General features: G+C 43.4%; 1 protein-coding gene across 4 annotated transcripts; it reads left to right on the top strand.

The window, feature by feature from the left end:
• The first annotated feature begins 15,769 nt into the window (after window positions 1-15,769).
• On the top strand, window positions 15,770-43,128 carry LOC147416437 (uncharacterized). Of its 4 annotated transcripts, none has more exons than XM_086508363.1 (6): window positions 15,770-15,999; window positions 31,267-31,311; window positions 40,848-40,904; window positions 40,989-41,073; window positions 42,279-42,320; window positions 43,046-43,128. In XM_086508363.1, the coding sequence occupies exons 1-6, from the start codon at window positions 15,856-15,858 to the stop codon at window positions 43,111-43,113; spliced, it is 441 nt and encodes a 146-aa protein (XP_086364489.1). In that variant the 5' UTR covers window positions 15,770-15,855; the 3' UTR covers window positions 43,114-43,128. The 4 variants fall into 4 exon arrangements, with proteins under 4 accessions (XP_086364489.1, XP_086364493.1, XP_086364492.1 ...); XM_086508364.1 differs by having other exon boundaries at window positions 15,772-15,999; window positions 41,004-41,073; XM_086508367.1 differs by lacking the exon at window positions 31,267-31,311 and having other exon boundaries at window positions 41,004-41,073.
• Window positions 43,129-52,073: the final 8,945 nt, after the last annotated feature.

The raw sequence follows: 52,073 nt of genomic DNA, 5'->3' as shown, positions 1-52,073 counted from the left end.
TGGCCCTAGTTGGCCCCTTTACCCTACGTATGATGTCTGAAGGCCATTTTAGAGGCTAGGACTAACATCAGAGCTTGCAAGAGTGTTCATCACCACAAAACAAGAGTAGAGACCAAGTTTTAGCCAATTTGGATCATCTTTGACTTAGATAACCTCCCAGAGTAGCTGACAAAACTACGACAGAATTAGGGGTGATAGACCTGCCAAGGGGTTTTAGAATCACAAAGTAGAACTTGGGGTGAATAGAGCATATCAAGGAGAGTCTAAACCAAAAGTTTGGGCCAATTCTTAGCATAGAGACATCATATATATATATATGAAGTTTCCAGGCATAGATAAGAGCCAGACAGAGGTTTTAACCAGCAAAGAACCTTCCTTGTGACCCTTGGATCCCATCTATCTTTTTAGATTAGTGCATAAAACTCACATAGGGAATCAAGTCCTTATATACAGTTGTTTGGTTGGGATTAACCCTCTAGTTATACCACTAACATTGTAGAGTACTAAAGTGAGAATCGCTATTTTGACAAAGAATTGTAGAGTCAAAAGTTTTGTATAGATAGCCAAAACCAAGGATCCTGCAAGTTGGTGATCATTTTGGAGTGCAAAATACTTTACAAGTTTGGAAAGCAGTTTGAAAGCAAGTTAGAGCAAAGAGCGGTTGCAAGCAGACTTCTCAGGTAAGAGGTTTGGGTTGATAGTTGTTTGTGTGAAAGATTTGATGAATTTGAGATCCGGTAGATGTCTTCAAAGAGATTGGAGAGTGGTAGGAGATCAAGTTAGCTTAGTGTCAATAGAAGAGAGTGTGAACCAAGCAAGGAGAGATCTGTTAGCACCAATCATAGAAGAGGATAGTGATATTGACACCTCTTCCGACAAATCATATTAGTGTATGGCTAACCAACAACTTGAAGGCTTCCAATAGCAAGGGACTATGGGGGATAGCACCTCCCAAAAACCCTTAAACACAGCAAAATACACGATAATCTTCCTAAAGGCAACAAACGCCCATGGAGCCCTAGTGTATGCTGGGATGTTTGAGGACGTCAATGCATTTGTATTGAAGAACGGCCAGCTAGAGGATTAGCAGTAATCCTAGTAAACGATGATAGTGATAGGTTCCCGATGAAGAGGGAAACCACTACCTCATTGTCAAAGACCCAAAAAATTACAATCGGTACGGAGACAACGTAGCAAAAGGGAAGATGGTTATGGAGATCCAAGAATTGCCTCCTAAACTCAACCTTCTTAGAGCCTTCTACATTCATGCCAAGAGAGAAGTGAGAGTGGCTACAATTCACAAAAATATTGGGATTTAGAAGAACGGGGATGGGAGAGTCATCTCTTACTACCATTTGTGTGAAACCCCATGTGAATAAATTAAGCAAAGACAAAGTCTTGTACTTGTTTTCATATGATTCTACAACTGGAACCCATATCATTTTTGTTGATAAGTACGGACGAGAATACGAGCCAATTATCCTAGAAGATGTAGGGAGAGTGATAACACTAGAACTGTTGGCACAAGCTTTTGAAGAGAAGCAAAATCCCATGGATACCCTTAGGAAAATCCCTTCTTAAATGATTATGACACCACATCGCAATCAAATAGACAGCCATTGCCCAACCCTAAGAATTCACAAACCTCACCACTATCATTTCAAGCATGGCTCGAGCGAATTGCAACACCAAAACTAAACACAAAAGGGGATGGATATCAAGCCATGTCAAGGCTAGAAGCACCACCAATATCACCACTCCATCAGCAATACAAAGATGAGAGTAGAACAAGAATTTCAAATCCGACCAAGACTAAAGCACCACATCGAGAATGAGAATGAGCAAAGGAACGACCACTTGCTAGACCAATTAAGAATTATGGATTAGGAGCATCCCTAGGTGAGGAACACGTACCATATCCTAAGCCAGAAAGAGCTCATAGAGGAGGAATGGGGGATCCAATGCTTAATTTGATGAGTCACCATAGGATCAGACCATCTCAAGTCTAAAAATGTGTTAACAAGGAATATTCCAAAAATAGGGATCCGAGGGATCACGTGGAATCATTTATGCGTGTCATTGGAGCTGAGGAAGTCTTAGAATTTCCCACACAGTTTGCATGATTTGGACTCACCTTGGAGGAAGATGCAACCACCTGGTTTGATTCAATTGAGAGAAGGGATTTCGAGACCATACAAGAGCTATTTGATGAATTTGTGGAGGAATTTTCTCAAAGAGGGATAGCTCACAATACAGTCTCGCAAATCCATAAGTTCAAGCAAAAAGAGGGAGAATTGGTTAGAAAAGCAGCTTTAAGGCTGCAACACTACGTGAAGTTTTATCTGGTTGAAGAATTGCCAACCCAGTCAAGGCTAATGCTCATTTTTATCCAGGGACTTAGGAATGTGGACCTTCAGAAGGATCTGCATATGAAAAAGAGCTCAACTCTAAATGTGTTGACCAAAGAATCCCTATACCTAGTAGACAATTGTGTTGTCTCCAAGGAAGGTGACTATAAAGACTTAGATGATGATTTGTCATCACAGCATAGTAGAATTAAGTCCACAAAATTAGCACAAAAGAGTGAGGCAGATGTAAGTCAAGAGCAACTTATTGAAGAAGTGCTCAAAAGGATAAGCCCATTTGTTAAGCCACAGGCTAAGCAACCTAAGTAGTGTGCCATCAAACAATATGCAAGAGAGCAACAATATGCCCCACCAACCCAAGTAGCACCTCCTCAAGTACCACCAATGCCTATGTATACATCAGGAAATTTGGCAAGGCTAGTAGGGGTTGAACGGCCACAACCAGTTTTGGGGCAACAACCACCTCTCCCAAGAGCAAGACCAGTAGGAATTAAATATGCACCCACTATAGAAGAACTAGAGGAACAAGCCTTAGTGCCTATGTTCGCATATTACGAAGAGCTAAGTGGATACATGGCTTATTCAACATATTATCCACCCGAAGAGCCGTAAGCGCCAAAACCTGGAGCATGATTGGGAATGTTGGACCAAAAAGAGCAGCTCATGCTACATGAGAAGGCAGATATAGCTTAGATGAGAGAACATTATTGTTCATAGAAAATGGTGGCTTAATAAGACAAAGGCCTACCTATCAACAAAGAGGGGACTCTAGGAGTGCCTCCACAACCATTAGGACCGTGCTACAAGTGCGGTGGTGACCCCCTTATGATAGATTGTCCTCTACAGAGGTCATTAAAGTGAATGTATAATGTCCAAATTGTGGTATCACTCATTTGATTAATGATTGCCCAAAAAACCCAAATAAAACGGTGAAAAAAAATGTTAAACATATTAGAGGCAATCTCGTCAAGTGGTGGTTCTGAAATTGAAATGGTGATACCTGTACAAGTTGTCACAAGAGCGCAAGCTCAAAAAGCAATGAAAAAACCAATAATTCAGGAACCTAGAACAGATGTTCTTAGTATTGAACAAAAAAGTCAATGAAACACTTGGAAGGCTAGGAAAGCATGCATGAAAGCTAGGAAAGCATGCATGAAAGCTAGGAAGGACGTGAACGGAAAGCCCTAGTTGAGGTGCTAAAACAAACCAGGGACATATTAAAATGACTTGAGAATCAAACTAGTCTTAGGTTGGAAATCCCAAATTTCATAGAGCCTGAGAAGAATGAGGAACAAAAAAGTGCAAGTTCGGGAGGATCCATACTAGTTGAAAAAGTGAATGAACCTCTAGACGCACTTATGAAAGCTTATGAGGCACGGATTAAGAATAACCAGGCTTAGGAACAAAGATGGATGGCATACCCATATGCTGAGTTGGAAAAGCAAAGATTGGAGATGTGTCAGAAGATGATCCAAATGGCCCAAGCTTTGTTAGAGCCACCGACAAGAAAACCAGAGGGTTGGATAGAGGTTCCAGCTCCAACACCAGTGGTCCCACCAAGACACGAGCGTGAAAAGATAACTGAGATTCCCAAAGCTGAATTAGAACCCGCAAAGTTAATCAAAAATCCAAGAGTAGTGATGAATACCATAGATAAGATATTTTATGGTTTCCATCCTATGATACCTGAGATATACAGAGAAGACGACGACTTAGATGAACTTTGGAAACAAATACGAGAAGAAAATGAAGCCAATGAGCTAAGTCCAAGAGTTAACTAGACCAGTAAAGGGAGGGATATCCTTCTTCCTCCTATTGAGGAATTTGAGGCAGGAGCTCAAGTAGATCTAGATATTCACTCATATTGGGCGAATAAAGGATCTCTAAGATCTTTGGATAGCCAACCTTGATCTCTGAGAACCTTGCCCTCTTACATGGGAGAGTATGAAGCAAAGTCTGATGTAAAAGCAATCCCATCACAAAGGTGATGGGATTGCCCTCTTACATGGGAGAGTATGAAGCAAAGTCTGATGTAAAAGCAATCCCATCACAAAGGTGATGGATTTTAAATGATTGATATACATATTGTATACATCTATGACTTGCACCATTACGCTAGTTGAGCTTCTCTAAATACAACCAAACATGTAGGTGACAGTTGAAAAAGAAGAAGATAAGGGAGATTCAAGCTATGGAAATCTTGAGGGCTATGAGAGAAATTGGTGGGTGTGTGTGTGTGTGTGTGTGTGTGTGTGTGTGTGTGTGTGTGTGTGTGTGTGTGTGAGAGAGAGAGAGAGAGAGAGAGAGAGAGAGAGAGAACTACATCACCAAGACTCTCTAATAATTCTCAAAGCACGGAGAAGACTCTACCATACACACACCAAGGTAATGTTTTCTTGTTCTCTTTATGCTATTGCATTTGATTGAAAGTGATTTGCCTTTCATGATTACTTAAATTCATGTTTAAACTCTTACAAGTAAGCCTCTCCCTTGTTTGCTTGGGAAGAGGAACAACTTCTTAATTTTATTGTCTCTTTTTTTAATTATGGTTCATTACTAGTCACATAACTAACCACATTGTGTAGAAAAGTGTTTCAACATATCTTTGTTTTCCTCTTTCTCTTTGCCTCTCTACACCTGCAGCTTTAAGTCCATTGAGGATGAGGTCTTCTGGTTTTCTTGCCTTGCTAGAAGAGATTCCAATAATGGAGGTCTACCATCAGCCCCTTGGCTGGACACGACATGATTTTGTGACCACCATCCTTGGCCATCTACATCATGAAGTTGTTAACTAGCTCCATGAGCGTAGTTAAATTGGCATTTATGGTGGCTGCCAAATTATTTTCCATTTGGTAATCCATCACTTTCCTCAACCCGCACATCCTCCATGGCCACATCCGTACCTGCAAGTGAAGCGGTGTTGAAAACAAATCTACGATTCATCAAAAGCACTTAATTGGACAAAATCTCTTGTGCTTGAACTTCAAAAATTTCTACAAAATATAAAATTTCAAATTTTCGAATTAACTTTGCTTACCATCTTTGGAAGTCGCTTGAAGCCTGTGACGTACTAGCCCACAAGATCTCCAAGCTTCTCTAGAATCTCAAAAGTGAGGCAATCCCCTACTCGGCAGGAAAATCCATTTGAAGAGGATGGCCAAAAGCTTTTTTGGAATTAAATCCCTAAAGGAGGCACCAACATGTGAAAAAAGTCAAAAATAACAAAGCTATGGTGTGTAAAATAGAAATAGTAGAACATCAACAAGACATAATGTTTGCACAATCTCCTCTATTGGCTTCTTCTCCTCTGCTAGGGATGCTTCTTTCCTATGTTGCATGTGCATACAAAACCATGCAAAGTCGCTGCTTATCTTGACCATATATCTGATACCATTGAAAGGCCACATGTCTTGTGGGTGGGTGATGACATATACTCCTTATAGCCAACCCCTCCTAGCTTTATAGCCCTGACCTAGGGAGAGCCCCCTATGCGATCATCCATGTGGCTGTGCCACTGGGCCATGCCCACTAGCTAGAGCCTTTGTCCTAACAAGAAGAAAGACATGAAATAGAAAGAGAGGAAGAAAATTGTAGAGCATCTTATGTCCCTTGTATAGACTAAACCTCTACATCAAAATTGAGTCCTTGTGATGTCAGCTGATTGAAGATAAGATTGGATTCATTCAAGTGTTCAAAAACGGTGCTACCTTCTTTCATACAACATTTAAACAACTTCTTCATCAAGTAAACCTTATTGCTTGCTCTCATATGTACTACACAACTTCTCGTATAATGCATTAGAAGTAGCTACACAATAGTAGTGAAATGCACTAACTTTGCAAGATGTAAACAAATAGTGGATCTAGCTTTAGCATCAAGTGGTTCCACTGGGCATATACGTAACCATCACCCTCTTGGAATTCCAAAAATAGCTCCAATTGACCTTTGTAGATCAAAACATCTTGAATTTTCTCCTTCCAGATACTAAAATTTGTGCCATCAAACTCTAAATTATGTTATCAATGTCCCTCGCAGAACTAGAAGAGATAATTTCCAAGTGTCAAACTTTATTGCAAAATTCTAGGAATTATTTGACAGAGTTTCCCCATTAAAATGAGAAAAATCTCAAGCTAAAATGAGCATAAAAGCATCAAAAACATTGAACGTAGGCATAAAGGGTAGCCACTAACTAGAAATGCATGTAACTGATCAATCTTTGACCATACATGACTGCTAACATGGCATATCCTTTATACATGTCATATGGTGAGACCTTGTAAAAAGGAGTACTCCAACATCTTGTATGACCAAACGGACATTCGAGAATCCCCCAGCTCTGTAAAACCTCATCACCACTCTCCAAAGACTCGGCAAATGACTCAAGACTATGGTCATGCTCAACCAATGACCATCTACTGATCAAGTCTAAAAAATGATCAGGAATGTAGTGAATTCCTATATGGCTCCACAATCAATGTACTAGGTAGTATCTGCAACTCAATATAAATGTAACAAAGTGACCATCGGTATGTAGTAGGATCTACGTATAAACAAGCGCTAGTAGAGATCCTAGCAAAATAGTCCCTGCAAGGATAAACGCTCTGAAAGGAGCTTGATCACATTCAAGATTGCAAACACATAACCATATGTATAAGCCTCCCACAAAAGATGTAAAATATGCCTCAAAACATTGAAATTACCAAACATGGAATCTATAACTTGTCCTTGTAAACCTATACCTGTAAGCATGTAAAACCCCCTGGGGCTCCACCTTAAAATATGTTACTATAGTATGTGAGTTCATCAAGAGTGTTTTTTAATTTCAAGAAAGATACACGCTCACATCAGTAGAAGGGGTTTTAAAACTCACTTTTGGAAAAAAAACCTACAAGTTTCAAAGAAAGAGGGGTGGATAGGGATCACTTTTAAATCTAGTAATGACATTTGGTCTTTGCAATGCTCCATAGCATTTCAATGTTGTATGATGGAAATATTCAGTGAATTCCTACACAAGTTTCTAGCCATCTTCATGGATGATTTTATAGTCTTTTCTAAGGAAGTGATGCATTTATTATTCCTAGAAATGGTCTTTGAAAGATGCACAAAAAAAAAGGTTGAATCCATTCAAGTGAGTCTTCATGGTCTAGAAAGGTCATCTTCTAGGACATATTGTGTCTCAAAATGGTATTGAGATGGCCAATGATAAGGTGAAATGTGTCCAACAAGCTAAGGCACCCAAAACTGTGTTTAAATGAAGTTCATTCTTGGGCTATATCAACTTGTACAGAAGGTTCATTCATATGTTTGCAACCAAAGCCCTACCTTTATATGAGCTCACTAAGAAAAGCAATAAGTTTATTTGGACCACTAAGTGTGAGGAAAGTTTCCAGTGTCTGAAAAATGCGATTATCAGCAAATGAGTCCTTCAACACCGAACTGGGATGTTGTTTTTCATGTCCATGTGGATGCTTCAGGATTGGCAATGGGGACCAACTTGGTGGAAAGATCAACTACCCAATTTATTTGCCAGACGTAGGTTCAGTATTGTTGAACAAGGATACACCACTACGAATTTAGACACGATCTACTGGGAAAACTATTTCATTTTTATGTGGATCATCAGGCATTATTGTTTTTGATCAACAAAGTCATTATTCAGGGCAAACTGATTTGCTGGATGATGTCCCTGATGGAATTCAAATTTCGCATTTTCCACAAACCTGATAAGGCACATTATGCAGCTGACTTTCTTTCCAGAAGCACTGTAGGTTATTCTGAGATATCCCTGAGAGATGATTCAGTGGATGCTAAGTTATTCCAAGTTTCAGCTGAAGAAAATTCAGATCCAGGATGGCAAGAAGTAGAAAGGGGGATTCCCAGACACTTGGTCTCATAATCAGAAGAAGGCATTGATTGTCAAAAGTTTGAAGTTTACTCTTATTGGGGGTTTATTGTATAGGTTGGGTGTGGAGGTGTTCTCCAAAGATGTGTACCAATGCATGGAAGAATGTAGGTCATTACTGAAGCCCATAGTGGTGATTGAGGAGGTTACTTTTTAGCTAACATCATTTATAAGAAAATATTGCAAGGAGGACTATGGTGGAAAACTATGATAGCTAATGTTACGGCATTTTGCAAAACTTGTGATGCATGCCAAAGAATGGACAGACCTACAACAACAGATTTGACTCCTCTCACTCCAATACAACCTTTGGGGGTATTTATGAAATGGGGTCTAGATTTTTATGGGGGCATTTAAGAAAGTCACTCCTAGAAAGAATCGATACATTTTAATGGCTACCTGTTATGATAGCAAATGGGTGGAGGCCAAGTCTCTTCCGGATAATGCTGTTAAATCTACTGCTATTTTCATTTTTGAAAATATCATACATCGGTATGACTTCCCTAACAAAACTGTATCTGAACAGGGTACACATTTCATTAATGATACTATGAAAATATTGATGGACATGCTTTTAGTCAAACATAGAAAATCCTCTCCATATTATCCTTGATGCAATGGTCAAGTAGAGAGAAGTAATAAAACCATTAAGAATATTTTGACAAAGATAGTTCATAAGGAGCCACACCAGTGGGATGCTAAACTTCAGACTGCTTTATGGGCATACCAAACAGCTTATAAGGTTACCAGTAGAATGACACCGTTCCCAATGGTATATGGAAAAAACGCAGTCATGCCAATGGAGTTTATTATTCCCACTCTCAAACTTGTAGTGGAGCATGGCATGGAATTCAATCACAATCTTCAACAGAGATTGGAAGAATTGCTACGACTGGATGAGTTAAGGCAACAGGCAATGTTGAAACAAGAGGTGGTTCCACAGCAAAGGAAGCACTGGCATGACAGTAGAATCAAAGTCAGAGAATTTTAGAGAGGAGATATGGTTCTACTTTACCAGTCTAAATTGGGACCAAAAAAACCGAACCTCAAGATAGCCTGATGTGGGCCATATGAAGTAGACTGGATGTTCTCCAACAGTACAGTCAAACTGCGAGTTCTGTCTGGATCACTATTGCCTGGAGTGTATAATGGGGCCAAATTAAGCTTTACTATTCCAGTAGTGAAGGGGTTCTAGAGAATGCTAGTACTGGTCCTTTTGAGACATCGGTACCAATAGGCCAATATGTACCATAAGCAGAGTCTTTGAATCTTTTTCATATCATGCCAATAATAACATCACTTCTAGAGACAATAGATATTCAGGACCAGACACATCCCAACTCAGTCTTAGGTAACGGTCCAAAGGGAATCATTGATCAAATCATTAAGGGATTATGTCAAAAACATTTGGCAGAAGTGACCATGCATGTGTGCCACGTCAAATCCGGTGCACATAAACCAAAAACGGAAAGTAGTGGAGCTTTTATGGTGCGAACCCGTATAACAATGAGTCGTGTAAGCATTTTCACGCACAAGTCTCCTACACGACGACTTTCTGTTGTTGCCCATTCACCATCACCAAGCTCCAAGACTCCCACAATACTACTTGCAACCTCGTCATTATCTTATGCAACACCTCATCCTGCTCTACCTGACACACCACGCTACGACTTCAAGAATACAAGTGAGTCCTCTTCCTCTCCACCACGTTCTGTGCCGACACAGTGTATGGCCAGACGAAAGATGTTCAAAAGGATGCAAGAGCAAATGGATGAAGCTACACAGTGATCAAAACTATCACAAAATCTCTGCCTTCCATTCAGTACAGTAAGATTCACAAATATGTATTCACAGACCAAGCAATAGAGCTCCTAAAGCTTTGGAATCTGCAGGTAGTGGTTGCGGCCACAAAACTCGATTTTGATGCAGAAATCATGAAGCAAGTGCTAGATACGTTTGATGTTGACCATGGTACTGCTACTACAGTCAATGGAGTCCAATTGCAAGTCACAACTGGTGAAATCTCTTATGCTTTCCAACTACCTCATGAGAAGAAACCGTGTCTAGCTACACCGGAGTAGGTGAAATCTCTTATGCTTCCCAACTACCTCATGAGAAGAAACCGTGTCTAGCTACACTGGAGTAGGTCAATACGGTACTGAAGGAAGATGAGCAGGCCAAAAAGAAGAGGAAAGCTCGTGGACAAGGTGTTCCAGTAGAAACATTGGAATGCCCTTCAGTATATCGTTTTATTGCTAAAGCCATCAGTCTGAAGAACAATCCCACCTACGTCTCTAAAAAGCTCTTTGCCATGCTACTAGCAAAGCTACTGCACCCTTATGCTCCTATCAATCTCGATCAATTTTTGGCTACCAGTGTGTTGCAGCAAACTGCGAAGCTGAAATCACAAAATCTGTTCAAAGCTTGGTATGTTTGGCAATTTCTCTATTAGGCTCAAGGTCTAGATCCTCATCAGAAAGTCAAACAAGCTTGAGCAACATCACCTGGTGCACCGCCTAAAAAGGTTACACATCCAGCCAGCAATTGGTTGCTGTGGGTCAGAAAAGAACTAGTGAAGCTACTAAGACCAATATCCCTAAAAAACCTAGGACTAGTTTGGCTAAAAGCTCTGAGGTACTGAAGGATTTGCGCAAAAGATTTGGCAAACCAACATCTTTCATTGTGCCTCCAGAAACCCAGCCTTACTGAGCAGTCAGTGCCAGTAGAGAAGAGTGACAAAGGAAAGGAGAAAGTATATACCATTCCTCCAAGTCAGCAAAGCAGTGAGTTAGCTTTACCAGTAGTAAAGTGTGACCGGCTCCAACATCTGCATAAAAATCTTCTGAAGGGTAGTATGTTACTATGAAAACCAGATAGAGCAACCCTTCCATACATGGCTCGTGTGCTGGTTTATGAGCCAGACATTTCTGATATAGCCACTATTACGGATGGATGCTTTGCTGCTATTCAAACATCCTGGAATACTATTGTACACTCCCTCGAACAAATGATGGAAGCATCAATGTCCAACACTAAATTAGAAAACCTCAAAGCAGAACTGGTCACAGCTAAAGTTGAGACTCGGCAAGCTCAGAGGGAACTTGCTGACCAAGCTCTTCGCCATCGGAATGAAGAAGCCAGATAGCTCGGACCATTAGTGCTCTGGAGACTAAGCTTCTTAGGTTAGAATTTTGAAAAATAGCTGATTTGTGAAGCAAAGGAAAAAGCCCAGACTGATGCTGACAGATTTCAGAACCTGCTAAGCATGAAGCGATTAGATTATAAAGAGCCACTCAAAATGCACACTTTGTTAAAGCAGTTTGTAGTGGAGAAGTATATTTACCAAAATATTGCTGACATAATCAATCATGAGGGTTGTGCTACACTGAATCTTAAAGATCTTCTAGTAGTGATTAACTCCATTCAGACCGATTTGCAAGACAAAGTAAACAACACAGCACTGGTGAATCACGCCATAACTAATTATATCAATACTCTGAATAATCTTGAAGAAGATTTTGATGAAGAGAAGGAGGAGGAAGATACAGGGGGCAATCCAGATAAACTTGATGACCATGATGATGATACTCCCCCTTCCCCACCATCAGGCTCGGGAGCTAGAGGGTTGGCTTCGGAGGGGCAATGGCATTGATAAAGGCAATACTAATGCTGTTGAAGACCAGAATCAGACTCCTACCCAGAGTATACTAATGGAACCTAGCAAAACACTACACCTAGGGACCAACAGGAACTACAATATCAAACATCACTAACCAGCAAAGATAAAAGTAAAGTTGTAGTTTGAAACCACTGATCAACATTCTCTACAGTTGATTACACTCAATAAAAGATTAAGGCATCAAGCAATGCCCATCACAAGGAGGTTTTTTGAAGAGAAAACTATTTTCTCAGATTTAGAACGCTTCCAGATGCTCTATGTTGGGGATAGGCAGATGGTATGGAACTGGAAATCAGACTGTTTCCATGATCAAGAAGTTTGTCAGTTATCCCCTTATCCCAGCAGTATTCAACTGCTAGACAAAGTCCCTGAATGGACACTAACAACAGATAATAAGGTTATTAATCCATTTTTGCAAAGGAATTTAACAGTTGATTTGAAATCTTTAGGTCTGGAACTTGATCTACTGTTAGGCAACCGGCCTACATACAAATGTATGAAAGAGAAATGCAGAGTGCAAGGGGAATCTTAGACCAAGGAGTACAAGCTATGATTGAGGATCATGCTACCACTAGGAAAGGACCCCACACTCGGATGCCGGTAAGATCTCAGGCAACTGTTCTCAGAAATGTCTTCCAACTTGTAAGGACTACTAGGAAGATGATGCAATAAGAGAATCAGGTCATTCTCAATTTCCTTGAGTTTGTACCTGACTCTCCAATCCTTTTATATGCTTTACCTACTAAGGAATCAGAGTTGCCAAAATTCCTCCCGGCACTATATCCTCAGTATCCAAAACCAGTTTACCAGTTCACATATCTCAGAATTACAGATATCCGTGACTAGTATGATAGAGCCACTGTTGACTGGAGAGCTTGGCAATCAATAGTAGAGATGGCACTTCAGAAAGACATTGTACCTGATTTACAAGTTGTCATCCAACACTTCAAGCTTTGCATGGGTCAATGGTGGGTCTAGCTCCAAGGACTGACAAAGATCACAAATCATCTCCTTCAGTTAACAGTGGAATCTTCCAAAATTCCAGAAAAAGACATCATTGCTAAGGAAGCCTTAGGCCCACAATACAGAGGATGGCTAAAATCCTTTTTGAATATAGAGTCTAAGACTAATCAGCCTCTCTCACAAGATGGATACACACTGCCTCGCATTGTCATAAGCTAGCCATAACCCGTCTCATTAAAGGCAAACGAACCTTGTATGACCCTGACACCAAAACATACAACCCTCTCACGCCCTATGAACATGAGATGCCTATAGCAAGGAAGGATCAGCTTGAGCAAGAGGCCATTTACAAACTCATCCAGAAGGAAAATGCTGGTATTGGTCCCTTTGAGGCACCAAAGAGGAAAGGCAAGAGGAAGCGGATATAGTGGAGGGATACTAGGTAGTCCACTTCTTGATATCAAAATCCGGAGGTGGATTTTCTAGATACACACATCAAGAATGACCCTATACTTTTGAAGGCAGAAGATTCCTTTTGGCTCGTCGATGATAAATTTTGCTTCATACCAAAATTCAAGAAAGAAGGGAAGGATGTAGATGTGGGAACAATTCCTTAGGAATTACCAATGGCGGGACTAGTTCCTTAGGAATTACCAGCAATAAATTCCAGAAGTATTCGACGGGCAATAACTACAATAGTTACTGTAGTAACTCTACACAATCCTATATATACGACCCATTACACATTCTACGGGGTTGGTTGGTTGGTTGGTTGCGGGTGGTTGTCATGTACTGTTGTTAGCCTCTTATCTTATCTCTGAAGTTCTTGTATTAATCTTGAGAACCTTTTGGGCTTGGAGCCATTTTGTACTGTAATGCTTAGCTTATACTTTTTTTTTTAATGCATACTGATCTGAATATACATTACCAGTTCCAGTGTTCCAGTGCAACCTTTCCAGTTTAGTACTCTTTCCAATTTAGTACTCTGTCTTAGTTCAGTTCTCTGTTCCAGTTTAATACTTCGATTCCAGTTGTCTGATCTAATATTCACCATCTAAATTCTCTGAACTCACAACTAGCTCTGAACTCCAACACTAGAATAGCTACCTAAAGAGATCAGCTCATTCCAATTTTCTCAATTTTGGAGAGATGAAAATTCCGCTAAAAGCATCTCAACATGGAAAGGTAAGGGTGGACAATAAGAAGATGAAAAAATAGAATTCCAAAATTTGGGGAGTTAAACAAAGGCAAAATAACATGTCCGCAGTAGAGCTTCTTAGTTTAGTCTCTGTGTGTGGGTGGGCAATGTAGTGCCAGGGGGACATGATACGATGGAATGGAGCCCTAGCGCACTTGCAAACTCATGGCAACAAGTTTTTATCTTGCACCCTTGGCGGATAGTTTAGAAAATTGTAGCACTTGGCAGTTTCAACTTTAATCCTCTCCCTCGCCTCTCTCTCTTCTCTCTAGCTCGGCCTTGGTTAGAGGCTCTCGTATAAACTTTTTGTGTGTAAACAATAATTTAGCCAAGTCTATATTGGCCTTGTGTCTGCAAACATGCTTACACCAAGCGGGTCTACATGGTGTGGGGATACAACAAGGGGAGATCCCCATGATGATATTCAACATGAAATAAGCATGACATCAAGCTTTACATCGAAGACAATGAAGATGACTCATTGAAAGCAGAGGTTGTAGTACTATGTGGTGTAGACACAATAAGTAGGAGGTGTCTGGGGGGTGAAAGCAAGGTAGTCACTGGTGCTACGGGTGGCATAGGGGTACTTGTTGACGTAGGAGATCCGGAGAGGGGGTTTGTAGGAGAAATCTTCAAATAATTGATGGATTTTATTTATTTTCAATCCATTAGGAAGGCAAAAAAAATTTAATGACATATTTCTTAGAAAAATATTGTCCCTTTAAATTCACTTCACCTTTTCTTGACAAGAAGTGTATAAACTAGAAAAACCTTAATTGTCTAAGACTTACTTTGTACTTACAATCATAGATCACAATTTAATCCAAATCGTATAAAAACAATGATAATGCCATATACAAGAAAGAAACTTTCAATTTTGGATGAACAACTATTCAGTTAGAACTTCATTTGCCATGCTAACAACAACCAATGTCTTGCTCTCCATACAAAAAATTTGTTGACTTTATTTACTCTACCAAGAACTTCAATTCATTATCTTTGATAAATTATCCTTGATTGGGAATACTATCTTCACAAGGGCCGATGCTCACCTCCACCCCACCTGCATTGCTCGACTCAATGCCTCATGTTAAGTACCTTAGCTTCAAAATAAAACAACACAACAATATATGCCAACATAATTACAATCACGTATGTCTTACTTTTCTAGACATGATAATACTATGGTTAATGATACTAACTTGATGACTAAGCTTAAAATAAATAAATAAATCTACTTACGTAATTACTATCACGTATCATCATTTGGTCCTTTTTGAGTCTCACTTTTTTTCTCACAAACACATATTCTGATACAATATCACAAAATTATTTACACCATTAAGTTAAAATTAATGTCAGCTTTCAAAAAAAAAACATAACTTCTCTAGCTACGATTATACTGTAGCAAATGTTTCATGCCATTGCTGCCAAGTTAATACAAGCTTTTTTCAACAGTCTTACCAAACTGTACTCATCATCATCCAATCCTTCTTCAAGGTTGTTGATGCTATTTCTACAAACTAATCGAATTGTACTCATCATCATCCAATCCTTCTTCTAGGTTGTCGATGCTATTTCTACAAGCTAATCAAATTAAATCGAAGCAACATATATCACAAAAGACAGTTACCTACAACTAATGCTATGTTAGACCACATTTGGACATCTACTAACTTGACGACAATCACCATTGGAACAAAGTATACGTTGGCGCGGTTTCTCGTTGTTTCTTGACATACTGCAGATGGAGGTGGCTATGGAGGTTGTGCAAACGCTATCAGAGCCCTTCTATGCGCTACACGCCCTCACTTTCTTGTCCTACTTCATGGCTCGCCACGCAGCGACGACCTCCTCGTCGCCCCTCTTCCTCAATTATCTCTTGTACCGGGTAACTCTCCCCCCCCCGCCCTCCCCACCCCACCCCACAAAAATAAATAAATAAATCACATTTCAGCTGCATTTTTCATGGCAGGGGTATGCACGCGCCTGTCTTCCCGAAAATCCAGGTCGCATAAACTGGTCAATACTTGCCAGCTGTGTGGGAAAATAGGAATTCTTCCGAAAGCAAGACTTCTAGGCTCTAGCTGTGGGCTGTCCTCTTCTCACCAATCCTGCCAATTTATGAGCATGGCTCAAGAAATTGTAGATTAAGAGTATGCAGATGATTACCTTGTTGTTTACTCAGTATGCTCCTTATACTACCTTTTGCTTGGCCAGTGGTGCGATCATAAACTGGCACAAGTCTTTTGGTTTTTGGGTAGGAGTCGAGGAGTGTCCCAGAATCATTTCACTTGGTTGACATGGGTCAGACATGAATATATCTCGGTTTCCACGAGGGTATTAAGGTTTCACCCCAGCATCAGTTTGAGCCAGTTTTGTAGTCCATTCAGAGGAAGATCTGTTATTGGTTCTCTATGCATTTGCCACTGACAGGTAGGGCTTTGATTGTAAATCAGGTTCTTCTTGCAAGATCTTGGTTTACTACCTATGGTTGGACCTTGTATGCCAGGGTTATGCCACAACTATGGCATTTAATGTGCAATTTTCTCTGGGTGTTCAGACGACTCTAGAGATAATCGCCCTAGAGTGCATTGACGTACTATTATTATGTCCTAAGAGGAGGGTGGACTGGGCATCAAAGATCCAGAGTGCAAATTAATGCATTGCTTTCAAAGCTTGTACTCCAAGTTTTGTTTCCTTGGGCTGAACCGTGGAAGCAATTATTGTATCATGCACAATATAGTGCAATTCCCAGATTTGACGGCCCTTGGCACACGGTGATATGGTTCCTTTTTCTGATGCCTTACTGGATGTATCTTATATGTCTCCTTTCATGCCCGCTGCCTGCTGTGGATATGGTTGTCTATGCCTCGTACATTGGTACAACAGTCCTCGATGTGCAAAGAAGATTGAGAGGCAACCTTTGATTTGGAATGCAAATCAAAGGAAAGTCAACAACTAGGAGAAAGGACTCACATTGATTGGCCCAGGTTGGATATTGGTCTAGCCTTGCCTTTATGCGGATGGTCTGAGCCTAGAGGCGTCATTGATAGATGAGGAGTTCATTGGTTGCGAGTGTGGGATCTTTGCCGGGGGGAGGGGGGGGGGGCGTCTGCTCATTTTGTTTGTGAGAAGACCAAGGATGGCTCTATTTGACTAGAGTATATTCCGATGTCAGACAATCTTGCTGATATCTTCACCAAACCTCTGCCACATGCGACATTATCCTCTCATGCCAGCTCCCTTGGACTTGTTTCCCGTCCGAGGAGCTGAGATGGGGTGTTCTCAGATTTTTGTATGGTGGTGGTCTAGTATCTCCCATGAGCAAATTAGGGAATGGGGGATGTTTTGTGGTTGTGCGTGGCCGTATTCGAGGTGGTGCACTCCACTGTGTTGCCCACCTGGTAGGCTAGCATGAGGTGGTAGCCTTGTTCCTAGGGTTTCAGTCTCGAGTGTTCTGTAGTTGTGCTACCAAATGTGTGTCATAGGTCACTCTAATGAGTTTACACATTTTTAGCAGTTTTTAGCCATTTATGGGGTCGTGGGTTTTTCTTGCTGAGCAGAGCAAACTCGCAGTTTCCTATATAGGCAACTTTCCTTCTAATTTTTGGGTCCCACAAGTTGGTAATATCTCTTTTACTAATTTGCCCCACTCGGCGAGGACCTATAAGTTGGTGAAAACTTCTTCTATTGCTTCTACTTCTTCTGCTGCTTCTTCTCTTGGAGTTTAGGCCCCTCGATTGGGATCTGCAGGTCGGCTAGGGTTGGGTTTGGGAAACCCCAACCGGCCGGGTCTTCGGTGGCTTGACACATCAACAATTTATGACAAGGTTTGTCATGTACTATCTTGCAAACAGGTCATGCTACGCACATTGTACAGTGAGATTATAGATTTCAATTAGGGAAAACATGTCCCACTCTTGCCCCTAGATGCGCCATCTTTTACTGTTTTCCCTCTATCAAGAGGGAGCATTACTAGCTTGACAGTTTGCAATATGCTTATAGGTTGATGTATGCTTAGATATTGCAGAGGACAAATAATTGTTGTTGCTTATGCACATGGAGTACATGGTTTCTATTTATGTTGGGTGTGGTGCATCCATGAGTCATGGGCCTTTTGGATACCAGCTATGTTATACATGTTGTGGCATAGTGATCAATCGGTCTTATGCAGAGTATGTATTGCACAGGATGGTTTAGAGTGGTTCTACGCATGCATCATGTGGTTTCTTCCTGACCTATGTACCTTATGGGCTGTGCCCCTTGTGGAGACAGTCTAGGAGAGACCTCCCTACATGTTTGGATATGTATGCTTCTGGGGTGGTTCAGAGTCCTTGTGCTGATTATTTATGCTATGGTATGATTACTTGGAACACCAACAGGTTGCAACATGTACATTACGAGGGTCTAGAAGGATGTTTTGGGGACGCACAGATGGCCAATCAGGTGTTGTTGGCCTCCGCTTGGTACATTGCATCATGCTGGACGTTGCATGAGGGAGTTATGGCACGGTTGAGGCGCTTGATTCGAAACTTCCTTTTTGGGGGATCAGACAGCACTCGTGAACTCGGGCTAGAGTACAATGGTCCATAGTGATTCTCTCCGTGGAGAGGGTGGTGTGGGTATCATTGATCGTGAGTTGCAAGTCGTGCACTTTTTACCAAGCTCATTGGTAGGGGGATTTTCCATGCAATGAACCTTGGAAGATGTTACTTTAGTCCATCTTGGCTACAGTCACTTCCACCCATGGTGTTAGAGACATGCACACATGGACTGCAAGGATATGGTTTTTGATTACGGATGCGCCTGCGCACAGAGATCATCTGTCTCCTTTCACACGCTCATTGTTACAGATTTGTCACTCCTCTAGAGAGTGTTTAGTGAGCTAAATCCTTGCTCGAGAGGAGATTGAGCGACAGCCTCTTGTATAGAATTCTTTGGTCACCATACCTATCCACTCATAGTCTCGAGAGAGACCTCAATAGCTAGGGCAACGATTGCACATTGATTGGGCTATTTGGGATGTCGGTCCGGCAACCTCGATGACCACGTGGTGTCGTGATAGATTGTTGCTGGCTGATATCTTGGGAGAGAGGTATGATATCCGTAGAGGGATTCAGCCCAGAATTCTTGAGATCGAGTTTGCCATTTCAAGCTTGTGGAACCAACTTATGAGAGGTGATACTATGCTTCCACAGCATCAGGGTTGGTGGGGGTTACTTTGATAGGTCTAGCACAACCCCCTTTTTGTCAAGTAACAGCTTTTTTCGTTTCATCATTGCTAGAAAGCAGGACTCTTTTGCACACATACGGATCCATTTTTACTTTGATAAGAAAGGGCTTGCTCTTTCTAGCCTTGCTTGGTAGCCGATCAAAGTCGTTGATTCTTGTGGCAGAAAGCGATACGTGGATCCTCATCTCTCTGTAGAGGAGGTTGCCTCTTGGAGGGTTTGGATTTGGGAGGGTCGTCCTTTGTCTCAACTATAGTGGGATCTTGGTGAGTGGCAATGGCCGTCGGATGTACAGAGACATGTTTCAATCACCTTTTTTGAGTATTTAGTCAGGATAGGTCGAACATTACTTGTGTGTAAGAAGCCTCGGATGCCCAAAAGACAGAGAGTAGTTACATGTAGGTTTGTCACATGGTTTCATGTATCAGTTTTGGCCTGCGTTGTGGGCTTTGTGAGTGGCACGAAGGATTCCTTATTTCCATTGGCTGCTTACTCATGATGGTCTTCCAGTTGGCTCTTGGAGTGCTTAGCTGGGCTTCGATCCTCTATGTATACGTTGTACAGGTAGGATTGTGGAGACTCCTAGCCACTGCCTTTGGGAATGCTTCCCATCTCTCTTTGTTTGGGGAGCTCTTGCATTGCTTCTTTCTAGAGCAAGGGTCCAATTTGTCTTTCTTACGTGGGGAGCAGTCTCCATTGTCCTAGCTTCTCATCTCTCTTTGTTTGGGGAGCTCTTGCATTGCTTCTTTCTAGAGCAGGGGTCCAATTTGTCTTTCTTACGTGGGGAGCAGTCACTTCTTTTTTTCGGGTGTTGCCACGGAACTAGTTTTTATGGTGACAACCTCAGGGTATCTCATTGGTACCTTGAGTATGGTAGCCAGAGGGGATGCACGGCATGATGCTCCTCCGTTCCAAGATGAGGTGTTCTGCATACTAGATGCCATTACGTTGTGGAACGTTTGGTGAGCTTGTTGCCACCATGTTCTCAGTGCGGCACCGTCCTTTATTGTGGAGATCCTTGTGGACATTTTGGTGGGCATCAGACACACTCTATGTAGCTAGTGGGATTCAACAGCGGGTTCCTTGCGGGCGGCTCGAGAGCACAGGCTTTTTTTCATCACACGATGGGCTCACTCTCATATGTTCTTCAATTTTGTCAGAGATCACATTTAGTGGCATTACTCCCAACCGCAATGGTTCATCCTACACTCCTCTCATACCCCACCTTGAGGAGTTGCCTTTAGTGGATTCTTCCATATCCACCTTTGGTTTTTTCGGCCCTGTACATCGTGCAAGATGGGCTATTTCTAGCATCTCGAGGGTTCTTCTGTACTCGGATTTATAGAAATGATCTTTTCAAAACACACACACACACACACACACACACACACACACAGAAATGAAATGAAATGTTATATTAACGTCTTCGAAAGGCCAAAATGACCTATGAGACCAAAAAGTTACAATTGGTGAATCTGATATCACGTCTGGGTACGGAAATTACAAAGAACTAACACACCAAGGGAAAAGGAAAAAAAGGAAATTAATCTGAAGCTGATTCGGAATTGAGGCGAGATATGTGGGGGAGGGGGTGTTTGGTGGGTTCAAATGAAATCTCTCATTGGTCGCTGTCGAATCTCATCAACCTCCTCCATGGTCAATACTCTGGTTGGGCGTCTTGCATGTGGAGCTAGAGTGATCTGTATCTTCTGATGCAGCCTTCGTCGATGGTGGGAGACCCCTCGAGGTTGCGGGCGTCTCGATCTGCCTAGTTCAGTGGCTCGGTCAAGCAACATACCTCTAGTGTGGGTGGGCTCTGAGATCTGTTGTGATGACTGCTCCTCTGGCTCTCCCCTGGTTGGTGTAAAGAAATGTGTGATTCGTCTCTGAGGTTGTCTTTCCCCTAATGTCCTCAACAAGCTCTCCCTAAGTATGCGCAACTCTAGCAGGAACAATCCGAGACATCTCCGATCCTCGTATCTCATGACTCTAGAAAATGGTCTGAAATCTTCTCTGAACAAGCAGTGGAAGCGACTGCGTATCTCATCGTACATCGGGCACTGACATGTGTAGTGCAGCTTTGTCTCTGGCTCTGTGTTACATAGGTGACATATCTTGGCCCCTGCTGGCACCCCTTGAAATTGGCCAGTTTCGATCTGGAGCTGATGTGAGGATGTGCGTATTTGCCCAATAGCGCATCGTATCCCATGAGATAAGTGTGTATTAATGTATGCAGGTGTAGTCACAAAACTGTCCTCCGTGAGTTGGAGCAGATGCTCTCTCTAGAAGGCCATCTTCGTGCCCAACTCCTGTGTCGGCTGTATACATGTGCTCCTAGTATCTCGCTAAATCAGATCCTGGCGTATGAGTCTGGTGATCTCTGTCCGTGTGAGAGACAAGGAGGGTGCATCCAGGAAGTATTGAAACGGAGGCAATCTATCCATGTGACTGAAACCATGCTGTCATCTGTCCATACCAACATGCTGTATCGCCTTGTAGCGCTAGTTGTCGAGATGACTCCGGGGCAAGCCGAGCGTATCTCTCCCTGGGGAGATCCCATAAACTGTGTATAAAGGATACTGATCTAGTCAATGCCTCCACCACGAGAGGCGAGGGGGGGGGGGGGGGGGGGGGGGTTGCGGCTCGGATAATCTCATGCGGCACTGAGGCCTTAGCTCGAATCATCCGAGCGATCATAGAGACCAGAGGCCTCTCCATACATCTCCATCCATCTGTGTTGCCAGATCACTCCCATGATGGTCTACTAAGGGTCCCCATAAATGAACCCCATTAGCTGAAGTCACTAGAGTGTCAAAAAGCTAGAGCTTTGTTCGCGGTTCTTGAAACTGGACCTGCGAACACATCCTCTCCAGTCCTCCCAAGGCTACATACGCTCTTGTTAGTCTATCTCTGATGCTCTCCTCAGTGAAAACACCGGGCCACTGAAGACTACCCCAAGATAAGTCTATGCATCTGAGTACTCCACAGTCTCCTGGCCATACGTAAAATGTGGGTGCTGACCTCCTGACCCACTGTGGTGTCGTGTTGGACACCATAACCTTGGTTTTCCCCAGGTTGACAGACAATCCACTGTGACGAGCAAATGGATGCAAAGCATCTAAATGACGTTGCATCCCCTCTGGAGAGTGAGAAATCAACACAATATCATCAACATATAGTAACAAGGTAATCCATGTCCCTACTAGCTGAGCCCCTTTGTCTCCCTGACGCTCTACATAGTCTGAAAACTCATCCACATACATCCCAAAAAGAGTCAGAGATAGGGGGCATCCCTGCTTCACTCCAATAGTTGTAAGGTGTAGTGGAAGTGAATGTTGAACTTTGCTCAAGATGAGTGCTCCGAACTGTTCTCAAGGGTTCCGTTTACTTACGGAAGGGAGAGCCTTCCGTTCCTTTAGTGAGAGAGTGGAAATGATCACAAACAAAGTGGCATAACACTGTGAATGAAGGTGCTGAGACTGAGAGATAGAGAGAGAAGAATACGACACCAGAATGTTGTCAAACCCTCCTCCGAATGCCCCACTCTTTATGGCGAGAGCGGTCTACTATTGATTGCACAAATCTCTACAATGCTTTGGACTTGTCGACATCGTGGACGACGATGAGGACGATGACGAGACGGGCTGAAATCTGAAAATGCCAAGACTGAAATCTGCAAATCTTTATTTGCTGAATTCTGCCTCTATGTCGATGACGACGGCGATGACGACGATGCAACGACGACGCCTGTCGCGACGAATCTGCAAAAACGCGAGGGTGCTCTGCAAATTCAAAAACGCTAGGGTTGATTTGTGTCCTGCTGCAAAAACGCTAATGATTTGAGGAGTCTTGCTGTCGCTAGGCTGCTGCAAATGCAAAACGCTGGGCTGATCTGCAAACTGAAGAAAACGCTGTTCTTGGCTGAAAACGCTAAGTCATCCGCCCGGGGGGGGGGGGGGGGGGGGGGGGGTCTTGCAGAGAAGGTGCATTGTGGATGTCAGGTCCTTGCTGCCTCTTCTGCTAGAAAGTACTAGCGCTAGGTTTCTTATGTACTTGCTTATCAAAATTGCCCTACCTAGTTTCCCAACAAAAGTCACTTGAAAATAATAAGAGAAAATTGGCTAAAATAGGGAAAATAGATCTATGCACTGTAAAAATGCTCCTGATGGGTTTTGAAGGAAATTTGATGATCATGCTGTGTGCAACCAAAGGATATGCATCTACTCTAAGTGCTTGGACATGCACGGTCTGCGAACAGACTTACAAAAGTGCCAGAACACTTCCTAAGCTACTGAACTGAACTGAACCCTAGTCATGAAGTAGCTTGTCCACGTACACATAGGGCTAGATGTGCACGTGACAATAGTGGAGTGGACCATGTCAGACATTCCCTCTGTAGTGCGTACCCGCCCCATCATCGTCCTGTATAAAGCCAGAATTCCCCATATCAGCTCTATAGGCTCACCCATGTCCTGTAGTTTGTGTATAAGTCTGGCTCTCGGCACTGTGTCAAAAGCTTTGCGGAAATCCACAAAGCTACAATAGATTCTCTTGCCATGGTGTCTGCCCTCCTCAATAATAGCTCTAAGTGTCAGAATCTGCTCAAGAGGGGAGAAACCTCTCCTAAATCCTGCTGGCCTTGGTGCTCGTACGCCCTCTCGCTCTGCCCATCTACTCAGCTCCTGCTCAAGAACGGATGCGTACAACCTAGCTAATGTGTGACCAACCATGATGGTGCCATCATTCCCGGGAATCATGGGATCTCCTGACTTGAAAATAGGCACAATCGTAGACATACTCCAAGTCTCCGGGAAGCCTTCATACATGGTTCGATTAAACATCATAGCAAGGAGCTCTGCAAGCATATCTCTGGCATGGATGAAATGCTCTGCTACCAGACCATCATGATCATGTGCTCTCCTTGTCTTCATCCTGTCAATGGCTTTCCTTACCCTCTCGGCAATAAAGAAAGAACATGTCTCCGGGCATGTCTCTAGTGGGTCCGGCAAAGGTGGTTGACCTGATGCTGTATGGAGAGATGTGGCATATTCCCCCGAGGTGACCGCTGGTGGTGGTGAATGCTCGTGGAATAGCCTCCATGCTTCGCTTGAGTCTTGACTCATAAATAGCTGATACAGATCCCACTGTAGCTGAAATAGATAAGCCCTTTTCTTTCGTCGCACTAGGTGGCGAAAGATAATCTGTGAAGTCGTCTATGTGTGGTAATACCCATGAGCACTTCCCTCTGTAATTTGATCCTCGTTTCTCTACACTCCTCGTCATACCAACTGTTCTAGTGCATGCTCCGAGATGGTCTCCGTGTAGGCTGGCTGTGGGGGTATGCCTTTGATGCAGCATCATGGAGTGTCTTTGTCAGTATCTGAGTGAGTTCAACTAGTGGCCGTCCTAGCTCCTGAGTGCATAGCTGTCTGTATATCTCATCCATATACACAGAATGTGTCACCCTCATGAAGGTATACCGAGTGTGCGTGGGGACCTCTCCTAATGGAGCTATGCTGAACTGAAACGCCAGGGTGAAAGACAAGATAGCATGATTAACTGCTACTTCAACTGGCCTATTGCCCACCATGAAATCCTGAAAGAATGGAATAACCCCTGCCTGGGCCATAACATAATCCACTGTGCTAGCACCATGTCGGTGTGGAAAGCAAGTAAAACCTCCAGCTATCGAAAATCTTTATAGGCCATTCAAAATGGCCAATCTATGTGCAATTCCCATATCTATCAAGTATTTGCCATAGTGTACTCATCTTGTGATAGTCTGGATAGGCCCATCTCTGTAACGTCCAGCTCCCCAAGCATCTCCTCGGAAGTATCATAAAATATTGTCTGGTGATGGGCAGTCCTAGCAGTGAAGTCCCCTAGTATGATAATGTCGCTAGCCTTGGAAAACTCCCATATGTCTTTATCCAGAATAGTAAAGGGGGACTGTCCTCTAGGTGATGCATATACTGAGGTACTAGGTGGAAAGTAACAGATAACAATGTAGAGGTATCTGCCCGTCTCTGCCCTGAGCCTTACCCACATGTACCTAGCCTGTTCATCCTTGCGTGCTATATATATCAATGGCTGCAACTCCTCCTTGAATAGAACTGCCACTCCCCCTGAGCCCCGTCCTCAATGTTCCGATCTGGTCTCTTGTTTGCAGGCTGTCTCCCATCTATTTCCGCTCACCTGTGGCATGGATTGCCCAGGGGCGTGATGGGTCTCAGAGTAGAAAATGATGTCTCTCCCTGTGAAACTATCCTCAAAGGCACCTACATCAAGACGGAGTGACCCATTACAATTCCAAGTTGCCATCTTTAGTGTGGTCCCATAGGTCTTGCACCGTCATGCGGAGCGTCGCTCCAATATCACCACCCTTCCATCCTTGTAAAAAGCAATCTTCCCTTTCTCCCTTGCTGCTCTAATTTTCGGCATTACTTCTTGCATATGAGCAATCTGAGAGAGGGTGAGGTCATCTCCAAGAAAGATGCCATTCTTCTTTAGAGTCGGTCTCTTCTTCAAGAAATCCTTCGCTTCCATGGAGGGGAAACGGAGGATGAGTGCCCTTTCTTTCGAGGTTTTTCCGTTGCTCCCATTTTTCTTATTGCCCACTCTCCAAGCCCTCATATGTGTCTGCTCGTTAACCCCCACCAGAGTCATGAGTTCTTTCACCTCTTCATCCACATTATCTTGGTCTCTGAGGCCACATATACTTACGTCTAAGGCCTGCACACGTCTCCTTTGCTCCTCTTCTAGTGTTAAGTTAATGATGGTTGGTGTGGGGTTGGGGGTGGGGGTTATTTCCTTGACCTTTCCTTTCTTGACAATCTCGATCCATTTTTTTGCCTTTTTTGCTTTTTGTTGGGTCTTCATGATGACATCTACCCACAAGGTTGTCATTTCTTTTTATTGCTCCTCACCTTCTTTGATGGCCCGCACTTGTTCTTTAATCTGGTTAAGCTCTTCAATTATCGAGGGTTGAAGCTCTCCATCTTTGAGGACGTAATGCGATCGCACCTCTGCAAGCTCTTTCTTGAGTAGTGCGATTTCCTCTTCTTTGGGCCTTCACACGATCCTCAAGTGTATGTATCGTGCTTTCCTGTGCTGCCACGCACTCGTCGAGTGCGTTAATAGTACCTAGGAGGTGGCGATTGATCTTGTTGATAGACTCACTCGTTTCTTCTTTGCATTTTTGAATGGCATCCTCCATAGGGTCATCCTTGCCATTTTGTTTCCTCATGACTGAAGGCCGCAAGGGGGAGGGGGGATCACCTAGGTATCCACCTTTTTTTTCCCTCCCCTCTACGCGCGTAGGTTTTCTCTCTCTACGCGTGCAGTTCTTTTTTTTTAATAAATTTTATTTTATATTTCTCTCTCTACGCTCGCAAATTGTCTCTCTCTCTACGCTTTCTCTCTCTACATTTTGCATTTCTCTCTCTACGTATTGGTAGCTTACTCTCGCTCTGCTCGAAAACTCTCGACTCTCTCTTTCTCTCTCTACGCAACGGGGGGGGGGGGGCAGGGTAGCCTGAGGTAGCGAGAGAGCTGGGGCAAAGAGCGGGGAGAGCGCGAGGCAGCAGAGCGGGGGGGGGGGGGGGGGGGGGGGGGGGGTTTGCAGAGGGGGAAGAGCGCGGTGCAGCAGGGCAGCGGGTAGCGGGTAGCGGGAGTGCGAGGCAGAGCAGAGCAGGGCAGGGCAGCGGGAGCACGAGGAAGCGGGAGCAGGGCAGGGCAAGCGGGAGCGTCAGAGAGAGAGAGAGAGAGAGAGAGAGAGAGAGAGAGAGAGAGAGAGAGAGAGAGAGAGAGAATTATCGTCCATGGAGGTCAGATATGACCCTTGGGACCAAAACAAATGTAAGGTGCAGCGGAAGTGAATGTTGAACTTTGCTCAAGATGAGTGCTCTGAGCTGTGCTAAAGGGTTCCTTTTACTTACGGAAGGGAGAGCCTTCCGTTCCTTTAGTGAGACAGTGCAATGGACACAAACAAAGTGGTGAACACTGTGAATGAAGGTGCCGAGACTGAGAGATAGAGAGAGAAGAATACGACACCAGAATGTTGTCAAACCCTCCTCCGAAGGCCCCACTCTCTATGGCGAGAGTGGTCTACTATTGATTGCTCAAAACTCTACAATGCTTTGGACTTGCCGACGATGTCGACGATGTCGACGATGAGACGGGCTGAAATTTGAAAACGCTAATGGCTGAAATGTGCAAATCTTTATTTGCTGAATTTTGACTCTATGTCGATGATGACGATGCAATGACGACGTGCATTCTGCTGTTCTGCTACTACCGGATCGCTGCAAGTGCAAAACGCTGGGTTGATTCTGCTCTTGAAGAAAACACTAGGCTTCTTCTAGGGGGGGTCTTGCTTGAGAAGGTGCATTGTGGATGTCAGGTCCCTGCTGCCTCTTCTGCCAAAAAGTGCTAGCGCCAGGTTTCTTATGTACTTGCTTATCAAAATTGCCCTACCCAGTTTCCCAACAAAAGTCACTTAAAAATAATAAGTGAAAATTGGCTAAAATAGGGAAAATAGGTCTATGCACTGTAAAAATGCCCTTGATGGGTTTTGATTGAAATCCGATGATCATGCTGTGTGCAACCAGAGGATATGCATTTAATCTAAGTGTCTGGACATGCACAATCTGCAAACAGACTCACAAAAGTGCGAGATCACTTCCTAAGCTTACTGAAGTGAACCCATGTCATGAAGTAGCTTGTCCACGTACACATAGGGTCAGATGTGCACGTGACATCCCCTCCTTTTCAAAGTGAGGTACTGGTATTAAACTGTATGGCGTCGAGGGAGATCGCCAACAATGTCTGGATGAATCCTGGGAAGGACTCTTCGCCGGCCTACTCTGATGCGTGGGTCATGCGATATTTGAACTTCATAAAGGTTTGCAACGCTTGCTTCTTTGGGCCGCGCCGAAAGCGACACAAAGTCATTTGTGGCTCCTTCAATGCTTCAACTTCGTTTATAGTCATGCATCTACCTTCTTCAAGAATCTCCGAGGATGAAAATTCTTGAAACCACTTCCAACACAAAAAACTTGAACATACCCATTCCATGTAAAGTGACTGGAAAAATTCTAGTCTTCTTTAAAGACTGTGCATGCAATGTAGATGAACATATAGATGGATTGCCAAACCGTTCATCAAACACACTCACACAATGGGGTCGAATCTTGACTTTCTGATCTAAATCTATCAACTGTGGCAAATCACAATGGAAATGCCGATGCTTTATGCTCAATCCTTCTTGTGCTCTTTCTGATACTGTGTCATGCCAAGGAAGACAGAGAATGTGGATTCCTTGAATGCAAACATTTCATGTTTTCATGGGTAATCCGCATACATCTGTGCTCATTCATGAGGGAATCGTGTTTATCGTACAATATGGCATGCCTATGAAAAGGGATCACATAAGGACGGTGACTAAAATACACGAAAGCATCACGAATGAAACATTGGAACAATGCGTGCTGACTAATCAATCGAACACATAATACTTATTGTTGGGGTTCTTTGGAACTCAATTCGAGAGCCAAGATCGGCTCTTCGTGATCTATCGAATCTGCAATGAGGTTAGCTTCACTAGACAAAGTATCAACTAAACCATCATCCTTGTGAACAATCACATCTTTATCTTGCAATTCATCTTGCTCGTGAATAATCACATCTTGATCATGCAAATCATCATGCTTATCATCTCTCTTATCATTATTATGCAAATCATGTGAGTCGCGCTTTGAAAAAGAAGAGACTGAGAGAGTCTCCTTCTCCTGAATCTCTCTAAGCTGCGCCTGCACATTAGAAAAAAGTAAGACCAATGCAGCTTTTCTTTCGTTGTGCTCACGCTCTATTTTGGCTCTTCTTTCTTTGTGCTTGCATCCATTTCTGCTTTTCTTTTTGCATTCTTGCTTCACGTTCTAACTTCCTGTCCATCATCATCTTGTCGAAAACCTCCATAAGAGTTGGTGCAATCCTTGGTGTAGATGGAGAAGGGGGAGAGTCAGAAAAACCTCATGGTGGGGAAAATTCTTCTTCGCTACTTACATGCTCATGACCTCCATGCGAAGTATCGATTTTGCTTCGGGTGACGACCATACACTGAAGTCTTGGGTTCTTAAGTTCACGAGGAACTTGGGTTCTTGTGGGTCTTGGGTTCTTGAGTCTTGAGGTTCTTGAGGTTCTTCTTTAGCTTGCAATCTGTGTTAGAGAAGGATCTTCTCTTACCCGAGCTCTTCTCTTTCCCGCGGGCGCACCCCTTGGCGGCCTTTTGCTCACACCAAGGTTGCTTTTTCCCACCTCACATCGATTGGTCGGCCGCTAAGTGCACGGTTCGCTCTCATTGAGTGAAAAGAGACACAAGGGGAGGCTGCACAAGCCTTCTTTCTTGGGTTTCCTGTCACTCTTCAAAAACACGATTAGGAATCGACACGCCCAAGAGGACTTGGGTTACGTGCGACCGCAACAAGCAAAAAAAATTCTTGTGGTTCTTTCCTTGAGTGATGCAGAACACTACCAAAGCTCTGATACCAATGTAAGGTGCAACGGAAGTGAATGTTGAACTTTGCTAAAGATGAGTGCTCCGAACTGTGCTCAAGGGTTCCTTTTACTTACGGAAGGGAGAGCCTTCCGTTCCTTTAGTGAGAGAGTGCAATGGACACAAACAAAGTGAACACTGTGAATGAAGGTGTTGAGACTGAGAGATAGAGAGAGAAGAATACGACACGAGAATGTTGTTAAACCCTCCTCCAAAGGCCCCACTCTCTATGGCGAGAGTGGTCTACTATTGATTGCACAAAACTCTACAATGCTTTGGACTTGCCGACGATGTCAACGACGATGAGGACGACAATGAGACGGGCTGAAATCTGAAAACGCTAATGGCTGAAATCTGCAAACCTTTATCTGCTGAATTCTGACTCTATGTCGATGACGACGGCGATGACGACGATGCAACGACGACGCGCTGAAAATGCAGATTCTGGAATTGCGTTTTCCGGGCTGAAACTGCCAACTACGCTGGATAGGACCGTGCGGCGAGGATCTGCTGTGGGAAGGTGAGATCTGTGAGGTTTGGGAGTTAGACTGCAGAGTCTTGATATTGAAAACTGAAAACCGCTGATGCTTCTTGGGGTCTTGTCGCGGAGAATTTGCAAAACGCTAGACTGTCATGCTGATGCAAAAACGCTAGGGCTGAAAGTTATGCAAATGCAAAAACGCTAGGTATTCTGCTGTTTTGTTACTGCCGGGTTGCTGCAAGTGCAAAACGCTAGGCTGGTTCTGCTCTTGTTGAGAAGGTGCATTGTGGATGTCAGGTCCCTGCTGCCTCTTCTGCCAGAAAGTGCTAGCGCTAGGTTTCTTATGTACTTGCTTATCAAAATTGCCCTACCCAGTTTTTCAACAAAAGTCACTTAAAAATAACAAGTGAAAATTGGCTAAAATAGGGAACATAGGTCTATGCACTGTAAAAATGCTCCTAATGGGTTCTACTAGATCACTTCCTAAGCTAACTGAACCGAACCCATGTCATGAAGTAGCTTGTCCATGTACACATAGGGTTAGATGTGCACGTGACAACAAAACATTACAACACTTTTCTACTCGGTGAAGGCAATCGATACATATCAGTTAAGACTGAGAGTCCATCAAAAGGGTAAAAGAAAAGAACAAAAACTAGGGGGGTCCCTTGCGGGGAGAGTCGGCTTAGGAGTTTGAAACTCTTGGATGATGGCTTTACCGCCTTGCTAAATTGCCGATTTACCTTGTTTGCGAGCTTCATGCATCTTCTTGAGTTCGCTTGTTTTAATCTTGAGTTGATTCAGGTGAGTTCCTCTGCAATCCAAATCTTTGTGAGAGAGAGAGAGAGAGAGAGAGAGAGAAAATTTTGATTGTTTTATCAAAACTTGCAGGAAACGCAAACAGTTTTGAGTCTTGCAGTGGTGCTCTGCTTGAAGGTATGCTTCGTTTTTGGCCTGATTTTATTTCAAATTTGCAAGATTAAACATCTTGAGTTTTTGAATACAAGACATTGTCAAGATCCGACTCTTCTAAACACAAGTACTTAAAGGCTTGTGTATACTTTTTTCTCATTTGTCTCCAGAAGTTTGTGCCTTTACTCGTGTGTACTTGTGTGGGTGTGTATGTATAGCTAGATAGGAGATAGTTTTGCATCCATCATGATCATTTTTCTTAAGCGCGTGTTCGTGTCCCGAATGGAGCTAGTTAAACAAACACACACCCACACACACACACTCTTTTTTTTTTGTAAATCGATTTGATTAATTTACTAGTGGGAAACCTCAAAGCGAGGAAAATCCACCGAAAGGGTAATGTACAAGGGGAAGAACGCAGAACTACTCAGCTGTACAGAGTAGCTAGAAACATTCATAGGAAAGCCGATGCATCTCTGCGGTGATATCACCAACTTCAAAAGCAAACCGTAACGATTGCCTAAGGGAAAGCTTGAAGAGTGGGAACGGGTCTGCATGAGTACGACGAAACATGTAAGCATTACGCTGACGCCACAGGGTCCAATAAGCCCAGTATCTGACCCACATAAAGAAGACCGCAAAACGCTGTAGTGTTGGTGAGAAAATGCCAAATGCTCAGAACCTTTTGTGAAAAACAACCCTAGGAAAGCAGAGCCGCATACAGGCAGATACACGGCGAAGGAAGTCTCTAGTAATGCAACAATCCCACAACAAGTGGCAAATATCCTCTTGTGCTGTGGAGCAACGGACGCAAGAGGAGGGGCGAATATGACGCGCCCTAAGAAAAGTGCCAACAGGAATTACTCAAAGCAAACAGCGTCAAAGAAACAGTCGCTCCTTCAAAGGCAAATGGCTTTTCCACAAGGCAGAGAGAAGCTTCCTCCACCAGAGATTAGATTTGTGCATGTGCCAAAGGGCATTGCAATGATCAGCAAGCCATGATTGTGGTAGCAGAAGAGCATAAATTCGACCCGCAGAAATATCTCTAAAAGGCGTTTCCCAATCAGACATGCGATCACCATCAGGTAAAGGTGAAACTGGCAAAAAGTCAAGCAACATACTTTGAAGTTCTCTCCAAAACTGACAGTAATGCATGCCCAATCCAAAACAGCGAGCGGTGAAGGGAAACTCAAAAGTATATCCAGCCTCATCGACTACATCCTCAACCACACGAATGCCACGGCCAGAGAGAAAGTAAGCCCTGGCGAGGGGAGTGGTCGACCAAAGTAAGAGAAAATGATCGCATCCAATGGAGACACACACACACACACACACACACACACACACACACACACACGCACGCGCGCGCACGCTTGAGTCTGGCAACCACTCATTGCGGGAAAGCAGCCCCATAGGCCAGCTTACATCAACATTTTGCTGGCCAGAGACCCTTTGCTATGCACCCTTCGAGGCTACCCCCCTTGCAGCCTCTTTTGGTTAACGTAAAGTGACCAGAATCACTAGCTTCATTAGCTTTTTTCTGGTCCATAAAGGAAGTCTAAATCAGCCTCAAGAGGAAGCCAATTCTGTTGGCTGCAAAGTTCTGAAGATATTGACCCATAGATCTCAGCAGCAAGACGTCCTAGCAGTTCTCTTCTTTGGCTGCATATTCCATAACATCAGCCCTTCTGATTTGCAGGGGAATGATCTCGTAGATCCCACTTAAGAGTAGCCTTCAGTAGTATCAAACATAATTAGACTCTTAGATCCGTTGTGATAGTTATGGGCTATTGCCTTCAGTACACCGCACAACACTATCCAAAAGCAAAACAAAGGGAAAATGAAGACAACACACATGCAAAGCTTAATTTCTTCTTGTCATCATGTAATTTTAAGCATGTTACTCATTAAATGAGGTGTGCTTATTCTGGCTTGAAACCGTAATTCAACATCTCATTTATTAAGCTAAGTAATTATGCCCAAGGAAAAGTCTCCACTTGCCTTGGTTCTCAAAACTCTGTTGAGGACTTTCTTGGATATTAACGTCTACATTTCTCTAAGCCATGCCATTCTAAATACTCCTATTGTTATCACCCTCTTGCGTTCTCAACCTTTAGGGCCATAGGTTACCAAGAGGGTTTGAATTTGTTTCCCCAGTGATGTAATCTTTATTTTTACATTCCGATCTGGTCTATCTGAAGTTTCAAGTCTCAAAGTAAGCCACGAGTTCTTTACCACATGATACACTTAATTCACATTTTACATTGTTATGTTATGCATGTGCATGGTCATTTAGTGTCTAGATATATCTGTCAACATTTAGATTGAAGTTCTTTATGAAACCTCTTGAATGGCATTTGAAACATGGACTGAAACCTCTTGAAATGTTTCAAAACTTTCTATTGTAAAACTCCATGGCTACTGTGCTTCTTGCCCAACCCTCCCTCTAGCACTAAAAGATCAGCAATTTGAATGCAAAATTCGTTTTCTTATTAGCGCTCTTAATCGTGATCATCACAGACAAATCGTGATCAGTACAATCAACCCAACTTCAATGTTGATGAAAAAGAAAAAAACACCAAGAAAATGTTAACTCATGATTGATTATAAGATGTATGTACACAATGAAAGAGAGATCTCCTTTTCTTCACAGCAAAGAGACTACAAAAAAATCACCTTCTATGTAGATGCTTGTACATAGAGCATTCAATGCCAACTTGGGAATGAAAAAGGAAGAGATACACCCTCAACCAAGCCTCAAAATCATGTCTAAATGCCTTAGCTATGGCTCTCCATCAAGACTGAAGGTTCTACCCTCTTCTTTGCAGCACCTTCTTGCTGCCCCTCTTGTACAGAACGACCCTTGCTGATGAAAACACTCTCTCACTCCTATCCCCTTATTACATTCCAAGTTTATCTAAGAAGCCTTTCTACTTCTACTTCTTGTAAAACTATTTTTACATAGAAAATCTATGTCGCTTACTAAAAATAGCGCATGCACAACACTGTGTCACATTATTTTTGCACTTTTATTCTAACTCAGTACTTTATATGATTGTTCTCGTGCAAATATGATGCATTCAAGCTTTTAGAAAAAGACCGCTCACATTTTGGCCCAATGCCAAGGTGATTCACTATGGGCTGAAAACAACGAAAAACAGCCACTTTTCGTGATGGATGAATCTTTCTTTGCGAAGGAACTCCCCTTTCGAAATGACATCTCTCAGGATGCTTTGGGCAGCAGTAGGAGGGCTCGAAATCTTCATCTTCTTGGGTGAAATCTGCAGCAGCTGGCACCTTCTACAACAGCCTCCAGCAAGGAAGAAAGAGGCTACTTCTACAGTACTGGAAGCCCTGCAAGAATAGAGAGCTGTTGGTACTTATTCGGCAAAGATAGGGGCTGAACAGGGGCACCAAAGATGGGGGCAAGATGGGATCACTCAGAAAGAGAGCTGGCTGCTTTTGTGCCATATTGAGAAAGAGGATGAGATCACTTTTATCAAAGAATTCCGCCTAGTTTTGGGCTGCTCTCTTTTACTTATGCATTGTCCACTTAAAGTGGACGGAGGGTGTGACGTAGATACTTTTGGGTGAAGAGATTTTGGGACTCTGCTTTTAGGCATCCCTTGTACTGTTTCTAAGCGCCCCTGGGGCCTCACTCTGCAGAGGATCTGGACGTCGAGTGTGAGAGCAGAGGACTCTCGGGAGTTGTACTGTTGCCATTCGTAATAATAAAGAAATACCAGAAGGGGCACCGGTCTTTGGGACCAGTGCATCTGGGCACAGGACTCTGCCATGCCCTGCCGTGCCGTCTCTCTCTCTCTCTCTCTCTCTCTCTCTCTCTCTCTCTCTCTCTCTCTTCGAGTTTAGTGATTTTGCAGTTTCTGATCGTGTGTTGTTATTGAATTCTCGCTTAGAGTGTCCAAGCCTGTAACAGCTAAACCCCCCCCCCCCCCCCCCCCCCCCCCCCCCCCCCCCCCCCAAGGCTTCTCACCTAAATCTACAAGTTACTAAACTTCTTTTGAGATCGGTTTCTCTTGTCCTTTCGGCCATCCCTTTCCAGTTGGGCACGTCACATGATCACTTTTTCACAAATGGAACCTTAAACCTTTTCTAAAGATCCTTTGTCTTGGATAGAGAAGGTACGATCATGGGACTTTCATATGAGATGACTGATCATATTATTGAGAGCGCGAAGGAGTGCTTTGAAGATGTATGCAAAGGATTAAGGATATTGGTGTAGGTAGACGGAAAATGATGCATTCTCCCTTGCATGCTGTAGCCTTTGTATTGCATCCAGTATGGCTAGCCAAGATTACAGGTAATGAAAGAGAGGTCCATGAAGGCTAATGTCTCTCATACAGAGGTATACTAAGGACATAGAAACATGGGACAGGGGAAGGGCACAGGGACATGGGAAAAGGCCTCCCCGAGGACTGGGAGAAAAACTGAAATTTAAAGTTGACCGTTTTTTGGAAATTATTTTGGCATATATGATCTACATTTAGAGACCAACACATTGATAACTAATTTGCAAAAAAGAGAGAAGAAATATGTAGTCATATTAGCAAAAGACAACAATGGTGTACTCATGGTGTGATTAGCAAACCTTAGTGTACAATCCAAACAAAATGGCAAAATGGGAGGGGAGTGTACATATATGTAGTGATAGAGCGAGGTGAAGGGGTGTTGATGTCCTCACAAAGGTTGCAGGGTTATTGACCACTTGAGGGTTGCATTTTGCCGCTTTGGCTGCTTCATAGACCACAACTTGTCAAGGCTTCAGAGAGCGTGTGATGAAGTTTGGGCAGCGGCCAGCCCATCCTCTCGAGTCTTGGCCCTCGGATCTCACTCTCTCTTGCCTTCAACTTCTCCCACCAAGACATAGAGCACTCCAAGGCTCAAGCTCGCTGCTCCATCTTCCAAGCCAAATGCTTTGCAAGTTTGCAGATGGGCCAAACCAAGCATCCTGAGTGGCAATATGTGTTTTTGCGGGCATTCATAGGACGATGGCCCTTTGCGTATTAGTGCACATATTTTGGGCATTGTTGGCCATGGTGTGGGAGGCCATGTGATGAGGCCCCAACCGATGTTGTAGAGATTGTCAGAAGATTGCATGCAGATGCAAGGCCAGAGGGAGAAGACAGAGCTGCTTTTGTAGATGCATTGGTCATTGATTTGGAAGGAGATGCCTCTCAAGCTCAAGGAGGTGCTTCAATGAGTACGCATGCTAAGGGAACGACTAATGTAAGTGGCTCTTCCAAGTCCAATGTGGGGTCCTGAAGCAAGAAGAGAAAGGTTGCTCAAGGGGGTTTGGCAAGTGCATTTGGCTTGCAAGCACGGAAGCAAGCAGACCAAGCCTTGTGCAGGTTTTTTTATGCTGAGGATGTTCCTACATGGAAAGTAAGGAGTCCTTACTTTTTGCAGATGGTGAAAGCTATTGCACAAGCATGTCCTTCGTATGTTCCTCCCTCTTATCATGCTTTGCGCACCACAGAATTGAATGAGGAGGTCAAATGCGTAAAGACTGAGATTATGGGTGTGTGCGAGAAATGGAAAAGATATGGATGCTCTAATGTGTGTGATGGATGGTCTGACACTAGGGGCAGGCCTATCATTAACTTTCTTGCATGCTCTATTCATGGGTCAGTGTTTTTGAAAGCTGTAGACACATCTGGGGAAACAAAGACATGGGAATTCGTTTTTAAGCATCTCAAACAAGATATGAGAGATGTTGGCCCAACAAATGTTGTGCAGGTATGCATGGACAATGCAACCAATTGTGTTGGTGATGGGGAGATGATTGGAAGGGAGTGGAAATACATTTTTTTACCAGATGTGCTTGCCATTACTTGGACCTTTTGTTTGAGGACATTGGACATATTGGTTGGGTTGCAAAAGTGCTTGAGGATGCAACAAAGATTGTCACATTTGTGACAAGAAAGTCTACTGTGTTGGCATTGTTTCGGCAACTTAGCAAGAAGGACTTGGTGAAGCCGTCAGCCACTCGATTTGCGTACTACTTTATTATGTTGGCCAATCTTGTGGATGAGAGATACATGCAAGGTATGCACAAGCTTATGATTGATGACAAATTTGTGAAGATTAAGAGGGAGCGGAGCACAAAATTTTAAAATCAGAGATGCATGCAAGGTATACACAAGCTTATGATCAATGACAAATTTGTGAAGATGAAGAGGTCCAAGACTGAAAAGGCTACCGAGGTCTCGAACATTGTGTTTAATGCATCCTTTTGGCAAGAGGTCAGGCTGATTTTGAAAATTTGTGCTCCGAATTTGAAAATTCTCCGTTTGGCTAATAGGGATACGGATCTCATGGTAGCGATGAGAAAGATTAGGGATCTACGCATTGAAAGATGGAATACGTTGCACACACAGTTACATGCTGTTGGATACATGTTGCATCCTATATAGCGAGGAAGAGGGCAAGAAAGTGATGGCGAGGTGCATGAAGGATGGATAACATTCTTGGACAGGTACACCAAGGATGATTTGACCTTGCAAGGCACCCTATTTGATGAGTGACATTTATAAAGCTGAAAGCAAGTCATTTGCTCATCCAATTGCAAAGGATTCAAATAGGATGCAAGAGGGAGTGAAATGGTGGGCAACTTTTGGGGCTTGCACACCTGCTTTGCAAGCTCTTGCTTTGAGGGTGCTTTTGCAAGGGACATGTGCTTCTCCATGTGAGAAATTGGAGCACCTTCTCTCTCATTCATACCAAGAGAAGAAATAGGCTACTCCCATCTCATACAGAGAAGCTTGTGTACATACACACGAACTCGAGGCTCATATTCAAAATCAAAGAGCGCGGCTATGAGAGAATGGAGGTCACATTGGAAATGCTCAATAAGGGAAAAGATGAGGACCGCTTGCTTGCCTTGCAAGAGATTCAGGAGGCCATTGCAGAGAGTACTACAGATGCGAAGAGCCTATTTCCATTGCTGGTACTAGTCATATTGGAGCATCATGCTCAGTTGGTGGTGATGAGGATGAGGATGAGAACGAGGACGAGGATGATGTTGCTTATGACGATGAGGATGTGAGCTATGGTGAGAGTTAGAGCTCACTCCGTCTGGCCGCCTGCTTATGGACCATGGTTTTGGACATTTACCTATACCGTATGGTGTTCACTGTTGACTCTACAGTTTAGATTCTAGCCTGTAGTCTCTACTTATGTTTTGGATTCAGCCTTCAAGAGACTACACTCCTAAATGTTTTTTGGCCTACTTCTACAGTCTTGACTCCTTATGGAGGTTACTTCATTACTTAGAGGCACCATCTCTCCACTTTTTATTCTCTGTCTACATGCCTGATTGACACATGGTCATTGACTGAAGTCTGATTGGAATTTGGTCTACCCACTAGTGACTATACCATCACTCGTGTCACGTGTGCAAATTGAGCAACAAGCTAGTCTCTAAATTCTAATTTCTAAAGTTTCTATGGTTTTGTCTTTGTGTATAAAGTTTTAAACATGGTGGTGTAGTATGTAGCATCTTATGTAGTAGGCTATGTGAAGACTGACATGTCGAATTTCAGGTGGTCTGATCCGTACTTATTCCGTATTCCGTACCTGTGTGCGTTCGACGTGTGATTGACGTATGGAAAAACTATGCTACGTGTGGAGGCGTAGAGGATGGAGTACCAGCGATGTAGTGAGTTCAAGCAATATAAAGAAATACCGAGAGGGGCGCCAAGATTTGGGGCCAATGCTCTCTTGGGGTGGATCTGTGCCACTCCTCGTCTCGTGTCGTGCATCTCTTTCAGTTCAGTCGTTATTTGAAATGCTTAAAGTTGTTTAGTCTGTTCTTTTTCCGTTGGCTCGTGGTGCCCCCTCCCCCCCCTCCCCAAAAAAAAAAAAAAAAAAAAACCCCAACCCACCCCCACACACACACCCCAAAAAAAAAAGTGAAACAATCCTATAACTTGTCCTTAAAAAGGTCACAAAGGCTACTTTTTGAATTGTTAAAACTGGTCAAACACTGTTGACTGTCTCCACTTGGCCGTACTCGACTGCCTTGTCCCTCGTTGGCCATCCCTAGCATCCTCACTTGAAATTTGTTCGGCGGTTTTGGAAATCTCGTCTCCTCACATCCCCAATCCTGGGACAGTGTCCCCACGTCCCTAGCTTCCTAGCAAGGCACTCTATGTGACGAACTTGTTACATACAAGTTTGAACCAAGTTCATTTGCTCGACAAAATGGGAAAAAGGAGGAAAGAATGCATCCAGGTGTCAAATATTGGAAGACATTTGGAGCGGTACACCTGATTTGTTGCACTTGGTGATCAAGGTGCTCTCACAAGAAACTTGTGTATCCATAGTTACAAGGAAACTCTGTTTCTGGGCGTATCGGATTGGAAACTCTGTTTTTCCAAGGTCAGTTGTTTCTTGTTTCTTTTGTGCCGCTTCTTAATGAATTTTTTGAAGGTCACATACAAATTATAACTCTAATAGTCCGTTTCTAATCCATTCGATTGCAAAGAGCAAACCATTTCCAACTTAGATGGCCTTTCCAGTCTTGTTTCCATTTCCCGTTTCATGTCACTATGTGTGCATCCCTTGTGAGAAATTGGAGTACTTCTTCTCTTATCCAAATAGTGAGGACAAGTAAGTTACTCCCAAAATGTATAGAGTAGTTTCTATACATTTAGGCTAATTTGGTGCCTTATCAACAAGGTCAAAGAACAAGGCTACGAGAAGATGAGATTGCATTGGAAATGCTAAACAAGGAGAAAGAAGGAAACCCAAGAGGAGGAAGAGGTTGCTCTGCCCTTACCATCAACAGAGTGACAAGCTCGGGGGATGTTGCTGGCCCTAGTTCCCAGGATGAGCACGACATGCGGATGATGATGAGGAGGAGGTGGAGGAAGAGGGCCCTGTCCTTGAGGATGTTGGAGATGCGTAGACTAGTCACGACTCATGCATGCTGCAATCTAGAGTCCAGACTCTACAGCCATGTTTCATTCAATGTTTGTTTTCATGTTTTCATATCTACTACCTAGCAGGCTTTGTCTTTAGTATCTACTATAATCTATTTAGTATCCCTTCTCAATTTGATATTAGTACTTTGGAGCTTAGTCGTGTTATTTGATTGAACATTTCTCGATGCACACTTTTGTTAATTGAGGTATGAGTCACGACATGCTATCCAAAAATCCAACTTCTGACTACTTTTAGCGGTTATTAAATAGGGTTGGTCCTAAGGCCTTGCATTTTTAAACGGGGTCGGTTTTTAGTGGTTTTTAAACAGGGTCGGTCCTATGGTCTTGCATTTTCCCTCTCGCTTTCCCTATATTGTCTACTCTTGCTGCCATATTCCTATCTTCTGCTGGACTTAAATAGAAATTCAAAACGAATGCATAAATGGTACTCGCAAATGATAATATTTGCAGAGAAATTCGCTTACACAAAAAAGCAAGGATAGTACGCGTCAATTCTATCATTATATCCTTAGAAAGTGGTTTCTGGTTGAGCTCTCAAGGAGCTTTGGATGTTAACCAATGTGCATTTCTCAAATCTTTTGTGTTTTTGGACAGTGGAGGAAGTGTCAAAGCTACGAGGCCTTAGTGGGAGATGGCCTTCTTTATGCAAAGGTATGCCATAATACAGTTTGGAAAAGTATACTGACTGAAATTTATGATTAAGGTCGTATTTTCCCCTGTTTTCAATGAGTCCAGCATGTTCATCCACAGGGTGTTTTGATGCTCTTGGCTACCTTGCTGGACAGGCGTTTGGCAGCTTGGTATTTGTTATTATTTACAGGTTTTCTTCCTAGTCTTTCTTCTTTGTGTGCTTTAATCTAGTGCAAAACATCTCTCCCTTATTCCTTAAAAAGTCACATTTACCTTGCTGATGAAGGCCTCAATTATAGTTCTCACCTGCTTTATTCTGTGTTTGTTCTCTCTAACTTTGGTTTCATTATGACCTTTACCATGCTCAAAATAAGTTCGAATTTTGGAATTTGATTTAAGGTTGCCAATCATTTTTGATCTAAAATTTACATTTTCTGACGATGGTGGAAAGATGCACCATGTTTGTGAAAAGACCTGGAACGGGAAAATGGCAGAACTGCATGTACATACAAGTCTCTGCATTTAAAAACCGTTTCCCCAGCTACTCAACTTGAAAGAATGCCTCAATTCAAATAATATATTTGCTTCAAGCTACCAAAGCTATTGTACAAACATGGTGCCTTTGAAGGTGGGTCCTATTAGGTCACAGTAGCTTCAAGGATGAGAATCAACCAGATTTGTCAATCATTCAGAATGCTGATATCCGTAGCAGTTTTAACCAAGTTTTCAGGAATGAATGCCTGGGACCTGTTTGTTTCGAGTTTTTTTGCTAATTTAGATTGATGTGGTGCGCAATAGAGCAAAAAAAACAAATTCATGTTGTAATTTTCGAGTTAGTTTTGTTTCAACCTTAATTTTTTTCGGTGTAGCCACTCCTGATATTTTCCTTGCAGTTCCGAGATCTCCCTAGTACGTGGATTTACTATGAGAGAAATCTTATGTCGATATTAAAAGGAATCAGTTGGCGAGAAAAACATTTGGAAGGTTACTTGCCTCCTATCTGCTTCTGAAAATCATTTGCCTCTCAAACTCACTTGGTATCAAGGATACTACCTGCACCTTTGTGCTGAAGCATTATTGGAAGTTTAGTAGATTGACCAGAGAGGTTGTATCCCATTTAGTTGAAGCTTATGCTAAGTGCAATCTTGCAAGTGAAAGTTCAGAAGCAATTTGGAAAGATGCTTTAATCAATATGAGCTGTGTGGTAACATCTGAGACATCTTTGTGGAATAACCGTTTGCCTGCTTTCGATTTGTTTGGCAGTGGTCACTTTCCAATAGAGAAAGAGCTCTGACGTGTTCTAAGAGCTGGAACTTCTGATACTTCATAGTTTTCTTGTTGTTGAGGCTTAAATGCATGCTGCTTGATCTTTTTCAAATTGTATTGGTTTTGCAGTTATTTTTCTTCTCTGCCAGCAGCCTCCCTTCAAAGGCTTAGGTAAGACTCTATGCTGCCTGTATTTTTCAGAAGCTAAGGCTGCTTTTTAAAAGTTCTCCTTCTGTATGCAGCAGGTTTTATTGTATATGTAGCAAGAACTGGATGTATGTTTACTCTAGGGTGCTTGTAAATGGACTGAACTAACAAAGCTGGACGAAATTTGTGCAAATGTTGATTTGTGTGTTTCCTGAGATGAGTCCCATCTCTTTTCGTAGCCACATGCGGTAAATTTATTTCTAGGCTGTGAGGACATACCTGTGTAAAGTCAGGAGGCGCTACGTAGTACGGAGGCCTGAGAAATGATGTATGGGGGCTTGCCATGGCATCAAGCACTGTAATACACCCAACTGCTGTACCTACTAGTAGGGAAGTATGGCCAAATGAAGTATACAATAGCTTATGAGAAGCCTGCCTGATCTTGAGCTTGGAATTATTAGTTTCTGTATGGTGTGTGTGAGTCAGGAGTCTGGGGGCTTTGTTGGAGAGTCAATCCAGTTGTTGCACTCTGTGCAGTGGGGTTGGCCCCTGACAGGCTGGCACCATATCTTTTTTGGTTTTTTTCCGTGTTCATGTTCTCTTATTTGCGACGCCAAATACCACAGATTAGAGGACTTAGTTTTCCCCTCCTCCTATGGGAGGGAGCTTGTTTACTTGATCAGGAGTATGCAGATGATACTTTGTTTTTTGCTGAATACTCATTGCCTATTCTAAATCTGTTGTGTCAGGATCTGGACAGATATTGTTGGCTAGTGATGCTGATATCAATTGGAGAAACTATCATGGTATTTCTTAGCGGAGTTGGATGAGTGTAGTGGGTCAAGCAGAAGGCTTCTCTTTGCTAGCATCGCAAGGCTGCCATGAGAGCTGTTAAGAGCAGGTTTACCACAAAGAGATGCATATATTGTTAGCATGCTCAGGGAAGTTTAAAACCGTGTCACTGTCTTTCATCGAGCATAATGGAATAGCATCATATGTCTGACTTGCCACTTCCACTGTTGTGTGCAGCCAGGCTCTCTTTCCTCAAGCCCATGGCTCAAGGTTTTCGATCAGTATGGAATAGGTGAGTGTAGCAGGCTAACGTGTATAGCAAGGCTGCCGTGAAAGCTCCTAGAGAAGGTCCACTACAAAAATACAAATATTGTGAGCAGGCTCAGGATGTCTAGGACTCTATAGGTCAGTCATTGATTTGGAAGTTCTTTGTTTGGGACTCTGAGGGGCGCCAAGGACACATTGATTAGGTTGGTTGGGAGAGACATCTCACAACATCCCTCTCCCAATGGTTACAGTAGTGGATTTCATGCTCGGATTGTAGAGATTGAGGATGTGACTCCCCCTCATTGGCAAGAGGCGATAAAGGGGCACTACTGATCTCCCTCCCCCATTGTAACCCACCTGTAGGGACTACCTCTAGAGCCTACCAACGGGCCCCCTAGTAGTCTAGGCTCACACTAGAGTCTAGACTAGTCTGACCCTGCTGATCTAGACTTACACTAGAGTCTAGACTAGCGGACCCTTTGTGCAGCGCTGAGGAGATGGAGTACTAGTCAGTAGTCACCGTGGCCGTGCCATCCATCATATACCACTTATCCTATTGGAGGAGATATTTTGCTTGTGTGACAAATGTTTGCCATTGTATATAAGTGGTAGCTAGCTTAAGTGGAAAGGAATCAGTTTTGTTAAGAGTCCACCCTTGTGGCACAGCACTAGCACACCTCCATGCACTACACTACTTAGCCTCTGCACCCCTTTCTATCTGATTGGTCCTTGGTGAGGAGCCAAGAGTGCTGCCGACTAGGCATATGTATACACTAAGAGGACTCTTTGGTTGAACAGATATTGAGTCTACACTTGCTCATGGTTCAGTTTATGCTATTATTATTCCTGTCATTTCATTGTCATTTCACTTGTTGCCTCATAGTTGCTGCATTTGAGTGAGGTATTGTACACATTGCACTAAGTGAACCCACTGAAGAGCATTGAGCACACTTGGTGGGAACTCAAAAGAAATCTCACTCGGTCGTGGTCACTAGTTCCAACTAGTGGGATCTGCTTGACTTGGTCGACTAGTTCTAGCTGGTTGGCTCGGCCCATTTCGATTGACTCATCCCTGTTGTCCAACTAGTGGACTAATAGAGCCAGATTAGGCCAAGTGGGTCGGTCTAGAGGTGCTCATGTATGACCCACACAAGGCAGTCTAGAGACACCCGTGCGAGTCCAGAGTCCTTTCAAGTCCTATCAGAGATGGCGAAACCCCTTCGTACTGAGTAGAAGTCCTCCACTCCTCTACCACTACCTTCCCAGGCCTGTGTACCTTGCCTTCACTCAGTAACTTAGGCTATCATTTAACCTCACCATCCTTTTCAGCTTCTCCCTCTCTACTCCCCAATCAGCCACCTCTCCTCGAGTTCCTTCCCAATCCCTCCCCTAGAGCCAAGAGAGCTAGCAAGGGGTAACAAGCATCCTAGCCAAAATCAGTATCAAGTTTTCTACCTTCAAGAGACTCTTCACTGAGGATGTTTGTAACAAACTTGGACACTCCAAGTCAAGATTCTACCGCGACACAACAAAGATTCACTTCAAAACAGTTCACAGTTTACAATTGATTTGACACGGCCCGGTGGAGTTCCGTGCCTAGAGATATTGGCCTCAACGACTAGCGCCCCCTTCGGTATTTCTTTTTGTATTAATCTGAGTTTAAAGTACAAGGGAGTGGGAGGGTTCTCACTCTCAGACTCTACGTCTAGATGCTCTGAGTTGTGAGAGCCCAACCCATCTATTTATTGATTACAAGGGATGCCAAAAGTAGAGTCCCAAAAATATTCAGTTTTTAAAAGCCCTGAAAATAAAGCAATTTATCCAAAAGCTCTTCCAAAAGCTTGCATAGAGTTTCTCTTGTGCAAAAAGCAAGTTTCCGTACTGCTGCACGTAATCACGGAAGTCCGTACGCTCAGCCACGTCAGCCTGTTAGCGGAAATCACGTTGCCAAATCCAAGAGGCCGTACGACATGCCACGTCAGCATTTCTGCGGGTTTTCTAGGAGCTGGCCAAGGTGTGTGTGTATCTGCTGCCACCCTTGTCTAGGGCCAATGACACGTCACCAGTTTGTGACATACCCCCCTCTTGAAAGCATTGTAATCGCCCTCGATTACGCCTGCAAAACAGACAAAGGCCATAAACTGTCTTAGCAGACACTGACTGTTAGTACCAACGCACTAGGAAAACACATCTAGCACATGTACCAATCGACAGTCACATCACATGACAAATCACATTCAAAATTCATTTGATCTCAGACCATGATTAATCGGCAAAGTATTTAGCAAACGCATCTAGATTGAGTTGGGAGCTCATAGATGCCCCATTAACTAATCCTGCAATCATGTCTATAGAGATCGTATCAGACCGAAATGCTGCAGTCATTTTGTCTATCAGTTCTTGCACTTAAACAAGTCAAGTACAAATTAATATCATATTATTGGGAAATCCAGTTCATAAAGTCATACAGTAGAATACTGTCAGCTTATAGTATCCTTGAAACTCAAAAGAGATATCAGTGACTTTAGTATCAAAAATCGGGGCAATCTGTTGACAAAGGAGTGGAGCGACTCCCCTCTTGTGCATACCCGCTGCACCAAATTCCGCCCAAGCTGAGTTCGGGGTTCGATTTGGAATAGACCATGCTTCAAGGTAAAGGTTCACAATTTGAGGAGCATCTGCCGGTTCCTCCTCCTCCATCCACTTCGCATCCAATGCGGGATAGTTCTTGAATTTAACTAAGAACCGCCTAATCATTTTACCTTTTACCATTTTGCTAAACCAAATGCTTCAAGGTAAAGGTTCACAATTTGAGGAGTATCTGCCAGTTCCTCCTCCTCCATCCACTTCGCATCCAATGCGGGATAGTTCTTGAATTTAACTAAGAACCGCCTAATCATTTTACCTTTTACCTTTCTATTCTTATGTGCCAATATTTGCTCTCGAATAAGTATCTCCTCGTTTGTCACGCGACACATTCAACCCTGCATTTAGTCTATTTCCCTATTTTTGGTATTTTTCACTTATTAATTTAAGTGACTTCCCAACAAAAGTAGGAAGGGCAATTTTGCTAAGTTACTATATAAGCAAACCCAAGTTAGCACTTTCTAGCAGAAGAGGCAGCAAGAGCACATGCTCAACAGGCACCTTCTCAGCAAGAACCCATCAACCTAGCGTTTTTGGACCTCCCCGGCAGTACCCCAAGATCCTTGGCGATTTCAGCCCTTGCATCATCGCCGTCAACAGTCAAGCCCTAGCGTTTCTTGCTAGGCATCGCTATCACCTTCAGAACCTCAGAAATTCATTAACGCTAGCAACAGGCAGTAGCGTTTTTGGTTTTCAGCCGAGAATGCAGCAGATGCATTAGCGTTTTTGATTTTCATAGCAACTACAGCAGGCAGCCTCAGCGTTTTCATTTCCAGCCTGTTTTGCAGCAGAAAACTCAGCGTTTTCAGCATGCATAGGAGGTAGCAGATTCAGCCCATTGGTTGCAGAAGAACCCCCATTTTCAGTCCTCGAAAACGCAGCCAAAACAGTCATTTTCAGCCACTGAAACAGCCCCGAAATTCAGCAGATAGAAGACCACCGATTTCAGCCCTAAAGTCGTCATCGTCATCACCGTCGTGGTCACCGGCATAGTCCCAGATTGCATCAGTCCATTGCATCGTCATTATACCACTTTGTGCAATCAATAAGTAGACCACTCTCGCCGACGAGAGTGGGGCCTTCGGAGGAGGGTTTTACAACGTCTCTGGTGTCGTATCTCTCTTCTTTCTCTATCTCTCAGTCTCATACACTTGCACGCATAGTGTCCATTCACTTTGTATGTGATCATAGCATCTTCTCACCAAGAACGGAAGGCTCTACCTTCCATAAGAACAAAAGGAACCTTGAGCACAGTTCGGAGCACTCATCTTGAGCAAAGCGCAAACAATCATTCCGCTGCACCTTACATCGTTTTCCTCCACTTCGGGTTGCTCATATGGCTCCCCATCATGGGGCCCATCGCCTTTAAAAGGCTTCAGGAGACTCACATGAAAAGCATTGTGCATCTTCCAAGTATCGGGCAGCTTCAGTCTAAAGGAGACATCATTTATTTTTTCTTTTATCTGGAAAGGTCCATAGTATCTCATGTTGAGCTTTGAAAAAAGCTGCTCCTTTCCCTTTTTCTTTCTCAAGCGTGCCTTCTCAAAACGTAAGAGCACCCAATCGTTCTCCTTTAATTTCAAATCGCGAGGATGTCGATCTGCTGCCTTTTTATGTCTTTCTTGAGATTTCTCCAAAGCCTCCTGGACCTTGGCTAAAGCAGTGTCCAAGTCTCGTGTGTACTAGTCGGCTTCAAAAATCTTATCTTTCGTTTTTAGGAAAGGTGGAACCTTCGTAGCACCTTCAAGAATCTCAAAAGGTGCCTTCCCCGTCGAAGAGTGAATCGTGTTATTGTAGGCAAATTCCACTAAGGGCAAATACTTTTCCCATTGAGTCTTTTGACCCGAGATGTAAGACTTCAATAAATCCAGTACGACTAAATTTGCAATCTCTGATTGCCATCTGTCTGCGGGTGGAAAGATGACGAGAACTGCAACCGCGTGCCAATGTTCTCCCAAATAGCCTTCCAAAACAAACTCGTGAATTGGGGATCTCTGTCAGAGACAATTGTCTCAGGCATGCCATGTAATCTTAATATCTGGGCAATGAACAGTCTTGCTAAATGATCCGGCTTGACTGTCTTCTTCACTGGAATGAAATGAGCTTGCCTGCTAAATCTATCAATAATAGTCCAAATATCATCGTGCCCACTCTGTATTTTCGGGAGATCAAAAATGAAATCCATAGCAATACTTTCCCAGGGACGGGAGGGTATGGGTAAAGGCTGTAACAATCCCTATGCTTTATGCGTGTCAAACTTGACCTTCTGGCATACCAAGCAACTGCATACAAAATCGTCCAAGTCCTTCTTGAGTCTCGGCCAAAAGAAGTATCTCTCCACACCTTTCAAGGTGGTAGCAATGCCATGGTGACCCGTAAATGGTGGACAGTGGCATTCGGTTAAAACGTTTTCCCTCAACGGTTGTGTAACGCACAACATCGTTTTCTTCATCAAGTAGCCATTCCGAATGGAATATCTCGCTACTACCTCCGCATTCCGTATCCGAGTGAAAATATTTGCAAAATTTGTATCTGTGGCATACTGATCGACCCTATCCTCGAAGCTTCTATGATGTATCACGGAAATAGCCAGAGCCAACGGCTTTCGGGACAAAGCATCTGCCACCAAATGCTTATGTCCCTGCACATGGACAATCTGGAAGTGAAACTGTGACAAGATGTTTGCCCACTGCTTCTGCTTTTCCGATAGCTGCTTCTGTCACAAGAAGTAGCGTAAACTCTGGTGATCTGTGAAGACCATAAAATCGGCTCCGAGTAGGTAATGTTGCCACTGAGTAAGAGCATGGATAACCTCCAAAAGCTCTTTTTCATAAATTTGTGCTGTCAATTCCGGCCTTGAGAACAATCGGCTTTCATAGGCAATGACATGGCCTTCTTGCATTAAGACCGCACCCAGACTACGACCACAAGCATCACAATATACTTCAAATGACTCTGCAAGTCCGGCAAAGTCAAAATTGGTCCTGTAGTCAATTTCTCTTTCAATGTCTGAAAGGTAGTCACCTTTGTGGGTCCCCACGAGAAAGGGACTCCTTTCTGTGTCAAAATATGCAAAGGGGAAGCAACCTCGGCAAACTTTCTAATGAACCAGAAAGACACTCCTTTTTGTGTCAAAATATGCAAAGGGAAAGCAACCTCGGCAAACTTTCTAATGAACCGCCTATAGTACGAATTCTTCAACAAAAGGGGAAGCAACCTCTCCAAACTTTCTAATGAACCGCCTATAGTACGAACACAATCCCAAGAAGCTTCTAACTTCATGGACATTCTTCAAATTGGGCCAATCGCGGATAGTCTCTATCTTGGCTGGATCCATTTGCACTCTTGCTGCCGAGACAATGTGTCCCAAAAAGTGTATCTCTGGTAGGAAAAATTCACTTTTCTTCACATTAATCACCAACTTGTGATTTCGTAATGCCTGAAAGACTTGAAGCAGATGATCTCTATGTTCTGCCTCATATTTGGAGAAAACAATGACGTCGTCAAAGAAAGTGTCAACAAATAGTCTGTACTCTCTAAAAATCCTGTCCATCATCCGATTAAATGTCGCAGGAGCATTGGTTAAGCCAAAAGGCATCACAAAAACTCAAATAACCCAAAAGTCGTCCGAAAGGCTGTCCTGTAGACGTCTCCCGTCACGATTCGAATCTGCTGATATCCACTTTTCAAGTCGATCTTGCTAAAGCACGAGGATCCCTAAAGTCGGTCAAATATATCATCGATTCTAGGAATCGAAAATCTGTTCTTGATGGTGATTTTGTTGAGAGATCTATAATCGATGCACATTCTCCAAGATTCGTCTTTCTTCAAAACCAACAACAGTGGAGAGCAATATGGTGAAGTACTAGGCTGGACAAGACCCTTTTTCAAGAGGCCTTTCACTTGGTTCATAATTTCTTCATTCTGGGGTCGGCTCACACGATAAGGTGGCCGGTTCGGTGGTGTGCTTCCAGGTATTAGATCAATGGTATGATCCTCAGGGCGAGCGGGTGGTAACTTGAGTGGTAGGCCCTCTGAGAAGCAATCGGCATTAGAGTTGGCCTTCTTTATCAAGTTCAAACATATTTGTCCTATCCTCATCACTCAACTCTTTCAAAAAGATCGAGTAAACAAACAAACTAGATTTCATTAATTTAGAAATAGCCGAAGCCGATACAATATGGACAGACTCACCCTTAAGTTTTACATCGAGTACAATGGTTCTGCCCTTCTCTATGGTCAAAGTCGCTTTCCTTGCCTGATAGTTGACCACGGCGTTGTTCTTGTGGTACTACGAAATTCCCAAGAGAACATCACAACCTTCCAAAGGCATTATGTAAAAGTCCTCATGCCCCAAATACCCCTGACAATGCAACCAAATTTTGCCAATGTGTAATGGCTACATCCCTGCTGGGTGCCGCTAGAACTGCCTCTGCTAGTGGTCCCATCCGATCGGTTGTGATCTCGAGCCACGCCACCAATTCCGGTGAAATTAAGTTGTCTTGGCTCCTCCATCGAAGAAGATCGGGGCTTCTTGCTCTTTTACTTTGCCCCAAGCTCGGCAAAGTTCTGTACTCTCGTCCATCGTGCTGGGGTCAGTATCCATGCAATCTGGAACCAGTCCTGTTTTCATCTTGCCTTTTCTTCCACGGTTCTCAGTTGCTCTCGAACTCTCTGGCATGTCTTCATCCTTATCGTTCTGTTCTTTTGGTGCCTTTTTAGGGCACGTTTTGCAGTTGCAGATCAGCCCGGTGTTAGCAGATTCACAACAGATCCCCTAGCGTTTTTGCAACACACAGGAAATCAGCCTAGCGTTTTTGCATTTGCAGACTACCATCAGCATTTGCAGATTCCCAGCGACAAGTACCCCATCAGCATCAGCGTTTTGCATTTTCAGCAGTCAGACTCCGCAGTAGCAGCCCCAAACCTCGCAGATCTCACCTTCTCGTAGCATATCCGCATATCCTCGCCGCAAGGTCAGATCAGCGTGCGTTTGTAGATTCAGCGGCTATTCGCAGATTTCAGCATCTGCGTTTTCAGCGCAACGTCGTCATGTCGTCATCATCGCCGTCGTCACCGACATAGAGTCAGAATTCAGCAGATACAAAATTTGCAGATTTCAGCCCTCAGCGTTTTCAGTTTTCAGCCCATCTCGTCGTCGTCATCATCATCGGCAAGACCATTGCATTCAAACCATTGTAGAGATTTGTGCAATCAATATTAGACCGCTCTCTCAATAGAGTGTGGGGTCCTTGGGGGAGGGTTTGACAACATTTTGGTGTGGTATTCTTCTCTCTCTATCTCTCAGTCTCAACACCTTCATTCACAATGTCATTCATTTGTTTGTGATCATTTGCACTCTCTCACTAAAGGAACGGAAGGCTCTCCCTTCCGTAAGTAAAAGGAACCCTTGAGCATAGTTCGGAGCACTCATTTTGAGCAAAGTTCAACATTCACTTCCGTTGCACATTACACGGCCAAAAGAAGTAACGCTCCACACCTTTCAAGTTGTTGTCGATGTCGATGCGCGGTGACCCATAAAAGGTGGACAATGGCACTCAGTCAGAACCTTTTCCCTCAACGGCTGTGTGACGCAAAACATCGTTTTCTTCATCAAGTAGGTATCCCGTATGGAATATTCCGCTACTACCTCCCCATTCTGTATTCGAGTGAATACATCGGAAAAATCCGGGTCCGTGGCGTACTGATGAAGCGTGTTCTCGAAGCTTCTATGATGAATCATTGAAGTAGCCAAGACAAGGGGCTTCCGAGACAAAGCATCTGCCACCAAGTTTTTCAATCCCTGAACATAGACAATCTGGAAGTGAAACTCTAACAAGATGTTAGCCCACTTCATCTGCTTTTTTTCCGAAAGTTGCTTCTATGACAAGTAGCACAAACTCTGATGATCAGTGAAGACGGTGAAATCGGCTCCGAGTAGGTAATGTCACACCATTGAGTAAGAGCATGGATCATTGGGATTGTTGTGGAGCGGTAGAAGTTGATGCTTGATTTCCATACGAAACGTCTGTCCTAGCAGAGAATTTTTTGCCGAAAAAGATTGGGCTCGAA

The sequence above is a fragment of the Adiantum capillus-veneris genome, unplaced genomic scaffold (genome assembly GCF_014529385.1).
Source record: "Adiantum capillus-veneris isolate H3 unplaced genomic scaffold, ASM1452938v2 Hic_scaffold_976, whole genome shotgun sequence".
Taxonomy (NCBI): domain Eukaryota; kingdom Viridiplantae; phylum Streptophyta; class Polypodiopsida; order Polypodiales; family Pteridaceae; genus Adiantum; species Adiantum capillus-veneris.
Note: the sequence above shows the minus strand (reverse complement) of the source record. Positions and strands in the feature narration are given on the sequence as shown.

Excerpts from the sequence above, each read along its gene's own strand:
- LOC147416437 (XM_086508363.1), top strand. The coding sequence starts at position 15,856 with ATGGAGGTGGCTATGGAGGTTGTGCAAACGCTATCAGAGCCCTTCTAT. Across the intron at positions 16,000-31,266 it reads TCAATTATCTCTTGTACCGG|GAAACGCAAACAGTTTTGAG; the intron begins GTAACTCTCCCC and ends CAAAACTTGCAG. Across the intron at positions 40,905-40,988 it reads ATGGCCTTCTTTATGCAAAG|CATGTTCATCCACAGGGTGT; the intron begins GTATGCCATAAT and ends CAATGAGTCCAG.